This window comes from Mobula hypostoma, chromosome 6 (assembly GCF_963921235.1).
Source record: "Mobula hypostoma chromosome 6, sMobHyp1.1, whole genome shotgun sequence".
NCBI lineage: Eukaryota > Metazoa > Chordata > Chondrichthyes > Myliobatiformes > Myliobatidae > Mobula > Mobula hypostoma.
Window position 1 is genome coordinate 153005671 of NC_086102.1, and position 72089 is coordinate 153077759.

The window sequence follows — 72089 nt, forward strand, 5'->3', positions numbered from 1 at the left end:
TCAAGCAAAGGAGCCTCCCGCTGTTCATTAGAGTAAGTGCTTGCCAGGTGATCCTCAAGTTCTTGTTTAGAGATGTTAAGCTGCCCGCTCTTACTTTGTTCAAACAGTTTCTTTGTAAACTTGTGAGGGTTCTCAAAGAACGACTTTCTTGCCTTCTCTCTCTTCTTTCTCTTTTTTCGTTGTGACTCTGCACGACGGAGTGATGCTAACTTTATTCGAAAATGCTCTCGGAGATCAGCAAGCCCTGGCTTGTCACCCTCACTTGCTACCTTCCACCTCTGTTTCAACGATCTAAGCTCTCTCCTCAACCTACTAATCTCTTTCTGGCGCCTGCTTGGTTACTGTGTAGGTTTTGCTTTCTTCAACTCAACCAAACCAAACCTGTACTTTCCAATATTGTAAATCATATCACCCATCACTTCCAACTTTCCCTTTGATGTTCCCCTGAGAGTGTTCTCCAACATCATACTGATATCCTCATCAAATACACGCAAAGCCTTCTCATCTGCCATTCCTGGCCACTTGACCTTCCTCTTCTTCTCTACCTCCTCACCACCGCCATCGTGCGAAGGATCTACCTGGGTACTGTGGTCTGAAACCTGACCTGGGTTATCTCTCGTCTGACCTGGAGTATGATAACTCTCTCCAGAGCGAATCGCTGTGGCTTGTGCTAGAAATGTGAACAGATACCAACACTGTGAGAGTGACAGGTATCTGGGTTCCAGTGGACAACAGGAGGAAATACACAATATGACCAGGTACCTGGGACCTGAACAACACCCTAAGAGTGACAGGGAATCCTAGACCTTGCGAACAATAGGAGGGACACACGATGTCATGATCAAAGAGATTTCAGGATGTTGAGGTGAGCAGAGGAAAGAATGAAATGTAAAATAAATTAGAGTGACAAACAAGAGAAAGTCTGCAGGTGCTGGAAATCCAAGAAACACACACAAAATGCTGGAGCAACTCAGGAGGCAAGGCAGCATCTATGATAAAGATGTTTCTGTCCCAGATCCTTCATCAAGACTCAGAACTAAATTAGAGTGGGTGAGTTCAATCCTCGATCAAGTATGAAAAATGGAAGAGGAAGTTATGGAAGTATAGTGTTGAAACTCTGACTAAACACCAAGTTAAACCGGAGCCAATGAAAACAGAGTCATAGTAAGGTTAACCATTCACTGTTCACTCTTCCACATTAACATCGTATGGTGAAAACTGTTGATAAAAAAATACAAACATATACAGCGTCTGTTTCATTCTGGAGACCACGCGTGCTCCCTTCTTTTAGCGAGTGTCTGCAGCCGCCCCGAGTAGCGGGCGAAGGGGTCCCATCAAACTGCCGCCAGGCCCGAGCCCACCCCGCGTTTGAAATTGAAAAACCGACGCGCGCCACCCAAACCGCCGCTTCCTTAACAGAAACCGCTTTAATATTTTTACTTCAAATACATTCTTATGAACTTACGGCATTGCTTCTATAATGTTTCTTTGTGGGTAGAAACGGAGCTCTTCACGATCACGCCGCACGCATGACCCCCACCTTCGCACCTTCTCCGAACCGGAGGTTGCACATAAGACGCGGCGAAACCGGAGGTGACATCATCACATGCCGCGATATATAGACAATGAATTTACCTTTGTTAAACTGTAACTTAATTATCAACCTTTAACTTCAACTAAAAAAATAGTTAAAAACAAATCTTTTAAAATGTAGCCCCAACAAAGTCAAATAAATGCCTTAAGGGCAACACAGGAAGGATTAGGTTAAAAGAGGAAAAGGGTACAGTTAAGGCAGATTTTCAGTTTATAACTTTGACAGCTACAAGAACCAAGAAAAGAAATATTATCTATTTTAGGTGAGTCCTGAAGAAGGGTCTTGGCCCAAAACATCGACCATTTACTCTTTTCCATAGATGCTGCCTGGCCTACAGAGTTCCTCCAGCATTTTGTTTGTATTATTAAGATAATGGTTTTGCTGAGTTACAGTTTCCCAAACCTTAGATGGCATTTTCCTTAAATTTATAGAATTTGTAAAATGAATATTATTAAATTTTAATTACGAGCTCTGTGTTTTTGGATTGTTATACCAGCACCATGGTTACTAGCCTGCAGTGTTCTGGGCAACATATAGGAGCTGTATCCATTGTTAGATGGCACTTTGCATCAAATATAATTATAGTCAGAAGTTTACATACACTTTGATAGTATTTGGTAGCATTGTCTTTAAATTGTTTAACTTAGGTCAAACATTTTGGATAGCCTTCCACAAGCTTCTCACAGTAAGTTGCTGGAATTTTGTTCCATTCCTCCAGACAGAACTGGTGTAACTGAGTCAGGTTTGTAGGCCTGCTTGCTCACACACGCAGTTCTGCCCACAAATTTTCTATACCTTATAATGTTAACATTACTTCTGATGTGCTGAATAATGCAACTCCTGAATAACTCATGTTACGTACCCCGTAACTGGGTTGCCAAACCAGCAGAAATGGATCACTCAGTTGGAGTCTGGATTACTAGAACTAAGTAAGTTTTATTAAAGAAACAAGCAACACAGTAATCGAAAGGATAATAAATGCAACAGTTCAGCAATGATAAACACACATGTGCACAGAATTAAGATAACAGCATCAATCAAGCTCTATCGTTGTCTAGGGGTAAATGACCAAATTTCAAAGTGACTCAAAGTTCAGTCAGGTTTAGTAGTTCAGTTCGCAGTAATCGTTGCCCTGGCGATGGACAACGTGGGGGAAGAGAGAGAGAGAACAGGAACAACTGATCATTCAGACGCGGCTTCACTCACAGACCGGCGAGATGGCTCACAAGCAGCTTTTTGGGCGGGTCCTTGGTGATGTCACCTGAGGTCACCGACTGTGACCCCTCCTCCAGATGCGGTCGATCCTCTGCAGTGAACCCGGCACCCAGGCAAGGGCGGACACACACCGGGTTCCCGCTGATCGTACCTTTCCACCCTGGTCGTTGTCTGGCACTTCTCACCCACTCGTGAGAGGCGCACCGCTTCCAGGGTCTCGTTACCTCAGGTGGCGTGTGTGTGCTGCCTTAGCGAACCTGTCCCTTTTTATCCCCCTGCTGGGGCATCGCCTGTCCACCACTTCAAACAGTTCAGGGTTCAAAGGGGGGAGCCGCTCCAGACAGCTCTCTCTCCCCCGTCCCTTCATTACACATCTCCAGACGCTGCTCCATTGTTCCTTATCTCTCCTTCCCCTGAGGGCAGGTGGCAGACCACTTGCTGATGTCACTGATGCTAACCCAGGCCAGCAAACATCTTAATTTTATGTGTATTCTCGTCACACTCATTAACAGTAACCTGCATAATATAATTAACAAATACCTTTTATGTGCTAATTGGAAACTCTACACTTTGTGCATCTCCAGTAGAACTCAAAGTGTGTTTGTTCGAAGATCTAGCCATGGATTGTGCTAAATTGCATGTTACTTTGCAACAATTACACAGCACTAACATTACAAGAACAAACAGCCTGACTTGGACAACAATCCGTAGGTCATGTTGTCTGTCAGGAAATGCAGAGGAGGTTTGACCCAAACGCACAGCAGTGAATCCATTAACCGACAGACTGTGTACTCTGGACCATCTTCCACCATCCTTGGTAGCCCGAGCGGCAGACTCAGTTGGGTTGAGTGGTCCATGGACAATGGGCTTGAGGCAGGACACATGGAAGGAAGGTGTGATCCTGAAGGACGGCGGGAGCTTGAGATGGTCAGTGAGTAGATTGATGTGATGGGTAATCTTGAAGGGAACAATAAACTGGAGCGAGAGCTTGCAGGCATCATTGCACAGGGGCAGATCCTGGGTGAGCAGCCAGACACGGTCCCCAGACAGGAGCACACTGCAATTTTTTCCCGTTCTTCTTTACAAAACTGCTCAAGCTCTGTCAGATTGCATGGGGATCATCAGTGAGCAGCCCTTTTCAAGCCCAGCCACAAATTCTCAATTAGCTTGAGGTCTGGACTCTGACTTAGCCATTCCAGGACATTAACTTTGTTGTTTTTAATCCATTCCTGTGTAACTTTGGCTTTATGCTTGGGGTCATTGTCTTGCTGGAAAACAAATTGTGTGCAGTTTTGGTCCCCTAATCTGAGGAAAGACATCTTTGCCATAGAGGGAGTACAAAGAAGGTTCACCAGATTGATTCCTGGGATGGCAGGTCTTTCATATGAAGAAAGACTGGATGAACTGGGCTTGTACTCGTTGGAATTTAGAAGATTGAGGGGGGATCTGATTGAAACGTATAAGATCCTAAAGGGATTGGACAGGCTAGATGCGGGAAGATTGTTCCCGATGTTGGGGAGGTCTAGAACGAGGGGTCACAGTTTGAGGATAGAGGGGAAGCCTTTTAGGACCGAGGTTAGGAAAAACTTCTTCACACAGAGAGTGGTGAATCTGTGGAATTCTCTGCCACAGGAAGCAGTTGAGGCCAGTTCATTGGCTATATTTAAGAGGGAGTTAGATATGGCCCTTGTGGCTACGGGGATCAGGGGGTATGGAGGGAAGGCTGGGGCGGAGTTCTGAGTTGGATGATCAGCCATGATCATAATAAATGGCGGTGCAGGCTCGAAGGGCCGAATGGCCTACTCCTGCACCTATTTTCTATGTTTCTATGTTTCTATGTTTCTCCCAAGTCACAGTTCTCTTGCAGACTGCATCAGGTTTTTCTCCAGCGTTTCCCTGTGTTTTGCTGCATTCATTTTACCCTCTACCTTCACAAGCCTTCCAGGTCCTGCTGCAGTGAAGCATCCCCACAACACGATGCAGCCATCACCATGTGTCATTGTAGGGATTGTGTGTTTTTGACGATGTATGATGTGTGGTGGCCAAAAAGCTCTATTTTGGTTTCATTGTACCATAGAACCTTCTTCCAACTGACTTCAGTTTTCCTAATGCCTTCTAGCAAACTCTAGCTGAGATTTCATGTGAGCTTTTTTTCCAACAGTGGCTTTCTCTTTGCCATCTATGCACAGTGTCTCCCATCTCAGCCGCTGAAGCTTGTAACTCCTCCAGAGTTGTCATAGGTCTCTTGGTGGCCTCCCTCATTTATCCCCTTCTTGCACAATCACTCAGTTTTGAGGATGGCATGGCATGCTTTGGGCGGATTTACAGCTGTGCCATATTCTTTCCATTTCCTGATGATTGTCTTAGCTCTACTCCAAGGGATAGTCAGTGATTTGGACATTTTTCTTATATCCACCTCCTGACTTGTACTTTTCAATAACATTTTTGCAGAGTTGTTTGGAGTATTCTTTTATCTTTGTGATGTACAAACGCCGTTTTTCCAGGATACTGACTCACCAGCAGTTGGACCTTCCAGATACAGGTGTATTTTTACCACAATCAATTGAAGCACCTTGACTGCACACAGGTCTCCAAAAACAGATCTCCATATAACTAATTATGTGACTTTGGAAACCAATTGGCTGCACCAGTGGTGACTTGATGTGTCATGTTAAAGGGCGGGGTGCGGGTGAATACTTATGCAATCAATTATTTTATGTTTTATATTTGTAACTAATTTAGATCACTTTGTAGAGATCTGTTTTCAATTTGACATGAAAAAGTTTTTCCCTTGATCAGTGTCGAAAAAGCCAAGTTAAATCCACTGTGATTAAATGTTGTAAAACAATATAACATGAAACTTCCGGGGGGGGGGGGTGGTGTGAATACTTTTGATAGGCATTGTACATAATATTTCTCTGCATTGGTAAGGAAATGTGATGTGAAGGCTATGGGGCATTCATTTCCATCACCCATAACACATGACATGACAGCACCTACACCATAAGCGAGGTTCACAGGCAAGCTTCACTAGACAACGTGGATCAAAATGTGTGAGTACAGTGTGTGATGTCACCATTGCCCTCGTCTTTTGGAAAGCCACTTCATGCTACTTTGTCCATTGCCATTTCTTCCTGATCCGCAGTAATGTATTCAAGGTTTGGAGAACAGTAGCCAGGTTTTGAAGGGACCTGTTATCGTAATTGACAAATGCAAAAAAAGGACTCATCTAAAATAGATGATATTCATTTTCTTGATTCTTGTAGCTGTCAAAATTATACACTGAAAATCTGCCTTAACTGTCCCCTTTTCCTCCTTTAATCTAATCCTTCCATACCTTCCTCTTCCATTTTTCACACTTGATCAAAGATTGAACTCACCCACTCTAATTTAGGTCTCAGTCCTGATGAAGGGTCTCGGCCAGAATCATCTTGTTCCATAGATGCTGCCTAGCCTATTGAGTTGCTCCAGCATTTTGTGCGTGTTGCTTGGATTTCCAGCACCTCCAGATTTTCTCTTGTTGTTCACTCTAATTTGTTTTACATTTCATTCTTTCCTCTGTTCACCTCAACATCCTGAAATCTCGTTGATCATGACATTGTGTGTCCGTCTTGTTGTTCGCAAGGCCTAGGATTCCCTGTCACTCTCACTGCGCAGTTTATCAGGGTGTTGTTCAGGTCCCAGGTACCTGGTCATATTGTGTATTTCCTCCTGTTGTCTACTGGAACCCAGATACCCTGTGACTGACAGTGTTATCACTCCTGCTGTTCATCGAGTCTCTCTCACCTGTCGCTCTCACAGTGTTGGTATCTGTTCACATTTCTAGCAGCTCTGAGGACAAACGCTTTTGGAACTGCAGGGCATGGGAAAAGTCGAGCAGAAGCCCTGTCTCAGCCATTCATGTCCATCCATTAACAGATAAAAAACTGTAGTTAGCCCTTTTCTGTTTAAGTAACAGAGCATTAATTTTAAAAACCACTTATGGGTTATAGTTTCAGATGAGGAGGGTGTCATATGAACTGTGCAACATAAGAATGGTATCGCTTGACTCCTAACGGCAAATCCTTTGCTTGCATCTTCAGAAACGGCTCTATTTCCATCTTTAATATCTCTATTTTCCCTTTCAGGGTTCTTTTGAAGACCCTGACCTGGGGTTACACACTGACTACGGTTCTTTATGGGAATGGGACCTGCCCCTGGGGTTTCACAAATGGTAGTTATTCGGCATGCCAAGGGCTTGGCCTAAGAGCTTCGCTTGCCTTGGGAGGACTGAGATTTTGTGGCTCTGGAGTTGGGGGATCGGAGGTTGGTGTCCAGGCAGAAGATCGGTGTGTCATGGGAGATGGAAGATCTAAGGCTGTGTGCCCAGAGACCCGAGATCCTCGGCACAGAGCTCGGAAAAAGTGACGCAATGGACTTTTAGCATCGTAAACCAGCTAGTTGTCTGTTATGTCTCCCCTTTTGCTGTGAAACTGAGACATCTTTCTCCCTTATTAGGGAGAGAGAGAGAGAGAGAACCTGTGGCATGTCGAATACCGGGTGAACAAGTAGTCTTTGGGGTACTGAAACCTTTGCTGTTGCTTTGCTCACACGAGTGCTCGATGGTGGGTGCTGACGCTTTTCGTTTTGCCGGTGGGGGGAGGGGGGATCATTGCTTGCTGCCACGTACGTGTGGCGGGGGAGCTTTGGGGTTCTAACATTTAACTGTCATTCATTCTTTGGGGGCACTTCTCTGTTTTTGTGGATAGTTGTGAAGAAAAGGCATTTCACATTTCTCTGACATTAAATGTACCTTTGAAGCCTTTGATGTCATTCGTAAGAACTATTGGTATTCCGCTGTGATCTAGGCAGTCTGTATCTGCTCGCATAATCACTAGCAAAATATATTTCAGGGTCATTGTTTTGCTTTGCGTGAAGTTTTCTTTGCAATGATTTTTATTTTAATACCTCACAGTAATAATTTAAAGTGAGACAAGTGACATCTGGAAACTTGCATTATTTCAATTTCCCATCATTTCGGGCTCCCCACGCTCAGCCCAGGGCAGCAGCAGCAGCTGATTTCCAACGTAAAGAATGATTTCTTCCCCCAAAGCATGATGGGCCATTGGAATACTCCACCCACTGGGCTGCAGATGCTCAGCTGCTGAGCTCAATCAAGAAGGAGACAGATAAGATTTTCAGATATTAAAAGAATCAAGAGCATGTGCTGTAAAGTGGCACTGAGCCATGTTGGATCAAGCATTCGTGTCAATTCCCATTCCTATTTCTTATATTCCAAAGATCTTTCAGCACCTACAAGTACCTGGGGTTGCACCTGGATAACAGATTTGAGTGCAGTACCAACACAGAAGCTGTGGACAGGAAGGGCCAGAGTCACATCTACTTCCTGAGGAGATTGAGGTCCTTTGGAGTATGCAGGCCTCTCCTTCACGTGATCTGCTAGTCTGTTGTCACCAGTGCAGACTTCTATGCAGTGGTGTGCTGGAGCAATGGAATCAGCATGCGTGATGCCTACCGGCTCAACAAACTGATTAATAAGGGTGGCTCTGTTATAGCAGTCAAACTGGACACACTGGAGACTGTGCTAGAACAAGGGATCCTACGGAAAATCCTGGCAATTCTGGATAACGTTTCCCACCCTCTGCATGCCACCTTGGTTGAACAGAGGGGCACTTTCAGTAATAGACTAAGACAACTGCGTTGCTCCAAAGAGTGCTATACGAGGTCATTCTTAACCTTGGTCATTAGGCTCTATAATGAGTCAACCTATAGCCGGGGAAGTGATGATCCCTTTCTGTTAGACTGTTTGAGGCAACTTTTTAAAAATTCTTTCTTACTTCTCTTCTAATATTTGTATATTTGCACTTGTAATGCTACTGTGACATTGTAATTTCCTTTGGGATTAATAAAGTATCTACCTATCTATCTTACCACATTGCGTTCCCTCAATATGATGTAATCTCTATTGCACTGTTGATTGGGTGCCTGCTTTGGGGAATACATACAATTGTAAGCACAACATTCAACTTCTGGTTGCCTTTCTCTTTAGTTTTCTGGCCCACTCCCATTCGGGCCTAGACCATACTTGGCTAAAGCTTGTTACAGCTTCAGCGCTTTCTGGTTTTGACCTAGTACAGTTCACTGATTCTGGCAGGCCTGCTGTTCAAAGTACTCTCTCTTAACTGGACAGGGCAGGAGGGAAAGGGCATGTACTGGGTAGAATGGACTGCAGAAAGTAAGGGAAAGGGCAGAGGAATTTCTGACTGCGATGAGAGAGTAACAAGATTCTCACAATGTTACTTTCAATGTAGAAGACTTTCGGAACATATGGACATAATTCCCAGTAGGGGAGCAATGAGTGCTGCTATGTGGCTGAAGATTTCAGCTATCAGATGGGTTAAGTCTACTGAGGAATAATTTACACTGATTGGGCGGGGAGGGGGGCTTAGACTAATGATGTTTTGGGGATAGAGTATTATTGCCTTTATAATGATAACTATGTTTAAATGAGTTACAGCCTGCAGAGCGTGAACCTGACAATTTCTTCAGCATTTTGCTTAAAGTAATAAAGTTTGACAAAGTGTTGGGATCAGTGGAGAAAAGTAGAAGTAAAATCAATTTTAGTACTGCTTTCGATATGCATTCCCAGTTGGAGAGAAAGTAAAACACATGATTTAGAAGTATAATAAAAACTAGGGCTTAGTCAGCAATCAGATTCCATCTGTAGCAGTTCACTGCAAGGTCAAGGCAGTAGATTATGATTGGTGTGACTTGAGCAATCACCCTCCTATACACTTCGATTGATTTTGAACTTCATTTCAAGTTGTGCCTTCAGTATTTAACATGCACCCCATTTATTTTATGCATAATCTTCATCGTGGAAACAGGCAATAGATCATTTGGTATGTTGCAACTTGAATGGCATGGCAAGAAAGTCAAATTAAGGAACAAAAATTGTCAGAAGCCCATTTTGTGATAGATTGCTATCATACCAATAGTTTAAAAGAGCACAGAAGAAAGATGGTAAACTGTTTCAAATTGATATGCACTTAATAAATCATAACCAAAGCTTCTGACTCTGGGTTATAACATGCAGCTTTCTGAAATCCTACAAAGATATGATTCTTGCACAAAAACTTAGAAACACAATCTACTTATGAACTAATTGCAATGGCTGTAATCTCCAGATACTTTGCAATGCTCATATTTTCCAAATCTATTGGAGTTGTAAAACAAAACCCAAAACGAAATTTGTTAACTGCTAGTTTCAGCAAATACAACCTTCACAATCAGCAGGACAAAATCATATGATCATGAGTCCTGAAGAAGGATCTCAGCCTGTTTACTCATTTCCAGACATGCTGCCTGGCCTACTGAGTTCCTCCAGCATTTTGTGTGTTCCTTTGGATTTCCAGCATCTGCAGATTTTCTCCTGTTTTTCATATAATCATTTGTTTTGTTACCATCTATATTTAAATCACACCTAATTCCTCAAACCCAGATCTACTTCACTTCCTTGGGGGAAGAGGTTAGGGAGCGCTGACTAATGATGTGTTGAGTCCATTTCATCCACTTCATTTTTGCAGCTCATGGAGGTTTAAAAAGAGTTGAGTTGGTGGTAAGGAAGGCAAATGCAATGTTAGCATTCATTTCTAGAGAACAACAATATAAAAACAAGGTGCAATGCTGAGGCTTTACAAGGCATTGATCAGACCGCATTTGGAGTGTTGTGAGCTGTTCTGGGTCCCTTTTCAAAGGAGGAGTGTGCTGGCATTGGAGAGGATCCAGAGGCTGTTCACAAGAATGATCCTGGGAATAAAAAGGTTAACATATGAAAGGTGTTTGATGGCTGTGGGCCTGTATTTGTTGGCTTTTAGAAGAATGTGGAGTGATTCCATTGAATCCTATTGAATATTGAAATGCCTGGACCGACTAGATGTTGAGATGTTTCCAATATTGGGAATCGACAGCATAGCCTCAGAATACAAGGACGTCCCTTTTGAACGAAGATGAGGAGGAATTTCTTTTGCCAGAATTTGGTGAATCTGGAATTCATTACCACAGACGGTTGTAGAAGCCAAACCATTGTGTATATTTAAAGCAGAGGTCGGTAGATTTCTTGATTAGTTAAGTACAGAGTTACGGGCAGAAGGCAGGAGAATGGGGTTGACAGGGAAAATAAATCAGCCATGATGGACAAAGAAAATTTGATGGGCTGAATTACCTAATTTTGCTCCTATATGGTCTTATTATAAGGTCCCCAGTATCATACAATTGCCTCATGTAAGATCAACAGGGTTGGAATTAGCTGGCAAACAAACCTACCAACTTGATTGGTGTGATGAGAATGTATGTTAACACTGTGCCAATTACCAGCAAAAAAAAAGGTCTCCAATGTAAATCTTGGACTCAAAATCATTTTTTTTTTGTTATTTGCTAATTTACTGCAAACATTTCCAACTATGGAATGATCTCAACTGCCCAAACTTTTATCCACCCTGTGGGTCTGCCAAAATATTAAACTGCTTGCAATTTAGAAAGAAGTAACCCAAGCAGTACACATGGCGATAAAAAGCATCCAACAAAAATTCAGCATGAACAAAAGCAAACGTGAGGCAACGAGAAAAGCAAGCAGGACTGTAGCTGATTAGGTACTTCTGAAAGAATATCAGTGAAATAGAGGTTCTCACATCTTATGCAGTGAAAATAATTGGTAACATTAATTGATGGAGCATTTTTTAATAAAACTGCAGTAAAGGAATAGTTTAATTGGACATAAAAAACATGATATACAAACTGTATATTGGTTTCCTTCAGTTTTTCGGTGCTTTCTGTCTTATGGCTGATTTGGTGGGTGGGTGATCTGTTAATTTTTTGTGTGCAAGAAGGGGAGTTGGGGGTTTTGAAGCTACTGTCACTGTTCTTTTCTTCGAGTGGGGGGTGGTCAGGGATTGTTATTGTCGCTTTTTCCTGTGAGGGGGTCAGGAATTGTTATTGTCTCTGTTTTTTTCTGCAGGGAGGGAGTGGGGGATTTTGGGGTCTGCAAGTATTGTTTTGTTTTCTTTTTTTGTGCCGGGATGGGGCAAGATGATGTCTTTTTCTTTCAACTCTCATGGTCTTTCTGTATTTCATGGCTATCTGGAGAAGACAAATATCAGAGTTGTATTGTGCAAGCATACTTTGACAATAGAATACATGTTTGATCCTTTGGAAACAGAAGAGGGCAGACTATCTTTGTGGAATGGAAGATCGCAGAACTTAATGAAGATTCACACTACATCCCCATACTAATCCTCCCCTAATTTGTCAGATTTTTTTTTACACATTTCTTTAAAGGAATAAATGCCAAGAAATCAAACGCTGGAATCCATAAGATATTGGAGCAGAATTGGGCCAGTTGACTCATCGAACCTGCTCTGCCATTTCATCGTGGCTGATACAATTTTCCTCTCAGCCCCAATCACCTGCCTTCTCCCTGTATCCTTTCATGCCCTGACCAATCAAGAATTTATCAACCTCTACATTAAATATACATAAAGACTTGGCCTTCACAGCTGCCTGTGGCAAAGAATTCCACAGATTCACCATGCTCTGGCTAAAGAAAGTCCTCCTCATCTCCATTCTAAGAGTACCCTTCTATTCTGAAGCTGTCCTTTGGTCTTAGACTCTCCCACCATAGGAAACATCCACTCTATCAAGGCCTTTCACCATTCAATAGGTTTCAATGAGGTCGCCCCTCAGTCTTCTGAATCCTAGTGATTACAGACCTACAGCCCTTAGACACTCTTCATATGACAAGCATTCAATTCTGGAATCATTTTCCTGAACCTCCTTTGAACCCTCTTCAGTTTCAGCACATCCTTTCTAAGATACAGTGCCCAAACCTAGCTGCCATTAGCAAATTTATAGATGGCATTTCAGCTGTGCCTAGCCACACAGATGTGGGCATAGAGAAAGTAAAGTAGTGGGCTAAGCATTCATGTTTGAGGTGCACTAATGTTGACTGTCAGTGAGGACGAGATGTTATTTCCGATCTGCACTGCCTGTGATCTCCTGATGAGGAAGGCGAGGATCCAGATGCAGAGGGAAATACAGAGGCCCAGGTTTTACAGCTTGATTATTAGAATAGGAAAAAGACTTGCATGAGATTAAATCTAATTCTTATTGCATTTTATATTTTAAAATAAGAGGGTTGTCAGGAGCAATATGGAGTACTTAAATTAATAAGGGTTACATGAAATAGGAAAAAGCAAAATGTAGACTCCAATACCTTCTCACACCGGTATTTACAGTATAAACAGTGTAGATCCATTGAGGCCTTGCAGATAGCATCATAGGTTTGTTCAAAAAATTAGGCTAATATATTGCTAAGCTTTAACATTTCTGGAGGGCTAGAATGGCAATGTTGAATGGCAGAATAGGTGTGAAGGGCTGATAACTGTCCCTAGTTCCGATATTCTGAAGCTTTTCCAAGTATTGGATGGTTAAGCATTTACACAATTTCACAACTTGATTGAATGATATTCTCATTCCTTTGCTGATTTAATGATGAATTGTTGAGTAAGTTATACTCTTTCTTGGGCAGCAACAGGCAGCCCCAGCCAGACTCTTGGTACTGTCATGCTTGAGCTCCAGTTTTGAGGTGACAGATGATGCATTGTGGAACTGAAGGTGGGATGAGAGGCTGGCAGGCAGGTTTGCTAGTTGGCATGTTACTTCCATCTTTTACGCTGGACTTCTGAGCTCTTTCAATGCATGGTTTCTAATAAAACAGCACCAACTCCACTTTGAGCAATCATGGGCTAGCGATTCCCAGGAGTCAATGAAGATATCTTACTACTTATTTCTATACAGGTTATCCATTTGTAAAAGGAGCAATTTCCCTGTTACTTATGCTGACTCTTCCACCCTCTGAATGGGTCCATTCAAGAAACACATATAGTATATTTATTGTAAAAACAAAACTTTAGAATCTGAATATATGTTGTAAAATATTTAGTACAAAATTACATTTCTTTAGGTCACCAGCAGAAATTGATCTCTCCAGTCTATACAGTAAATAGCCAGCCATAATTAGTCCTCTCAAGTTTTTTTAGTTCTTTTTCCTCAGATTTAGTCAATTTGGGTAAAAGTTCTTCAGATGAATATACTTTTTGCACCTCTTGCTTATCTTCAAACAGATCTGTCTCCATATCCGATTCATCTTCCTCTTTTTCACTCTCTATTTCCACCTCCTCTTGTTCTTCTTTTGAGCTGATTTTAAAGATCATAAAGATAGAGGGATAAGCATTAGGTTTTCTTCCTTCAATTAAATAACTGTTACTTCAGCTGGAGGCAAATGCACCAAAAAAAAAACACACACACGTTAAACAGAGCTGCAATTGCAATATAAGACTGAACATCTCACACTTTTTAAGAAAAAAATAATGATAACTAAGTGGTCATTTTATCTATGAACTTAGGTGTATTTCTGAAATCTCAGTTCACAACTAGTAATATCAAATCCAGTTTGGACAAACTCAATTATTTTTTTCTCTAACTTTAAGAAGCTGAAGTTTTAAATATATATTACTCTGAACACAGAAATCTTGCACTCTGCCTGCTTTTGTGGAATACTTTGAAGTGGTAATTCAGCCTTGCTTTCTTTATCCCATTTATTATTTTGTATCCTCTCCAGTGAGCCCTTCTTAACTATTCTTTGCCTAAATAGAAAATCTTAAGATTATTAGGGGGAATGCCATACTAGATCTAGTATTAGGTAACGAACCGGGTCAGATCACAGATCTCTCAGTGGGTGAGCATCTGGGGGACAGTGACCACCGCTCTCTGGCCTTCAGCATTATCATGGAAAAGGAAAAAGAATCAGAGAGGACAGGAGAATTTTTAATTGGGGAAGGGCAAATCATGAGGCTATAAGGCTAGAACTTAATTGGGATGATGTTTTTGCAGGGAAATGTACTATGGACATGTGGTCGATGTTTAGAGATCTCTTGCAGGATGTTGGGGATAAATTTGTCCCGGTGAGGAAGATAAAGAATGGTAGGGTGAAAGAACCATGGGTGACAAGTGAGGTGGAAAATCTAGTCAGGTGGAAGAAGGCAGCATACATGAGGTTTAGGAAGCAAGGATCAGATGGGTCTATTGAGGAATATAGGGTAGCAAGAAAGGAGCTTAAGAAGGGGCTGAGAAAAGCAAGAAAGGGGCATGAGAAGGCCTTGGCGAGTAGAGTAAAGGAAAGCGCCGAGGCATTCTTCAATTATGTGAAGAACAAAAGGATGACAGGAGTGAAGGTAGGACCAATTAGAGACAAAGGTGGGAAGATGTGCCTGGAGGCTGTGGAAGTGAGGGAGGTCCTCAATGAATACTTCTCTTCGGTATTCACCAATGAGAGGGAACTTGATGACGGTGAGGACAATATGAGTGAGGTTGATGTTCTGGAGCATGTTGATATTAAGGCAAAGGAGGTGTTGGAGTTATTAAAATACATTAGGACGGATAAGTCTCTGGGGCCTGACGGAATAGTCCCCAGGCTGCTCCATGAGGCGAGGGAAGAGATTGCAGAGCCTCTGGCTAGTATCTTTATGTCCTCATTGTCTACGGGAATGGTACTGGAGGATTGGAGGGAGGCGAATGTTGTCCCCTTGTTCAAAAAAGGTAGTAGGGATAGTCCGGGTAATTATAGACCAGTGAGCCTTACGTCTTTGGTGGGAAAGGTGTTGGAAAAGATTCTTAGAGATAGGATCTATGCGTATTTAGAGAATCATGGTCTGATCAGGGACAGTCAGCATGGCTTTGTGAAGGGCAGATTGTGTCTAACAAGCCTGATAGAGTTCTTTGAGCAGGTGACCAGGCATATAGATGAGGGTAGTGCAGTGGATGTGATCTATATGGATTTTAGTAAGGCATTTGACAAGGTTCCACACGTAGGCTTATTCAGAAAGTCAGAAGGCATGGGATCCAGGGAAGTTTGGCCAGCTGGATTCAGAATTGGCTTGCCTGCAGAAGGCAGAGGGTCATGGTGGAGGGAGTACATTCGGATTGGAGGGTTATGACTAGTGGTGTCCCACAAGGATCGGTTCTGGGACCTCTACTTTTCGTGATTTTTATTAACGACCTGGATGTGGGGGTAGAAGGGTGGGTTGGCAAGTCTGCAGATGACACAAAGGTTGGTGGTGTTGTAGATAGTGCAGAGGATTGTCGAAGATTGAAGAGAGACATTGATAGGTTGCAGAAGTGGGCTGAGAAGTGGCAGATGGAGTTCAACCCGGAGAAGTGTGAGGTGGTACACCTTGGAAGGACAAACTCCAAGGTAGAGTACAAAGTAAATGGCAGGATACTTGGTAGTGTGGAGGAGCAGAGGGATCTGGGGGTACATGTCCACAGATCACTGAAAGTTGTCTCACAGGTAGATAGGGTAGTTAAGAAAGCTTATGGGGTGTTAGCTTTCATGAGTCGAGGGACAGGGTTTAAGAGTTGCGAGGTAATGATGCAGCTCTATAAAACTCTAGTTAGGCCACACTTGGAGTACTGTGTCCAGTTCTGGTTGTCTCACCATAGGAAGGATGTGGAAGCATTGGAAAGGGTACAGAGGAGATTTACCAGGATGCTGCCTGGTTTAGAGAGCATGGATTATGATCAGAGATTAAGGGAGCTAGGGGTTTACTCTTTGGACATGATAGAGGTATACAAGATATTAAGAGGAATAGATAGAGTGGATAGCCAGCGCCTCTTCCCCAGGGCACCACTGCTCAATACAAGATGACATGGCTTTAAGGTAAGGGGTGGGAAGTTCAAGGGGGATATTAGAGGAAGGTTTTTTACTCAGAGAGTGGTTGGTGCGTGGAATACACTGCCTGAGTCAGTGGTGGAGGCAGACACACTAGTGAAATTTGAGAGACTACTAGACAGGTATATGGAGGAATTTAAGGTGGGGGGTTATATGGGAGGCAGGGTTTGAGGGTGAGCACAACAATGTGGGCCAAAGGGCCTGTACTGTGCTGTACTATTCTATGTTCTATTATTCTCATTTAGGTTACAGAACAGAAATTAACTTGGCACAAATTCAATTAACAGAAAACAAGCCTGGACCAGAAACGGAGCAAATCAATTACTTACTCATCAAATGTATATCCCTCTTCTTGCTCTGCAAAAATCTTCCCTTTGCCTACTACCCACCTAAAATTACTTTCTATAACTTTTCCTAACTTGTTCTACGTGTGAAATTCCCTGGGTGCTTTTCCATATGAAAAGATGGTAAATGACATCTAGTTGTTGATTCCCTATTTTCATCTTCGAGAATAACAAAAACAGTATTTAATGGCTACATTCTAATTCTTAATGTGATTAACAAGTAGTAATTATTGCTCACTTTTTGACCTATAGAACATTTTCATATTTTTAAAACTTGATTTAATATTGCCAAAGGCACATCCTTTTGAAACTCTTCCTATCTCATTACCCTCCTGCTTCTTAATGTTACCAGCGACTCTAAAAGGTTTATAGCTAGATTCAGACTTCACGCTTGTGTAATTAACGTAAATCTATTACAGTGAGTAAGCAAGAACAATTTTTAATCTGTAAATAAAATTGAAAGAATTCTTGAAATTTTACCTGCTCATTATTCTTAAAATGAAAGCTTCAGGCTTTTCATTCTGCTTTTACTTGGAACTGCAGAGCAGCCAAACTAAACAAAACACTTTCTAGCCCTCTTTCATTTTTTTTGCCTCTTATCATTTATGTCCTTCTTGTTCTGCTTACATGACTTTGTTTCCTCTTCCTGTACCTTGTAAGTCTTTAATTAAGATAACTTCTGGCTGACAAGTGCAGGACTGCTCCGTTTGGGTCACTAGCATTGCCTGGGGAATTGCATCAATCCAATACACAGCATGGCATATAAACATTAACTTATCATATCTAAAATATGCTGAGTGAAAATTGTAAAATGCACCCTGTTCATTTACAGTACTGTAAAGTTATGTATTGCACTGTACTGCTGCCACAAACAAACTTTATGATACATGTGAGTGATGATATACCAGATTCTGCTATGGGTTCTCTATTGTGGACTGAGAATGGGAGGGGGGCAGGGAAAAGGGGAAGGAAGAAGGGAGGGAGCAGGAAGCACCAGAAAGTGATTCTGTAATGATCAATAAACCAGTTATTTGGAATCAAATGACCTGGTATCTCAGACGTGGGTGTTTCTGCACCCCTCACATTTCTTCTCTGCCACCTGTCCCAAACCCCTCCCATGGCGCTCCACCTTGCCAGTCTCAACATACTTTGCTCCTGCCAGATTGATAAACTCGCTCTCCACTCTACATTGCCAAATACAGTACTGGGCAAAAGTCTTAGGTGCCCTAGCTATTTATATGTGCTTAAGACTTTTACACAGTACTGTACAGAGCAAAAATTGAAAGAATAGACCAAGGAGACCTTTAATGCACCTGAGTTTAGGGTCAACGACAGGAGCTCTGGAGCCTGATCCATTGAACAGAGACTGATCTCTTGTGCACAAATACACATACATTTGCATGAACGCCTGCCCTTATGTGAACGGAAAGTTGTCTATTCAGGCCAGAAACTCCCACTACAGCTGTCATTCAGAACTGATCAGTGGAGTCACCATTTCGTTTAGCCCAATAATTTAGAGGGACAATCTAGAGTCTGTGCATCAAGACACAGTAATTGTCCCACTCAGCGTTCAGCCTGAAGCCCAGAGTCCAGGCCCTGGTGTCAGCCCACCAGCCTGAGCTCTGGGCAGTTTCCCATTAGCACTAACAACAATTGTAAATAACCTTTTTAAAAAAAAAAGGACCATTACTTCTTGTGTTTATTTCCTTATGACATTGGAGGATGCCATTCAGTCCATCAAGTCTTTATCAGATGTCCCAGCAATCCCACTCTCCTGCTTACTTCCCTGTAACCTACTCTTTCTCACATACTTATCAATTCTTTCTGATTCTTCTACCATGCACTGACACTTGAGATAATTGATAATAGCCAAATAACATGCCAACTAACACCTTTGAGACGTGGAAGGAACCTGGACCACCTGCATGATTACAGAGAGGACAAGGGACCTCAACAGAGGCCACAGTGAATGCCAGAATCAATCACCAGTTTCATGGAGCAGTGAGACAGCAGCACTACCTGCTGCAACACAACAATCACAATGGGTTGCGAGGTTCTTTGAATTGTTGCCCTGGAAGTACATTTGAGAGATGGGACTTGGAGTGAGAGGCACGAATGTTTAAAAGAGGTAGGTCTTGGCTCAAGCTGGTGAGTTTCACATAAGAGGACCTCAAAGGAGGCATATTTAGAAATTGTTAGTTAATAATTGATTGGCAAATTAATTAATTGACAGCAGTCAATAAAAAGAAGGTTTTGTCAAGCAGAGTGGTGAAGAGCTGGTGCAAAAGGCAGAAGTCAGGTTCTTGGATCACTGGAATCTCTTCTGGAGTAGAGGCGATCTACGTTCCGGAAGGGAAATTTGATTTTGCCACCGAGAGGTAGGACTTGAAAGAGTTAAGTCGATGAGAATTCAGGAATCTGTGTAGCAACCAAAGCATGTAAGCCTAGCAATCAGGACAACCATGTTTACAGTAAAAGGGTAGACAGGACCACTGCTTTAAAATGCACCAGTTTCAATGCATGTACAGTTGCAAGAAAAATTCTGAACCCTTTGCATTTACCTGGTTCTCTGCATTAATTACTCATAAGTGGTCCAACCTTCATGTAAGTCCCAATAATAGACAAACAATCTGCCTAAACTAATAACACATAAAACAACTGTACTTCTTGTCAAAATTGAGTACACCATTTGAAAAATCACAGTCTAGGTTCAAAAAACTATGTGAACCTCTGGGGTAATGCCTTCTACAAAAGCTATTGGAATCAGGTGTTCCAGGTGTGGGCTGTAGTGGTGCCCTGCTCTATAAAAAAGACAGAACCTGCTCTTCTCAAGAAAGATCCATTTATGTGCACCGTGTCTCAATCAGAACAACTTTAAGGACCTTAGAAGAATTGTAGAGATGCACAAAGCTGGAAAAGGCTACGAAAGTATTTCTGAAAACCTCAGTGTTCACCAGTCCACAGTGAGATGAATTGTCTCCAAATGGAGGAAATTCAGTACTGTTGCTATTCTCCCTAGGAGTGGGCATCCTGCAAAGATCACACCAAGAGCACAACATGTAATACTGAAGGAGGTGGAAAAAGAACCCAAGGGTAACAGCAAAAGACCTGCAGAAATCTCTAGAACTTGCTAAAGTCTCTGTTCATGTGTCCATTATAAGGAAAACACTGAACAAGAATGATGTTCATGGAGGAACACCATGGAGGAAACCACTGCTCTCAAGTCTGCAAAAGAGCACCTGGATGTTCCACAACGCTTCTGGAACAATGTCCTGTGGACAAATAAGACTAAAGTTGAACTTGTTGTCAGAAATGCACACTGCTGGATGGAGGAAAAAGGGCACTGTACACCAACACCAAAACCTCATCCCAGTGTGAAGTGTGGTGGAAAGAACAACATGGTTTGGGGATGCTTTGCTGCCTCAGGGCTGGAGCAGCTTGCAATTGTTGAGGGGACAACGAATTCAAAATTGTATCAAGACATTTTACAGGAAAATGTCAGGGTAGCGATCTGTCACCTGAAGCTTAATGGAAGTTGGATGATGCAACAAAACAATGATCTGAAAGACAAGAGTAAATCAACAACAGAATGGTTTAAAAAGAAGAAAATTTCTCTTTAGGAATGGCCAAGTCAAAGTCCAGACCTTAATCCAATTGAGATGCTATAGCATGATCTGAAGAGGCTGTTTACATAAGGTATCCCAGAAATATTGGTAAACTGAAACAGTTTTGTATGGAGGAATGGTCTAAAATTTGTCCTTGCTGTCACGCAAATCTGATCAGCAGCTACAGGAAATATTTGGTGGAGGTTATTGTTGCTAAAGGAGGTTCTACCAGTTATTAAATACAAGGGTTCACATACTTCTTCGAGCCTGGACTGTGAATGATTAAACAATGTGTTCAATAAACACATGAGATGTGCAAGTGTTTGTGTGTTATCAGTTTAGGCAGATTGTGTTTGTCTACTATTGTGACTTCGATGAAGATCAGACCACATTTTATGAGCTATTAATACAGAAATCCAGGTAGCTGCAAAAGGTTCACAAACTTTTTCTGTAGCTTAACATGCAAGTAGACAAACTGAGAGCAGGGTTATATCTAAGGACTTAAATTCTGTGGCCATCACCAAAATGTGGTTAAAAAAAGGCAGAAAAAAAGGAAAAAAGAGGAACAGGTAGGAGTGTGTTTGGGGGGGGGTGTTTATTTAATAAGGATGGACATTTTAGATATTCAAACGAGGGTAGGACCTATACAATGAAGGGCAGAGCACTGCCAAGTGTCGGGCACCGACAGTTACAATCTTTTTCCCACAGTTTGTAAGTCCAACACTGCGGCACAGATACAAGATAAAAGAGGAGATTTAAGAGACATGAGAGGTAAATTCTATACTCGGGGGTAGTTAGTACCTGGAATGAATTGACAGAAGAAGTGATTGAGGTGGGTACAATTGCAATATTTAAGCTGCATTTGGATTGGTATATGGAGGAGAACAGCTTGGAGAGTTATGGGGTGAAGGTAGGCAACCACGACTAGCACAGAGGAAGCTGTGCTTGTCTTGGATTTGTTGAGCTGAAGGGTTTGTTCTATGATTAGACACAGATTGCGAGACTTGAGGAATTCCCAGAGAAAGATGATATTGAGGACAATTTTTTGAGAGAGCAGTAAGGAAATATATCCAGCTTCATAACTCAGAGAAATGATTTGCCTTCTGAGGTTAAAGTATGAATAGGATATAAGAGCATACAAATTATAGTATGAATAGACTCAACTTTCAAGCCCACTAAAGCATTTAAACAAGATTAAAACTGATTCAATTGTAACTTTAACTTATTCCCATGGTAAAGATATTTGGCATATTACAACTTATGACCAAATGAAAGACTACGTTCCTGAATCTTTGGAGTTACTAATCTCAGATTTAGACGAGCAAACATAACCAAAGTACTAATTCACAATCTTACCTTTTGTCCTCCTTAGGAATCAGTAACGAATTCATAAACATCGAACAAAGAAATGATGCATTTGGCAGAACATGAGCTGGTGTATGAAGCATCTGAAGGAAACAAGAGTTTTGAATAAAGATTTTTGCCAAAAATTTAAATTTAAAATTCCATATTTGTAAATACTTATCATTCATTTAATTACCTCATTAATTGCAGTAGATCCTTCAGGCAGTGCGGTTTGTTCTGCTTCTAACCCAGATTTTATTTGATGTTGCTGCTGTTTTCCAAGCAACACATGGAAAGGAGTCATCAGAGCATTTTCTTCTGTCACCAACTGGAAACAAATTGAATTCTGATGTTATGTTGATGACGTGCAACTTTCCAGAATCATACTCTTACCAGAATCAAAAGTAAATTTAATAATACTCGAACAACATTTCTACCATTCTATACACAATGAAACCAATAACAAGAATAACTTAGTACATGAAGTTGGCAAACAAGGTTAAAGGACTGTATTTGGGGTTATATATCAATGCAGACTGAGAGATAGTTAATATGGTAAACAAGCCATAATACAACTTTTTACATGGATATAATCTAACTTGATCACATAAAATGAAAGCTAGCTGGTTAAGTAGTGATGAGAATGCAGAGACTTCATGATGATGCAGACAAGCTAAGTGAATGGCAACAATGTGACAGATGATGATGCTCGTAGACCTGGTTTTTGTGCGCATACATCACTGAAAGCTTACTTACAGGTTCATTCAATAATGAACTAAATTGACATGTTAGTCTTTATTGAAGAGGATTGGAATATAGGTAATATATAAATATGTCGAACTACAACAATACAAAGTCTTTGAGACCAGAACTATACAGTATATCGACACTTCATCTTAAAAAAAGTTATACTTGTTTTAGAGGAAGTGCAATTAAGATTCACCATCCTATTTCTTGGGACAATGGGTTTTCAACTTGAGGAGATACTGATTCTCTAAAGTTTAGGATAACATTAGGTGCTCTCAGAAACATATAGATCTCAGAGCTGATGAAAAGTTGGTTCCCCTGAATGCAAAGACTAGAGCTAGGGTGAAAATAAGGGGTAAGCTATTGTGAACCAAGATGAAAAGAAATCTTACCACAGAGCATTGAACCTTTGGAATATTATACCAAGTGAAAGGCCCAATTACAAGAACGTTTAGGTTAAGTGCATGGCAAATGCCGGTGGCAAGTCATTACATAGAAATTGGGATGGCATGATAGCAAAACTGTTAGGGTAACATTATGACAGTGCCGGTGAGCCAGGTTTAATTCTGCACTGTCTGTAAGAAGTTTGTACGTTCTCCCTATGTCATGTGGGTTTCCTCGCACATACCAAAGACATCAGTTAGTAGGTTAATGGGCCACATGTGGTGCAGGCTCACTGGGCTGGCAGGGCCTGCTACTGTGCTGTATCTCTAAATACATTTGTAAAATAAAAAAATTCTGGCCACCCTGTAAAAGTAAATGTTTCTTAGGGACTGGCCATATTACACGCACCTGCTTGCTGGATAGTGTTAGTCGTTCTTCTTCTGATTTTGTACTGAATGTCATTAGGTCCTGCAAGAGGGAAAAAAAATGTTCCCCAATGTATCAATCAATTCATAAGTTAGAAGTGCTTTGTTCCTTAATTGGCTTTCAGCTCCACAACTTAAAATTGCTTTACCTGGGAATCTGTGAGGAAGTAAAGCTGTGATCTGGCTAACCACTGCTGGTTCTCTGAACTACAGTCCTCAGCCAGTTCTCTGGGAACAAAGACAGCCGACTTGACTGGAACATCACACACATTCTTCTGCATGTACAAGGGTCGTGGCTCATTGGGCTTAAAAACAAACACTATAAAAATAATCAACATTCAGGGATTGACCTTGGAGAGACTAAACAAAAGTCTTAAAATTATGGCAAATGACAAATAATACATAGTCTATTATTTTTTTTTCTATTAAAACTATTAGTTAGCAAACAAAAAGGAAAAAAGAATTAAATGTGGTTGACATTCATCGAGGCAGAATATTGAGTTATTGAATGAGAGAATAATGTGATAATTCAGGTTTCCTTGCCTGGGACACACAACAGAGCCCAGCATGGGAAGGCAATGTTTCATACCAATTATGATGAGGAATTTGATTAACTCATTGATCTCAATAGTGGTGAAATAATAAACTTGAGCGTTTTTAGGGAAAAAACAATTAATTTGAAAGATTAGTCAAAAACTTCTGAAAACGAAAAATGTTCCAACATTATGAACAGCTTTGACAAATGTTGATACCAGGAATACCAGATAATTTACTTAGGGCAATTTCACAGGTGTGGGGCAGTGGGGCATTTTACACTCCACATCCTGCAATGATGCCATTATTGCTACCCCACAGGCTGCTTCTTTCTTCAACTTAGCCGGGGAACTGTGTAAAGGTAAATCGTAACTTTCTTCATAGGCCAGAGGCACCAAGAGACGTTTATCACTGAGTGCAAAACCTTTACCAACATATCAAGTTACAGGCAGCCCGAATGATGCATCCTAATTTTATCTCTTATGCAACTTCACTTCAGGACACAATATCCATACCGGTAATCCAACCTCACTGCCGAGTGTCTGACTTCTTCAGTTTCTGTCAAGACACTAGATAGGTGTCATGGCAAGGGAGCGGACAAAATGGGTTATTCCATTCCCTAGTGCAGTCTTTCAGAAACAATCCACGTATCATGTGGCATTGCACTTTTGGGTAGTATGGAAACCAAAGAAGAAAGGCCAGTGTTTTTTTTTTAATCTAACTTGAGAAATGGATATCAGTAAACAAACAAAAAATAAACTGTAGTACATGAATTTATCTCCATGTTTTCTTCAGAGACTCCTAGAAATAATGCTGATAGAATGTTTTTCAATAGTCACTGAAATAAACAAGACGACTATTCAAAGCCACAGCAAGAGTTAATACAAACTATAAATAAAGAATAGGATATACAGTGCCTTAAAAAAGAATCCCGCCACCACAACTATTTTCCCATTTTATGGTCTCATTTTCTAAATTTAAGATATATTGAGATAGGAGTTTTTGAGCTAATCTACAAAACATTGTGCATCATGTCAAATCAAAAGAAAACTTTCAAAACCTGTCAACAATTTACTAAAAATTAAAAACCAAAATTGTGAAGTTGAAAAAGTATTCATCCTCTGTAATTCCTACACTATTTTTTCTCAGTATTAATATACTGCCTTACCAACTCATCCAATTTGTTCAAGTAGAAAATTGGAGGATCATCTGTTTTCAATGAATTCATAATACCCCCTCTCTCTGCAAGATCCAACAGTGTAGTAGATTTTCAATAGACCAACCAAAATAAAGACAGAAGGGCATTTCAGGCAAGTCAGGAAAATGATAAAAAGACCATCTCAAAGGCACTGAACATATCTTTTAGATCAGTGCAGTCCATTGTGAAAAAGTGGAAAAATATGAAGTCACAACTACACTGCCTGTCGGATTAGTCACTGGAGAAGAATGGGACTTGTAAGAGAGGCTACAACAGTCACTCTGAGTGCGCTGCAGAAGCCTGTAACTGGAGATGAAGACCAGAAGATAGAGGAGCAGAAGTAGGCCATCTTGATGAATGCCCATCAAGTCTGCGCTGCCATTCAATCATGGGCTGATCCACTTCATCCAGTTATCCCCACTCCCCTGCTTTCACCCCATACCCTTTGATGACCTGGCTAATCAAGAACCTATCTATTTCTGCCTTAAATACACCCAATGACTTGGCCTCCACAGTCGCTCGTGGCAACAAATTCCACAGATTTACCACCATCTAATTTCTCCGCATCTCAATTCTAAAAGGACATCCTTCAATCCTGAAGTCGTGCCTTCTTGTCCCAGAATCCCCTACCATGGGAAATAACTTTGCCATATCTAATCTGTTCAGGCCTTTTAATATTTGGAACATTTCTATGAGATCCCCCCTCATTCTCCTGAACTCCAGGGAATCCAGCCCGAGCTGCCAGACGTTCCTCATACAGTAACCCTCTCATTCCTGGAATCATTCTGGTAAATCTTCTCTGAACCCTCTCCAATGTCAGTATATCCTTTCTAAAATAAGAAGCCCAAAACTGCACACAATACTCCAAGAGTGGTTCATGAGTGCCTTATAGAGCCTCAACATCATATCCCGGCTCTTATATTCTATACCTCTAGAAATGAATGCCAACATTGCATTTGCCTTCTTCACAATCGACTCAACCTTCAGGTTAACCTTTAGAGAATCTTTCACAAGGACTCCCAAGTCTCTTTGCATCTCTGCATTTTGAATTCTCTCCCCATCTAAACAATAGTCTGCCCATTGATTCTTTCCACCGAAGTGCACGACCATACACTTTCCAACATTATATTTCATTTGCCACTTCTTTGCCCATTCTCCTAAACTACCCAAGTCTCAATGCAGGCTCTCTTGTTTCCTCATCACTACCCATTCCCCCACCTATCTTTGTATCATCGGCAATTTTAGCCACAAATCTCTTAATACCGTAGTCCAAATCATTGACATACATTGACTTCACTTCTCAGCCACGGTAGTGTCCTTCTTCCCTTTGAAAATTTCTTCTTATTTGGAATACATCTGTCTTGCACCTCCCTCATTTTTCACAGAAACTCCAGCCATTGTTGCTCTGCTATCTTTCCTGCAAATGTCCGTTTCCAGTCAACTTCGGCCAGCTCCCCTCTCATGCCATTGTAATTTCCCTGATTCCACTGAAATACCAACACATAGATTTTACTTTTTCCCTCTCAGATTTCAAAGTGAACTCGATCATATTGTGATCACTGTTCCTTAATGGTTCCTTAACCTTAAGCTCTCTTATCACCTCCGGATCATTGCACAACACCCAATAAAGCACAGCCGATCCCCGAGTGGGCTCATCAACAAGCTGTTCTAAAAAGCCATCCCTTAGACATTCTACAAATTCTCTCTCTTGAGGTCCAGTACAGGCCTAGTTCTCCCAATTCACTTTCATGTTAAAATCCCCAACAATTATCATCACATTGCCTTTCTATCTCCTGCTGTAATTTGTAATCCGCATCCCGCCTGCTGTTTGGAGGCCTGTAAACAACTGCCATTAGGGTCCTTTTACCCATGCCATTTCTTAGCTCAACCCATAGAGACTCTACACCTTCTAATCTCATGTCATCTCTTTCCAATGATTTAATATTATTTCTTATACACAGAGTCACACCACCCCCTCTGCTAACTAACCTATCTTTCTGATAAGTTGTGGCCATACAACTTCTAAGGCCTTGCATAAAAAGGGTATTTATGGAAGAGGGGCAAGGAAGATACCCTGGCTAAAAAAATAAACACACCCGTGCCCATCAAGACTTTGCAAAGCGTCACTTAGAAGATACTGTAAAGATGTGGAAGAAAGTCTTGTGGTTGGGTGAGACTAAACTGGAACTTTTTGTCCTCAACATAAAGCAGTAAAGTGCTTTATATAATACTGTACATCAGTCAGATAACACCATCCCTACTGTACAGTATGGTGGAGGTAGCATTATGCTAGGGGGATGCTTTTCAGCTGCAGGGACTGGAAATCTGGTCAGGATTGATGGGAAGATGAATGCTGCTAAATAAGAGAGATCCTAGATAAAAACCTGCTAGCCTCTGCCAGAAAACTTACACTGGGGAGGAAGTTTGTCTCTCAGCAGGACAATGACCCCAAAGCACACTGCCAGAGCAACAATGGATGGCTTCAAATGAAGAAAATTGATGTCCTTTAACGTCCCAGAGTGCTGACCTTAACCTGATCGAACATCCCCGGTGAGACTTCAAGTTTACTGTGCACTGCTGCTCCCCAACTAATCTGACAGAGTTTGAGCAATTTTACAAGGAGGAATGGTTAAATCTTGTTCTATCATGTTGTGTAAAGCTAATAGAGACTTATCCAAAAAGACTACCGGCTGTAGTAGCTGCGATAGGTGGTTCAACAAAGTACTGAGCAAAGAGGCACGAATACTTTTGAATTGATTACATCACAATTTTTGAACTTTTAGTTTTTTCATGCCTTACAACTTTCCCTCTTTTTGGGCCCTAGTGTGAAAAGAGAAGCATGTGATTCACAAATAAAAAAATTACAGTTAAATTGGTCAAAATCCCTGGTTGTAATACTCACTCAAGTGAACAAAAGGTTGGGGCTGAATACTTTTATAAGGCACTGTAAAAACTGAAATAAATTCTTTGTAAATGCGATCAACTGAAATCTGGAAACGTAAAACTTAAGCCTTTTCAAGTACCAAATTAAATGTTTTAGTTTGTACCAATTTCAATAATTTGCTATTGCCAATAACCACTATACTTACAGTCTATGTTCCTACGAAGGTCTGAAAACACAGCAACATTCTCAGAGAGAGGATCAACTTGCAAAGACATTACATTCAGCTGTGTGCTCCATTCCACTGTAAAGCAAAGTATGATGGTAAAATACTTTGCAACATGCTTTTTAGTTGTACACTATCTGTTGGTGCTAGAAATTTCATACTCACAAGTGCAGCACAAAAGATTCCAGCAACAGAGAAACCCATTATCAGTTGAAGCAAGCAGGTACTTTGAACAACTAAGTCTTCCAAAGGCAAGATGCCTGAAAGATTAAAATGAAATACCAAATTATACAAACTAATAATGATCGATTGTGCTATATTAAATATAATTAAGGGCATGTTTATTATCAAATTTATACTTGTACAGGTGGTGTCTAATGCAAATGCTTATGAACGTAGTACTTAACCATAGATTACTCAAGCCATCCAGGATACAAGCACACAAACCTAATTCAACCACAATGAGATAACATATAAACATTCATGAATCCACTATACAACTGCTTGCTCTCAAGAATTAGTTGATTCTTAATATGGCCAATATACTGTACACTTCAGTGCTAATCCTACATAGTTTTTATTCTTTATGGCTTCCTGAACTGAAGTTTCTCTTCACTTTGTGTTTATCACGTAGGAACAATGGCAGGGATTTTGCCACTAGGTAAATATAGTTTCTAAATTAACATTAACAAATAACAACACACTTGCAACATTTACCGTATATTCGCTGGTGGCTGACAGAAAGTATATTTCAGGTCCCAAGTATTTGCATCCCACAGAGTAATGATTTGTTCAAAACTGACAGCAAGTAGGGAACCGTCTTCAGAGAAACAACTATTTGTAGCCTGCAGTTTATGATACGTTCCTACAAAGTCACATGTCCAGCATTCGCTCTTTTCTGGAAAGTAATGTTCAGAGGATACAATAACATCAAAGCCTGGAAACAAAGCTCTGATCAGTTAGCTTAATACTGGGTACAAACTTTGAAGTTTACCTTCTCATAACCAGCATTGCAATTTGATATTACTCATGGTAATCATTCAGGAAATAAAACTACAAAACACAGATAATCCTCCTTTGCAAACAGTGTGCAGTCAGCTAAAGAGTAGGTGAGTTAGGTAAATCATGTAGTCAGCAAATCTGGTGTATTTTATTTATCCAAGTTCCCCAACAACTGTTAAATCCTACTGGACACTGGTTCGGTGTGAAGTTATCCAACACCACCTTCTACTGTTCAACCAGCTGCATTTATAGAGCATTCCTGATGTTCTCCAAATTTGTTAAAATAGACAAAGATTGCAAAATATTTCTTAGTTCAGTGGAGCTATGCAAAACATTATCCTTACATATCACTATAAATTAGACAAACTTGTAGATTGTCATTAAAATGATGCACCTTCCTTGGAAATCTACTACTTATTATGACATACAATACTTCTTGCCTATGTTACTGTACCTGCTAGACATTTACCCTTGAAGACAGAAACCTCGGAATATACAAAAGTAAGTTATCTTAACATGTGGCTCCATTCTATGTCTTTGGGTTTAAACAAATCATCGATAGCCCAGGAACAAATGCTCCATTTCTTTTAAATCAACATGCCATGCACTCAGTTAAAACACCTGGATTTCCCATATCATGGCAACCAAACTTCACAGTACTGTTCAAATGGAAAACACCCTTTTCAAGGCGCCTGAGTCAGCTGTTTTAATATTAAGAGAGCAGCACAAGAGAGAAAATAGCAACTAATAATATCAACATAGCCCCATCTCTCATATTCAGGATGAATTTTCAGTATAATACATTGCTCAGCTGTTATTTTTCCCAAGTATATAGTGCTGTCTAAGTGGCCTGAATACAAACGGTAGGTACTTACGATAGATATCGGAATCATCTCCTAGAATCCAGACTTTAAACCGACCGTCCAAGCTAGATGTTACCAAAGTAGGTGGACTTCTAGAATCATCCACATTTTGAAAGCATACATTTGAGATATGGTTTTCATGTGGTGTGCAGATTGTGGTATTGAGGACAAAACTGTAGACAGGAAAAAATATTGAATACAAGTTACACAACAAATCAGGTTTGATACATCTCAATTTATTTTAAGATTTGCCGCATCAGGTTAATAGTCTGTTTTCCTGGACAGGACACAAATGTAAATTTCAGTAAGAGGTTACATAACTCCTGGAACTTCACAGGAATCAATGAAACAGTACTTGAATTTATAAGAATCGGGAAAATTTTCTTTATAGAATGACATTATGAGAGCTCCAACTTCAGATTTCAATTTTCAATGAATTATTTATTGATGGGTGTTTATAAAGGATAAATCCGTGCAGAGACCTGGGTGGAAATGGACTGTATAACACCCCTTCCCCTTAAAGGAAGAAGCAATGTTTAAAATGAACATGGAATCTTAGTGGGAGATTTCCAGAATTTTATTCATGTTGAAGGGGTTGGTGCACACTTACGGCATCATGCACAATGACAAGAAGATCAAATTAGTGTAAAACACAAATGGGAAGATACCAATTCCATTTTTTCAACTACACGTTCAGGCAGACCTCATACAATTAGAATATGAATTTAAATGGAATGAAGGACCCAATATCACAATTATTCAAAGGGATCATGATAAATATTGACTGTGTGCATATTTAAAAGCCTGTTTGGGGATTTCCTATTATTGGCTCTTTTGCATATTCAACTCCTCTATACTCAGGCATAAATACAATCGTTAAAGCACTGCTAATATTTCTCACAGCCAGAATTTACAGCCTTGACAAGCTGTCTTCATACTTTATTTGTAACTACCTATCAGATCCTCTGCTGGTACTTTGAGTTAATGAGTAGCACACTTAGAAATGACACAAATTCAATGTGTTGCTAATCATATACAGTGATCTTTCACTGATGTTCCAGAGTTAGTCAAACTATTATCTGCAGCATTTCTTTCTGATAAACTATATGTAATGAATAGGATCAAATTCTAATGGTTGACAAATGCCATCAATGAACAGCAACAATCATCTGTCAGAAATATCTGTTTCATGGCCTCCGTCGTGCCCAATCAAAGAAAGCTTATTTATGTGACTTGAGCAAAAGAATTATTATCTGTACTTAGGTGCTCTGGTATTGTCAGAAAATCAATAAAGTACTTGCATGCTTAAAACAGCCATTATTAAAATAGAGATCAATCCTTTTAAATTCAAGATCTATAAATCATTCAAAAATTGGCCAGTTGCTGCTTTTGTACCAAACACTGGGAAGCATCACCTCTGCTTCTTCTCGTTATAGGTCCAAAGCTTCATCTGTTGCTCAATTTCAGTTTCATCATCCACTCTTTCTTCCACAGTGACTAACCATGTACCATGAAGATCAAACGCTGCCTTGACAACCTTTGTCTGGTTTAGCCCTAACTGGTGGATATACTCCTCTTGCACAATATCCAGCTGTGAAACAAAGCAAAATAAAATTACCTCCACCGTACTTATTTGCAACATTTTCATATTTAGTAAACATCTGCTTGTAAAGAAAATCCAGCAATTTACTAACGCATCTAACTTTGCCATAGAAGGAAAACAATGGAATTAATGCATTGATAACACGCAACCTGGGATCAACCCACTTGTATCATTTGCTTCTGAAATCTAACTTTACAATGATGTGTTGTGAAATTGTTCAATCTAGTAGAATGCTTTGGATGCTGCAGGACAGATGCCCTTAATATTTGGGGACACAAGATACTTTATTAAACACAATACTCACAATTTTCCTGATAAAGTATGCGCCTGCAAATTGCTGAGTTAGAAATATCTAAAGCAGTGCTGAATTATAAACCAAAAACATGAAACCTCATGAATCATCACAACCTCAAATATAGATTTGTGTATTGAGGTACTAAGAGATTCAGCTATTTTAAAAAAAAGGCTGTTTGTGCGTTGCTATTATTTTGCATGGATTCTGATTGGTGACCTCAATAGCACAATATTTATAGCATCAGATTACTAACTGTTTAGAAATTACTGCCCACAAAGCAGCAACTGGTATTTTCATTTATAACATGGGTACCCCTTGTATTGTCCTGAGGACATTTTGTTTGTCGTGCTACTGGTAATTTCTGACACCACCAATAAAGGATACAAATGAATCTCCAAAAGCTTGAGAGCTTTGGTTTTCATTTGCATATGAACCTCAAATTAATACATTCCTCTGATTTGCTGAAGGAAGGAGAATGAGGGGAGAAAACATTTCACAGAGCAAGCTGCTGAAAATATTAAAATCACTGAGGTTCCAGAGAAAAGAGACTCTCAGAAGATAAAGTCTAGAGAGAACAGTAGAAATCATAAGAGATAATCGGAATGCATTGGAAAAACAGAAGTAGGAATAAGATGAAAGACGAAGAAGGTGAGTTGGGAAAAAAAGTGACCCAGATAGGATGGAAACTGGGGCCCGGGCCAGTGGACGGGAAAGGCAGGAAGGTAAGACAGATACAAAGCCATCAGATTTTTTGAACACTGAGATAGCAGATTATTAGACCTTTACTGCACGTTTTGTGAGGTACTGAAAAAAGCAATCCAGATCATAAACTGCCAGAAATTATAGGCTGATTTACAAATGGTTCACATCATAAGCAATAAACATGCCTCTAATTCTCAGGTTTAAACTTTTTGATAGTTGCTTAAACTAAGAAATACACAAAGAAAAAAATCATATAAGTTCTATTTGAATAATATGAGTTTGTTAGCTCTAGAACAATTACACATGGGTCTCCATTTAAAACCACAGGGATCCAAGACCACAAACATGTACAATGACACAACTGAACCAACAGTATTTATGGCAAAAATGCAATTTATAACACACTAAAAGAGGAAAGAATGGAACTATTGAAAATTGCTTACAATGATGAACTTGGCAGCCCACGGCATTGAAGTGAAATTAAAATGATCGATCATTAAAATGTTAATGGAGGAGAAAACCGGAGGTCCATGAGCCAGACCTCATCAGAGAAACAGAGGTGGGGAGGGTCAGCAACTTTAAGTTCCTTGGTATCTTGGGCCTAGCATGACAGTGCCATTATTAAGACAGCACAGCAATGTCTCTCCTTCCTTACAAGTTTGACAAGATTCGGCATGACATCTGAAACTTTGACAAACTTCTATAGATGTGTGGTGGAGATTATTTTCACTAGTTGCATAATGGCCTGGTATGGAAACACCAATGCTCCTGAACAGAAAATCCTCTTAAAAAGTAGTGGATACCACCATCAAGGGTAAAGCCTTCCCCATCACTGAGCAGATCTACATGAATGTTGCGCAGGAAAGCAGCATCCATCACTGAGAATGAATCTCAGGGTTGTATAGACTGCCTATAAAAAGTATTCACCTCCCTTTGAAGTTTTCATGTTTTATCGTGTTGCAACATTGAATCACAGTGGATTTAATTTAGCTTTTTTTGACATTGATCTTTTGTGTCAAAGTGAAAATAGATCTCTACAAAGTGATTAATTACAAAATATAAAACATGAAATAATTGATTGCCTAAGTACTCAATCCTAGGCCTTGCGTACAACAGGAGGGACACACAATGCCATGATCAGAGATTTCAGGATGTTGAGGTGAACAGAGGAAAGAATGAAATGTAAAATAGAGTGAACAAGAGAAAATCTGGAGGTGCTGGAAATCCAAGCAACACACACAAAGTGTTGGAGCAACTCAGTAGGCCAGGTAGCACTTATGGAAAAGATGTTTCAGGCCGAGACCCTTCATCAGGACACAGAACTAAATTAGAGAACTAAATCTTTGATCAAGTGTGAAAAATGGAAGAGGAAGGTATGGAACGATTAGATTAAAGGAGGAAAAGGGGACAGTTAGGAACATAGAAAATAGGTGCAGGAGTAGGCCATTCGGCCCTTCGAGCCTGCACCGCCATTCAGTATGATCATGGCTGATCATCCAACTCAGAACCCTGAGCCAGTCTTCCCTCCATACCCCCTGATTCCTTTAGCCACAAGGGCCATATATAACTCCCTCTTAAATATAGCCAATGAACTGGCCTCAACTCTTTCCTGTGGCAGAGAATTCCACAGATTCACCACTCTCTGTGTGAAGAAGTTTTTCCTAATCTCGGTCCTGAAAGGCTTCCCCTTTATCCTCAAACTGTGACCCTTCGCTCTGGATTTCCCCAACATCGGGAACAATCTTCCTGCATCTAGCCTGTCCAATCCCTTTAGGATTTTATACGTTTCAATAAGATCCCCCCTCAATCTTCTAAATTCCAACGAGTATAAGCCTAGTCGATCCAGTCTTTCATCATATGAAAGTCCTGCCATCCCAGGAATCAATCTGGTGAACCTTCTTTGTACTCCCTCTATGGCAAGGATGTCTTTCCTCAGATTAGGGGACCAAAACTGCACACAATACTCCAGGTGTGGTCTCACCAAGGCCTTGTACAACTGCAGTAGTACCTCCCTGCTCCTGTACTCGAATCCTCTTGCTATGAATGCCAGCATACCATTCGCCTTTTTCACCGCCTGCTGTACCTGCATGCCCACTTTCAATGACTGGTGTATAATGACACCCAGGTCTCGTTGCATCTCCCCTTTTCCTAATCGGCCACCATTCAGATAATAATCTGTTTTCCTGTTTTTGCCACCAAAGTGGATAACCTCACATTTATCCACATCAAACTGCCATGAATCTGCCCACTCACCTAACCTATCCAAGTCACCCTGCATCCTCTTAGCATCCTCCTCACAGCTAACACTGCCGCCCAGCTTCGTGTCATCCGCAAACTTGGGAGATGCTGCATTTAATTCCCTCATCTAAGTCATTAATATATATTAATATATTAACTGACACAGTTAAGGCAGATTTTCAGTTTATAATTTTGACAGCTACAAGAACCAAGAAAATGGAATATCATCTATTTTAGAGTCCTTTTTAGCATTTGTCAATTATGACAAAAGTTACTTCAAAACCTGGCTACTGTGCTCCACCGCTTGAACTCATTACTGCAGATCAGGGAGAAATGGCAGTGGACAAAGTAGTGTGAGGTGGTTTTCCAAAATACAAAGGCAATGGTGACATCAGGCACTATACTCACACATTATGATCCACGTTGTCTAGTGAAGCTTGCCTGTGAACCTCGCTTATGGTGTGGTGCAGTCATGTCACGGTGGTGTTATGGGTGATGGAAATGAATGCCTCATAGCCTTCGCATCACATTCCCTTACTCTTGCAGAGAAGTATTATGTACAATGCCTATCAAAAGTATTCACACCAGCCACCAGCCCCCGCCCCCCGCCCCCGGAAGTTTCATGTTATATTGTTTTACAACATTGAATCACAGTAGATTTAACTTGGCTTTTTTGACACTGATCAACAGAAAAACTCTTTCGTGTCAAATTGAAAACAGATCTCTACAAAGTGATCTAAATTAATTACAAATATAAAACATAAAATAATTGATTGCATAAGGATTCACCCCCTTCAAGTCAGTATTTGATAGACACATCTTTGGCAGCAATTACAGCTGTCTGCGTCTCGATCAGCTTTGCACATCTAGACACTGCAATTTTCCCCCCATTCTCCTTTACAAAACTGCTCAAACTCTATCAGATTGCATGGAGATCATGAGTGAAAAGCCCTTTTCAAGTCCAGCCACAAATTCTCAGTTGGACTGATGTCTGGACTCTGACTTGGCCACTCCAGGACATTAACTTTGTTGTCTTAAGCCATTCCTGTGTAACTTTGGCTTTATGCTTGGGCTCATTTTCTTGCTGGAAAACAAATCTTCTCCCAAGTTGCAGTTCTCTTGCAGACTGCATCAGGTTTTCCTCCACTTTCACAAGCCTCCCAGGGCCTGCTGCACTGAAGCATCCCCAGAGCATGATGCAGCCACCACCATGCTTCATGGTAGGAATGGTGTGTTTTTGATGTGTGGTGTTTGGCGTACACCAAACATAGTGTTTTGTCTGATGGCCTAAAAGCTCAATTTTGCTTTCATCAGTCTATAGAACCTTCCTGCTGAATTCAGAGTCTCCCACATGCCTTCTGGCAAACTCCAGCCGAGATTTCATGTGAGGTTTTTTCAACAGTGGCTTTCTCTTTGCCACTCTCTCATAAAGCTGTGACTGGTGAAGTACCCAGGCAACAGTTGCATGCGCAGTCTCTCCCTTCTCAGCCACTGAAGCTTGTAACTCCTCCAGAGTTGTCATAGGTCACTTGGTGTTATCCTTGACAAGTCCCCTTTTTGCACAGGTTGCTCAGTTTTTGAGGATGGCCTGACCTAGGCAGATTTACAGCCGTGCCATATTCTTTCCATTTCTTTAACTGTACTCCAAGGGATATTCAGTGATTTGGAAATTGTCTTTTATCCATCTCCTGACTTGTGCTTTTCAATAACCTTTTTGTGAAGTTGCTTGAAGTGATCTTTTGTCTTTATGGTGTAGTTTTTGCCAGGATACTGGCTCACCAGCAGTTGGACCATCCAGATACAGGTGTATTTTTACGATATATAATCAATTGAAACACCTTGACTACACACAGGTCTTCAAAAACAGATCTCCGTTTAACTAATTATGTGACTTCTAAAACCAACTGGCTGAATCAGTGATGATTTGGTGTGCCATATTAAAAGGGGAGGGTGAATTCTTATAGGGGCTGTATGGTGTCATGTATGTACTTCTCCTGCCCTTCACCTATCCCACTCACCTGACTTCACTAGTTACCTTTCAGCTAGCCTCTTTTCCCTCCCCCCACCTTTTAATTCAGGCACCTTTCCCTCTCTGTGCTGAAGAAGGGTCTTGGCTCAAAATATCGACTGTTTACTCTTTTCCATAGATGCTACCTGACTTGCTGAGTTCCTCTAGCGTTTTGTGTGTGTTGCTTTGATAATAAATTTACTTTGAACTTTGGTGGTACACAAAGCCACAGAATTCAACTTAAAACTTGCTTTCTTTATTTTTGATTTGGACCTTTGCAGCAACTATTTTCAGAATGCAATCTAAATATGAAATTATCTGTTCAAGATATTTTTGGTGAATATGTAGCCTATAGTTACAATAAGACACATCCTGATTACTTAACGTTATCATAGCATTTGAAAGAGAAGCTATAAAACAATTCACCAATTTTTAACAATTCACCAATTTCTGACAATTCTATTATTGTATAAATCCAGTGTTGCAAAAATCTTAACAGCTTGTATTGCATATTCTAGATGCAAGAATTTCATTAGAAATTACTTGAGACAGCAATACCTGGCTGAAGATTATTCATACCACCAAGCTATTCCACGAATTGAATCTAATCAAGGGTTATTTAAGGCAAATATAATAAGATCAGTCTTAAATTAGTGTAAATTCCATAACCCTGCAACTGCTGCAAAATCAAGCATTGTTCAAAACCTTAAAGACTAACAAAAATATGTATCAACTTCAACATTTAGCTTAACAGCAGCTGAACTAAATCTTGGTCACCTCCAGAGTATATGCAGACATGGCAAATACACCATACAGTTTATGTTTCAGAATACACATTAATGTTCAAACCCCAAAATATAACAACTCTATTATTTGACTTAGAAGGAAATATATTCTTTAAACATCCTAAGATATGTCACACAAAATTATTTTGAAATATAACAAATGGAAATGCACATGCTCTTTCTTTTAAAAAGAAAGCAAACAGCAATTTAGGGAACTTAATTATGGAAATCTTTTACAATAAATTTACACGCACAGGACTGGTACAGTTACTGCAAGCAATTTCATGTAAAATGTAGCAGCTTGATTTTAAAAAGATAGCAAAATTCTTTGAAACAATTGCATAGACTTACATTGTATAATTGCTTGTCAGTCTGAAGTGAGTAAAACTGCAAATGCCCCGGTTTTCCATTTAGAACCAAAGCTTTGCTCCTTGGATCAATCATCAAACCAGTCAAAACTTCCTGACCTAGGGGGGGAAGATAGACAAAAATCAGCAAGAGCATACTAATGAGATTACAGTGAAATCAAATTATCCAAATAAATGTCAACATACCTTTAACCAAACCCTGAATTATAGCAGAGAGCCGCAGATTGCTTCTTATAATAACTATTCCTGAAAGAAAAATCGTGTTGCATTAAAATATAGTTACAAAGCATGCAGAAAATGGGCACAGTTGTGTTAGAAATTATACAGGAAGGCTAGAAATCATATAAAGAAACAAGGGCTCTAATTAAACCTGAAGCACTGTTATATAAATGCACATAGAGAAGTTAACAAGTCACAAGGGAATGCAAACTGAGAACAGACCCAGAACACAAATGGAGATTGGTGTGGGGGTCGAGGTGGTCGTTCGGGGAAATTGAATCCTTAAAATTCTTTGGGATGAGGTATGCTGGAAGGGAGCTGAAGACCCATACTCAATGATTCAGGAAGAGCCTCTTGCCCTCTGCCATCAGTCTTCTGCACAGTTCAGGGAACCCAAGAACACTACCTTGTTATTCCTTTTAGATTTGCCTATTTATTTGGTAATTTACAGAAAATCTTCATGTCTCTGTATTCTACAGCTGCCGTAAAGCAAACTTCACATCATGTAAGTCAGCAATAATAAACATGATTGTGATTCTGAGGAGGACAAGAAGGGATCTACAGTAAAAACACTACCCTTTCAGCAAGTTGTGACAGCTTTGGACTAGGATAGCAATTTGTCCTTGGTTGCTATGCTAACGTTCGTAGAATCCCTTCCCCAAATGCAGTCACCTATTACTCACAACTGTTTCCTTTTGCAGCTCTGAATATCTGCAGTATCACTTTAAATTTTGAAGAAAAATAGAGCAATCATTGATCACAGTCATATGTGCTATTTGAAAATTGTGCTTCACTAAACGGCATCACAGGAAAAAAGCTAACTGACCGACGACAGTGCTAAATAAACAATTATTGGGCTTGGGAGTACAACAACATTGATTTGTCATTACTGCGGTGAAAATTTTACTTTGAGTAGGAAAAACAGCGTCAGAATGCAAGCTCATGACACTTTGCTTAGAGAAGTTAGAAAGCAGTTGTTCACCAATTAGTGAGCATATATAATTGATTACATGTATTCCTTATACATATACGAATGACGTATGAGTAAGCAGTATGATGAGAGTAAAACAGAAGGTACATAGCCTTGTGTCAGTTCCAGGACATTAACTGTTTCTCACCCCACCAATGGTGCCTACCCTGTTGAGTGCTTTCAGAAATTAGTTATTTCAGAACTTTGTCTGAAAAGTACCTGCCCAAAAGGAAAGTTAGTGGTAAAAACAGAAAATAGCATGTTAAAAAATGGGCTTGTTTTACAACCTTGTACAAGATAGTAATAATTAAATGGAGTATTATGCTTTTCCCAGAGAGTGGTGAATCTGTGGAATTCTCTGCCCAATGAAGCAGTGGAGGCTATCTCAGTAAATATATTTAAGACACGGTTGGATAAACTTCTGCATAGTAGAGGAATTAAGGGTTATAGGGAAAAGGCAGGTAGGTGGAGATGAGTACATGGCCAGATCAGCAGTGATCTTATCGAACAACGGAGCAGGCTCGACAAGCCAGATGACCTCCTCCTGCTCCTATTCCTTATGTTCTTATGTCCAGTTTACAATTAAAATATATTTCAATATCTCAGAGTAAAGAAAAATCAGTTATATATTAAAGGCACGAAAATAAGATTTAGCAGTAAAATATAAACAGAGTAACAGATAAATCTTAACCCAAATGAAGAAACACAAAATTTCATAAATCAAATGACTATTCTATAATCTAGTAAACTGCAGAATTTTAAAAGCTTGTTGATCAATGCTAGAAATAATGGAAAAAGGTTAATATAAACTTCAATTTTACTTTATCACAAATAGTCCTAAGAAATGATCCGTTCTTACTATTATCACCATGGGATGTGGAATGGAAGGCACCATCGGGAGAGGTTGCAATATGCTCAATGGCGTCACCAAGACGAGGTAGGAAGTCTTTTTTCGATTCTGAACCAAACCACCACCGAACTAATACAGCCTCTATTCCACCACTCAGCAAAATGGTACCTACAAAACATAAATGCAACAAGAAAAAAAATTGTTCCGAGAACAACTTTTTCAAGCCTTTTACAAGCAACCATCATGTAAAGATTACATGGCTACAAAACATCCCAGCAAACTGAAAACTAGGAAAAGAAAAGTTCCAGGTCACATCTCACATTGCCTTCCCCTTCTATTCTGCCTCTCAAAACCACACAATTTAGAATAAGTAGATTGGCTCAGAAGAATGTCAATGTGCCACAATAGACTTTCCCAAGGTCAATGGAAACACCAACTTCATCTTTTGGTTTGCAGGTCAGCTCATTTCTGACTTCTGTACCTGTTTGCTAAAATAAAGAGCTTGGAGATCATCTATAGGTCAGGTGACAAAGCATCTCACCTCCTGCCCTGCCACCGGGTTCACTGCTGGTGTACAAACCTGAGGGACTAGGTGCAGAGTGATGCAATTCTACAGTTTTTCACTAGCCTTAAGTAATTTGTGTGGTATGACTCCACTCAGTTGAATGAAATCAATGACTGATTCCAATTGCAGCCCAGGGGATAGGTTCATTTTTGTTTTGTGTTTTTAATTTATAACAGTTTCCAGTATTAAGTACCTTGTTTTCCAAACATTTTAAAAAAGCTCTTATTGCTTAAATCTATTTGAATTAGTTTTAAGTATATCTGATTACAAGCAGTGAGTTATTAAACTGCCAGTTGTTCCAGGCCAGGATCTCTCGATCTGCTTTGCTGTTTAGCTGTGGCACCCAGGCCTCCAGATCGAATAATCCTGCATGGCTTCCAAGATGAGCGCACCTGCTGGAAAAAATATGAGGTAACACGCATGCAACTGTGGAGTAGGGTGGCAATTACTTGGTGAAGTCATTCCTAAAAAAGGAAATCAGTAACAATACCCAACAGCAGCTCAGCTGTCACTCATGATTTGGAATGTGAACATAGAAAATGTTTCTTCTTGCTGTGGTGCGCCACAGTACCGCAGAGGTCAGTGCGATGCTATTACAGCTTAGGGAGTTCAGAGTTCAATTCACTGACTGGAAGGAGTTTATACGATGTTTCCTCCAGATGCTCTCGTTTCCACTCATAGTCCAAAGACACACTGGTAGGTAGGTTAACTGGTCACTGTGATCAGGCTAGTGTTAAATAGGTGGGTTGCCAGGTGCATGGCTCGTGAGGCTGCAAGGGCCCATTCTGCGCCGTATCTCTTAAATAAACATCTTAGCAATGGAACAGGCCCTTCAACACACAATGTTGTGCAGAACTAATGAAACTAGTAATCAAATGGCCAACTAAACAAATCCCTTCTGCCTACATTTCTTGTATATTCCCTGGCCTATCTAAGAGCTTCCTGAACACATCCATATACTTAATTCCATTACCACCATAGGCTGCACATTCAAGGCACCCTACACTAGGTGTAAAAAAAAACCTGTCCCACATACCTCCTTCAAACTTACCCCCCCCCCGCCACCTTAAATGCATGTAGTAGTAGACATTTCAACCCTAGGATAAAGATACTGTCTGACTACCCTCTCTATGCCTCTCATAATCTTACAAACTTTGATGAGCTCTCCTCTCAACCCCTCCTCATTGCACATGCTCTTTGATCCTGAGAAACCTCTTCTGCAGCCTCTATGTCCTTCCTGTAAAGGAGCAAACAGAAATGAATGCAGCCTAACTAGTTTTATAAAACGGGAACAAAACTCGCTGACTCTTGAACTCAATTCCTTGTCAAATGAATGGAAAGCACTCCATAAGCCTTTTTTAACCACCTCATCAACTTGTGTAGCCACTTTAAGGGAGTTATGGACTTGGATTCCAAGATAACTCTGCACAACAAAACTATTAAGGGTTTTGCCAATAATAATGTACCTTTACATTTGATCTCCCAAGGTGCAATACTTCATTTTGGCCAGGATAAACTACACCTGCCATTTCTCTGCCCATATTTAATGGTTCAATTTAAAATCAGAGAATGTATACAGTATACAACCTGAAATTCTTACTCTTCAGATCCATCCACGAAACAGAAGAAAAACCCTAACGAATGACAGAAACGTTAGAACCCCAAAGAATAATTGCAACTGATCTACTGCACATCCTGCCATACCCTTTGCTGGTCTTCAACACCACCAATTTTTGTATGATCTGCAAACTTACTAACCCACCATGCACATTTTCATGCAAAACACAAAATACTCTGCAGATGCCGGGGTCAAGGCAACACTCATAACATGCTGGAGGAACTCAGCAGGTCGGGCAGCATTCATGAAAACAATCAGTCAACGTTTTGGGCCGGAACCCTTCGTCAGGACTGAAGAGGGAAGGGGCAGAGGCCCTATAAAGAAGGTGGGGGGAGGGTGGGAAGGAGAAGGCTGGTAGGTGCCAGGTGAAAAACCAGAAGGAGGAAAGATAAAGGAGTAGGGGAGGGGATAGGCAGGAAAGGTGAAGAAGGAATAGGTGCCTATCCCCTCCCCCACCCCTTTATCTTTCCTCCTTCTGGTTTTTCACCTGGCACCTACCAGCCTTCTCCTTCCCACCCTCCCCCCACCTTCTTTATAGGGCCTCTGCCCCCTCCCTCTTCAGTCCTGATGAAGGGTTCCGGCCCGAAACGTTGACTGATCGTTTACACGGATGCTGCCTGACCTGCTGAGTTCCTCCAGCGTGTTGTGAGTGTTACATTTTCATCCAAGTCTCTTATATACATCACAAACATCAGAGGTCTCAGTGCGGATGTGCATGGAACATCAGAAAGAACATGCCCCCATTAACTACTAACCTCGGTTTGCTGTGCGCAAGCTAATTCTGAATGCAAATGACCATTCACTGCAGATTCCATGTACTTTAAACTTCTGGATTAGTCTCCCATGAGGGGCCTTGTCAAACACCTTACCAGAATCCAGGTAGACTACATCCACAGCTCTACCTTCATTTCCTCAAAAAACTCAATCATGTTAGTCAGACGTGATTTACCCTGCATACAGCCATGCTGACTGTTTCTAATTAGGCCATGGTTTTTCAAATACTCATAAATACTATCCCCAAGAATCCTCTCTGGTTGCTTCCCTACCACCGAAATATGATTCTTCGGTTAATAATTTTCAGTATCAACATTATTTGCCTTCCTGAATAATGGAACAACATTTGCTACTTGTCAGCCCTCAGGGACCTTGCCTGTGGTTAGAGAGGACAAAATGATACTGGTCAAGGCCTGGTGATATCATCTTTATTCCTGAAAAAAGCACAGAAAACTTGGCTAATTTTCTGCTGCATTTCTGAGGGAAAAGATGACACAGTGGTGCAGCCTATACAACTTAGACAGAGTTTGTTCAAACAGATATTCGGAAATAGCTCGATATTAAGGAAATCATGAGATATGGGGATAGTGAAAAAACAATGGTAGATGACCACCTATGATCCTATTGAAAGACAACAGTTTCAAAGCAGAAGGCCTGGTCGTGTTTCCTTTTTTTGTTTACACGTACTTTGTATTTGTTCTAAAACAGTGGTCCCCAACCACTAGGCCGCAGACTGGGACCGGGCTGCAAAGTATGTGCTACCGGGCCACGAGGAAACGATACGAGTCAGCTGCACCTTTCCTCATTCCCTGTCACGCACTGTTGAACTTGAACATAGGGTTGCCAACTGTCCCATATTTGCCGGGACATCCCGTATATTGGGCTAAATTGGTTTGTCCCATACGGGACTGCCCTTATCCCATATTTCCCCTGCTAAGGTAGAGCGTTCCTATGAAACCTCTCGTGCCAAAATAGCGTAAAGCGAAGAAGCAATTACCATTAATTTATATGGGAAAAATTTTTGAGCGTTCCCAGACCCAGAAAATAACCTACCAAATAACACATAAAACCTAAAATAACACTAACATACAGTAAAAGCAGGAATGATATGATAAATACACAGCCTATATAAAGTAGAAATAATGTATGTACAGTGTAGCCGGGAAGATCAAGCCAAAACCGATTTGTAAAAAAAAAAAATCGGCACGTACGTGCATGCGCACACAGGTGCCCGCGCAAGGCTTCGTGGTCATGGTAGTCTTTCTCAGGGTAAACACAAGTGTCCCATCAACACACACAAAAAATGCTGGTGAACGCAGCAGGCCAGGCAGCATTTATAGGAAGAGGTACAGTTGACATTTCGGGCCGGGACCCTTTGTCAGGATTTGACTGCTACTTTTGTCCCTTATTTGGGAGTCAGAAAGTTGGCAACCCTCACTGTAAAAGACATGTTGAGGTGAGTTTAACCCTACTTGAATACCCCCCACCCCCATCCCCAGTCCGCAAGAATATTGTCAATATTAAACCTGTCCACGGTACAAAAAAGGTTGGGGGCCCCCGTTCTAAAATAAACTTCCTAAACTTGCTTTAAATAGTAATAAGGTGCATTAAAACCTGTTAATTCGCTCCCTGAAATTTAGGCTAGAAATCAAATTGCTTGTTTCCTACCTTCTGTTGAGAAGATCAAGTCATTGACGGCCTCATGATGCCAATGCAGTGAAGAGTATGTATACTCCTTTTTGTCATTAAATTTCCACCTGTGAATTATAAATCAAGTCAAGCAATTTGCAGAAGTTAAAGAAAAGAAATTCCGTTTTTCTCTAATTTAATTTAAAATAATAAAAAATGTTGAAGCTGGAATAGCTGTTTGTAGTGTGTACCTCAAAGTTACATGATTACTTACATGATAGGTATTTAATTAATGTTTCATAATATAACATGTCCAGCCATTTTTTGATTCATGGCACTAGCACTGTGGCTCATTTGCTAATATGCTATGCTGTTCTGAAGACTATAGTGTCCTAATTTTATTTATTTTTATATATTAATTATACAGCACCACAGGTTAAATTTATAGTCTGAATCGAATTATGCTTTCTTAATTAAGGTTTTGGATAAATATGTAAAATACTTTCTTTCTGTTCACTTCATTTTTATGTTCAAAAGTATATGAAGAGCTTTTACTTCTAGCTTTGTGTAGTGATATGTATCATTTTGTTATTTGCATTTTTAGTCTCCTAGAACTAGTTATTAATTGAAAATGATGGACCAACAGTCTATTAAATTGACTACATATCATGTGTAAAATATTGCCTGAGAAAGTATTATACACTATAATTTTCTCACATACGATGCCTTTTGCAACCATGTGCTCTATATTGCCGCATTTACAACGGAGGAGACTGTGGTTTTGTGTGTTTTATCAGGTTTATAGGCTGTAAGACTAAATGGCAGAGCCAGAAGAGTTAATAATAAATTCCAATGGCCATTTTATAGCCAGAACAATTTCTTTAAGCTTTTGTAAAATTAAAGAATTCAATCACATTCACTACAACTTCATTTACAATATTCAATTTAAATCCAATTAACCCGCGTAGATCGTTTAGTTTAAAAACTGTAGTATTTTGGGCTTTTATGTAACTTCTTAAGCTTTTGACTAGTTAATGCTATTTACCAATAAAATTAAAGCTAAAACCAAGAACCCAAAGGTCATAAGTAATAAGTTTTATTATATTGCTTGCATTTTTGTGCATTTGGAGATAGAGCAATACATAACAAAATCGGAAATAGTTATTCCAACTATGCAAGAAGAAATGACTTAACAAATAGTAGAAAAAAACAAATCTAATTGCATGCCAGCAGCCAAACATAGATGAATTTAATCTAAGTATAAAAATACCATACCAGAGACGGATTTTGCCATCTTGGTGACCTGTTGCTATACAGTCTTCCTTTGGATGACAGGCTACACAGGTGAAGGCATTAGTACTTCTTTTGCAATATTTAGCACTCAAAGGAAACCTCAAACCAAAGCAGAATTATTATTGTTTCAATTGTAAACCAGGTTTTCCAGACTTGTTTTGCATTATAAAAGTAATATACTTGAACATCTATGTATAAATCAAAATTACCTTAAGTGCTTTTTCTTCTTGAAGAAAAACACTTGGAGCTCAAGTTTTTTAACTGAAGCAACATATGCACCCTGATGGAAAAATGAAGATAAAATGTTTTGAATAAAGGAACCTTGGCTCTGGGCCTCACTGATCAAACAACCGCTTACTGCTCATCCCCAACTGGCTTCGAGAAGGCAGTGGCAAGCTGCCTTCTTGAATCTCTGAAGTATTTCTGATGAAGGTATCCCCACTGTCATTGGATAGGGAGTTCAGGAAATTCAGGATTTAGACCATTTGATTTTGACAAAACAGCAAAGCATTTCCAGGTCAAGATACAGCTTGGGAACAGATAGTGGTGTTCCCAGGTTATGACACTGGGAGATGCAAGTCTCAGTAGCGTAGGCGAGAGCTACATTGTTGTTTTCTAGATGGTACCTGCTGCAGTCATTGCTCTTCAGTGGTGAGGGAATTTAATATTTAAGATGTCTAATCAAAAGGATTGCTTTATTCTGGAGAAAGTGATTTTTTTGGATTGTCGCTGTAACATCAACACAAGAGAAATGAAGAGCATTCATCACACTCCTGATTTGTGCTACATAGACAAGTCAGTTAACATAGGTTACCAAGCATCTAATCTGCTCTTTTGGCAATAATATTTAAGCAGTTGCTTGCCCCAGATGAGTTTTTGCTTAGTAATTACCCACAGGATATCTACCGAAATTAGACTCTCCCTTCTTGGAAAATATTGCCTTAGATCTTTGTGGCATAAGTGATATCTGCCACTTTATAGACCTTTTGACAATATGAACTAGATTATTCTGCTGCAGGTATGGACTGCATCATTTGCTAAGGAACTGTGAAAAAGGAACAATGTGTATCAGTAAACATCTACATTCAGACCAGCTGAAATAAAATCCAACTGAATTTCAGCTCTTAGTAAACAGTCCAAACCCCAAAAAAATGTCTTGTAGTTCACCCACAGTAAACTATAAATAGAAAAAAAATTACTTTTGCTGTCAACTTGTTTACAAGATTCTCCAGTGGAAAAAAAGCAGCAACCCGAGTTATAATTTTCCACCTCCCACAAATAAAAATCAGATTACAATGAAATGTAAATATTACCATATCCAGATTACCATCATGATCGATGCAAAGTACAAACTGCTTTCAATATTGGTAACATTGATATACTATTTTGACAATTAATTTAAATTACATAAGCAATCACATTTTCAAGCTGGAAAATCAAAGAGTTATACCTCTCTTCCAAAAGCAGTTAATTTTGGTGACTCACATACATCCTCCAAAATGACAGAAAATTCTTTTGCATCAACTTCTTGGGAAGTTGACTTAGGCAGGTTGATGGACACCAGCTGAAACACTACACAATACAGATTACAAATCAATCATTAAGTATAGCACATAAGGTATCAATGATCAGATGCATTTCAGAGGGATTTGAACATTTATATTAACAGTTTTTAAATCTTTAAAAAAATACTTGAAAACACCTAAAATTAACAGTAATTCCAAAATACCTTCATTCCCATGTTCAATTAAGGACTGAGAAGCTAAATGCAAGTATAACTAGCTCAGCTCAGAGTTCTTGCACTCTGACCTCAGACTCACTGAGACATCCCAATTTAAGATCATTCCTTAACATTAGCAAAATAAACTCAGATTATGCTGTTCACTGACCTTTAACACTTGGAATAATAGCAAAGATTGTGTTTGGACCAACAGCAGGTGCGTATAACGCAAGTAGTTTTACATTCACTGAAAATGTCTGGATGGGAGAAAAAAAAGTAAGTATGCATGTCAATAAATAAAATTGATTCTTCATTCTATGATTCATAACATTGCACCACTTACTCTTATTAAGATTCCATCAGTGAAGTCCCAAAGTTTGATGGTGCCATCCAATGATGCAGAGTATAGCTGTCAACAAATAAATAATTAGCTACAAACTTAAGACAATCTTTACAAAATACTTATGCCTACTTAAACTTTTGATACAAATATGACAGTCATTATTTAAGATCTCATCAATATCTGGAAAAAGGGCCTACAAGATCATCTTTCAGGAGGGAATTCTAATTAGTGTATGAATGTTGAAGGCATTATCCTTTCTACTAGAAAGAAGAAAGACAATAACACCAAGATTCATCTTGACTGCAGATATAAAGTCACGTTTTGAAACACAGAAACATAAAAAACCTACAGCACAATACAGGCCCTTCGGCCCACAAAGCTGTGCCGAACATGTCTTTACCTGAGAAATTACCTAGGGTTACCCATAGCCCTCTATTTTTCTGAGCTCCACATACCTGTCCAGGAGTCTCTGAAAAGACCCTATCGTATTCGCCTCCACCACTGTCACTGCAGCCCATTCCACGCAATCACCACTCTGTGCGTAAAAAACTTACCCCTGATATCGCCTCTGTACCTACTACCATGCACCTTAAAACTGTGCCCTCTCGTGCTAGCCATTTCAGCCCTGGGATCAATGCCTCTCATCATCTTATACACCTGTATCAGGTCACCTCTCATCCTCTGTCGCTCCAAGGAAAAAAGGCCATGTTCACTCAAACTATTCTCATGCCGAATCCAGGCAACATCCTTGTAAATCTCCTCTGCACCTTTTCTATGGTTTCCACAGCCTTCCTATAGTGACACGACCAGAACTGAGCACAGTACTCCAAGTGGGGTCTGACCAGGGTCCTATATAGCTGCAACATTACCTCTTGGCTCTTAAACTCAATCCTACGATTAATTAAGGCCAATGCACTGTATGCTTTCTTAACCACAGAGTCAACCTGCGCAGCAGCTTGAGTGTCCTATGGACTCGGACCCCAAGGTCCCTCTGATCCTCCACACTTCCAAGAGCCTTACCATTAATATGATATTCTGCCATCATATTTGACCTACCAAAATGAACCACCTCACACTTACCTGGGTTGAACTCCATCTGCCACTTCTCAGCCCAGTTTTGCATCCTATCAATGTCTCGCTGTAACCTCTGACAGCCCTCCACACTATCCACAACACCTCCAACCTTTGTATCATCAGCAAATTTACTAACCCATCCCCCCACTTCTTCATCCAGGTCATTTATAAAAATCACGAAGAGTAGGGGTCCTAGAACAGATCCCTGAGGCACACCACTGGTGACCAACCTCCATGCAGAATATGACCCGTCTACAACTACTCTTTGCTTTCTGCGGGCAAGCCAGTTCTGGACCCATGAAGCAATTTCTCCTTGGATCCCATGCCTCCTTACTTTCTCAATAAGCCTTGCATGGGATACCTTGTCAAATGCCTTGCTGAAATCCATATACACTACATCTACTGCTCTACCATCATCAATGTGTTTAGTCAGATCCTCAAAAAATTCAATCAGGCTCGTAAGGCATGACCTGCCTTTCACAAAGCCATGCTGACTATTCCTAATCATATTTTTGCCCCTCCAAATGTTCATAAATTCTGCCACTCAGGATCTTCTCCATCAACTTAACAACCACTGAAGTAAGACTCACTGGTCTATAATTTCCTGGGCTATCTCTACTCCCTTTCTTGAATAATGGGACAACATCCACAACCCTCCAATCCTCCGGAATCTCTCCCGTCCCATTGATGATGCAAAACTCATCGTCAGAGGCTCAGCAACCTCCTGGGGTACATCTTGTCCGGTCCCGGCGACTTATCCAACTTGATGCTTTCCAAAAGCTCTTGTACATCCTCTTTCTTTCTACCAATATGAAACAAAATATCCAAACTCTGCACCAAAGGACACAGCTGTCAGAGAAACTATCCAGTTCTACCAACCAGTCCTTTCACCAAAGGCTTGCAGTCTTGTCTAATTCCTCTTGAATGGCACAAGGGAACATGTCTCCATTATATCTCCAGTTACTACATCCTGTGTAAAATAGTTCTCTTAACTTTTTTCTTAATTCTCTTTGCTTTGTTTTTACATTCATGTCTTTTAATCCTTAATCTTCCCATCCATATTGCGACTCTAGTCCTTCAATTCAGGAATAATTCCCATAAGCTTTTCCCTGATCTTCTCTAACATTTCTGTTCATTTCCTTCCTAACAATATTCAAGTTGTGGTTTCACTAGTGTTTTATAAAGAGCTAGCTTAACTTCTCTGCTTTTATATTATGCCTGTATTGATAAAGCCCAGAATTGTGTATGCTTCATGAACTGTTTTCTCAGTCTGCCCACAACTTTCAACCATGTGTCCATGCATATGCTGCTATGCCTTATGAGGCTACGATCTTTCTAGAAATGTATGTTCTCTCCAATGTCTTTCAACATTCTTCCAAACAAAATGCATCACCTCTGCACTATACTTCATCTGCTTACTCCAGCTAGTGTTTTAAGTCCTCCTGTCATTATCTTCTTTGAAAACACTAAATTCATCTATCAAATTTTGGTTCCAATTTACAGTACTTGGGTCAGTCCTTCTTTCAAACTTATTGAAATTGGCCTTTCTCCAACTAATCTTTTGGACTTTGGATTTTCCTTTTCTCTAGCTCAGCTAACTCTTATATCTCCTGAATGCTCCCCTACCAAAACTTAATTACAATGTCTCCTCTCGGAGTAATATGTGAGTTGTTGCCAGCATGAAGTACGAGCAGGGTCTTACACCCTTAAGTTTACTTTGTCTTTAAGATCATGTCTGATCTTGTGCTCTTGTCATTTCCATGTCCCTTGGCTCTTTTAGCTCCTTGAATATACACAGTCATTCAGTGATGTTAATCTCTGGCATTTTCTTATAACCAAGTACTTGTATTTCACTTTCTGAAGAAAATCACTCAGTTTGGTTGTAAATGGTCAATCCTTTAACCTCAGACAATGCCCCATAGTCACAGAACTGCAGTCAGATGAAATAGTCTCTCAGTATGTAACATCTCAGAACCTTGTTTGTCTCACTGAGATCACTTCTCATTCTTCTAAAACTTTTGTAAATATAGGTCATCCTGAAATCTCTTCTGACGAAGGACATGCTGCACTGCCTGAGACACATACAAGAGAATACCTGCAGACACTGGAAATCCAAGCAACACACGCAAAATGCTCGAGGGACTCAGCAGTTCAAGCAGCTGCTATAGAAAAGAGTAAATAGTCAAAGTTTCAGGTTGAGACGCTCAGAGTGAGAAAGTGGAGGGAGGGGAGGAAGAACTACAAGGTGGTAGGTGATAGGTGAAACAGGGAGAGGGGAGGGGAGAAGTAAAGAGCTGGGAAGTCGATCGGTGAAAGATTCTGAGAGACACATATTTTGTTCATAGATAAAAGACCATAACTGCATCCAGTAGGTCAAGTGTGACCGTGCCAATCTGTGTATAAATGAAAGCAGACTTGCATCATTCTGCACCACCTCCTTGCAAACCTGATGCATACCCCGCGCGTTCTTAACTGCTAGCTGTAAGTGCACGTTTACTTGTTCTGTCATGAATCTGTATACAAAGATCCTTATGGCCATCAGCATTTACTTATCTCTTTCCATTTAAAATTTTCTATGTTTCTTCCTACAAAATTATATTGCAACACTTTTAAGACTGCAGTTTAAGAAAAACATCTTTGAGGTAGGTGTCTAAAATTAATCTATCAGTTATTTCATCATAGAAATAATGTTCTGACAAATCAAACAAACTGGTGAAAATTTACTTCAAGAAAAACTTATTTTGATTACATTCTGATTAATTGGGTGGAACTGAAATATAATTTTCCATTTATCCATTTTCTTCATATTAATAGATAGATACTTTATTGATCCCAAAGGAAATTACAGTGTCACAGTACCATTACAGATATAAATGCTGGAAGAGAAGTAGAAAGAATAAAAAATAAGTTACCATGAAACTGTCTAACGGTGGCGGGGCGGGGGGGGGGGGGTCATTGCTTCCCCGGCTTCAGGTTGACCCTACTTATAGATTCCAATGGCCAAGGGTAAGAGTGACCTCACATAGAGCTGTCTGGAGCAACGCAGTTGTCTTAGTCTATTACTAAAAGTGCTCCTCTGTTCAGCCAAGGTGGCATTTTGGCAGTGAGGAACATTGTCCAGAATTGCCAGGATTTTCCAAAGGACAATTGACACCACAGCGACTGCATCATGGCATTGACAAATGCTGCCAAAGGATTTGTGAATAGCTTTTCATTTGTTCAAAGGAAGAAAATAAATTTAGTGCTCATTGAACTCTGGCCAAAGCTGGGCACCAGGTTAGGTACTGTTTGAGTGAGCTCATCATTGGCTGTAGCATTTCCTGTGTTGCATTTGTGATTAGTTCTCTTGTAATGACCGGTTAGAATTTCCTTACCTGCAAATGGTTTTGTGGATTAAGCTGTATGCCTGTAACCAGATTCTTATGACCTTGCAATTCATGTATACATTCCTCTGTGGTAGTGCTATATACTTTCACAAGGTCTCCTGATGCACAAAACAAATACCTGCAAAATATTATATAACATTTGTTTGAAAAATAGGAAAAGGAATTAACTGAAAAATGCGAGTTCTATTTATTTGCGTTTTAATAAAGATGGACAGAAAATTGTGTATCACGTTACCCAGTGGTTACAATGCTAAACTTAAAAGGCAAAGGTACTTACTATACACCAATACAAAGTGTCTGCTGTGTCTAATACAAAAATGTTTACAGATGCAGAAGATGTTATACAGAAAAGAATTATACTTATACGCAGTACTGAATTGGAAATCAGCACACACTGCTCCAAAGAGGGAGCAACACTGAAACTTTACACAGTTTTGAAAATGTTTTCAAAATGTGCACAATACAGTAAGGGAGAAAATGTCTTTGAGGAGAAACTGCATACCAGACCCAACATCAAAACACAGTGTTTTGCAAAGAAGAAAGCAATGTAATGAAAGAACTAAAGAATGCTTAAGAGGCTGAATAGCTGGAATAGGGTGAGGAGAGAGCTTGGGAGTACTTAATGATGAGTAGGAAGGTAATAAGTTCAATGGTTAAGGAAATGAATCAATAAGCACACAAATGAGGTATTATACAGCACAGAGTTCAGATCTGAAGCTAAGTGACAGCAATGGAAAATCACGTAATGGATCATGGGAGGATAAATAGATCAGGTCTTAAATATTAAAAATAGTGGACACCCTGCTTGATGTTAATGGGATGGGGTTTGTGGGGTTTGCCCAAAGCAGGCAAGTCAGAATAGAGACAAGGGGACTGCAGATGCTGGAATCTGGAAGCAACAATTTGTTGAAAAACTCCATTGGTTGGGCATTATCTGTGTCTGTGTATGTTTGTTTATTTGCTTATTTGTGGGATTGATGAAGTTTCAGGTTCTTGGGTTAAAACCTGTAATCTGATACAGGAATTCAGAATTAATCATCCAGGAAGGGAAACTTGTAGGTTCCAAATTCACCTGAAGTTTAAACAAAACAGATCACTATCTTTAATAAAGGGCCACTATTAAATCACCAGTACAGTTTATACCACAGCCAAAACAGCTCACTTTTGAGATCATTGGTATGTCTTCTTTGAAGAACAAGATAATTTTAATGCCAAAAATAGTTTGCTCTAGGAAGGAGCTCAGCAATAGTAGTGCTCTGTATTATACTTCAATTATCATTCTACATTAGTTAACTGAAATAAGTCAGAAAAATTCATTAATAAATAAAAATATCAAACATCTTGTAATCTTTCTAGCAAATTACATCTCTACTGACTATAATTCTATTAGTTTTAAGGCAGCGATAGAAAACGATAAGACAGGTTCACAAATATTAAACTGGAGCAGGGATAATTTTGGGGGAATTAGCAGGATCTGGCTGAGGTCGACAAGATGAGCCTGGTTGAAGGGCAAAGACAGAATAGCAAGTGGGAGGCTTTTAAGAGTGTGATCTGAAGAGTCCACGAACAGTACAGTTACAGTGAAGGCCAAACCTTGGTTGACAACAGATTGAGATAAAAGGAAGCAAACTTTGGATTTAGCAAACTGGGATCAAGTGAATCCCTGATGGTTAAAAAAGGATTAAGAATACTCTTAAAAGGAATATAGGACAAAGAGAGGATATGAGATGCATCTGGCAAGCAAGGCAAAGGAAGACCCTGAGAGGTTCTACAATGGAGCTCAGGAGGCTGTAACTATGACTGAGGAGTGCAGTGCAGGTTCACCCTATTCAGTCCTACAATGACAAGCTTGTTGTACAGGCTTGATGTATAACAAGCTTGATGCTAAAATCAAGATGGCACTAACTGAATACCATCTTCATTTTACTAAAAGGTGATTATATTAAAGTGTATGAATTCAGCTTGACAGTAAAGGCTGACTTATATTTGTGCACACTAGCTTGCGCCGTAGTCTACGCAAGTGGGCTACGCCACTGTGAGCATTTATACTTGTGCGTTGGTGTGTCTGCGTCTCTCTGCAATTCACTGCCAAAATGCTAGTTGGCAGTGGGGTTTCTATGTCACAGCGTTAAGTTTCTTTGTGTTGCAACTCAACATGAAGAAACTCAAACTTCAAACGATGGCGACTGAAACTGAAGGAGGGTGAATTTTCTGTGCTTGTCCGGCCACTGAGAGACGTGGACGAGGAAATGCATCTCAAATATTTTCGGATGTCGGCAGGTAGATTTGACGATTGGGTTCATTGTCTCCAACCATTTATTTCGCATCAGCGTACGCAAAGTACACTCAGAGACTGGCAATCACCATTCCAGTTTTAGCTTCAAGTGGAAGTCAACAGGCTGTAGCAGCTAACTACAAACTGGTGTCAAGCACAGGGTCCTCCATCATTTCGGAGGTCTGTAAAGTGTTATGGAAAGCATTGCAGCCAGTTTCTTCCCTGCCCTTCAGTTGCCCAATGGGAAGCTATTGCAGCTTAGGAGGAAATGCGATGCTACCAAGCGGACCAATCACAGTTGTTCAGTCTGCGCCGCCGCGATGTGTAGTTACATTTTGGGAGAGGTGCATGTTAGGCTACAGCGTAGGGTTGGTGTAGAGTACAGCTTAGGGTATGAAGTTATGCCATACCTGTGGGGTACATTTGTATAAGTCAGCCTGAAATGCACAGGGATGCTTCCCCAGGTAGTGGTTTCAAAGCCCAGTGGTCACAGTCTCAAATTAAAGGGCACTTCTGTACAATTCTAGTTGCTGCATCACAGGAAGGATATAGAGGCTTTGGAAAGGGTGCACAAGAGATTCACCAGGATGATAGATTGTCTAGATTAGAGACCATCAGACAGACTTAGATTGTTTTTTCTTAAGTTTCCTAGGCTTAAGGGGTGACCTAATGGAAGTATATAAAATTATAAGAGGCATAGACAAGGTAAATAGGCAGGGTCTTCATCTTAGGATAGACATATCAAATACATGTCATAAGTAAAGGAATACACAAAACCACCTGAAGAAACATAGGACGTGTAACTTGTAAGAAAACCAGAGAAGTACAAACACTGGGAGGTTATTTTGCCCTTGGTACAGTCTCAATCACACACGAAAATCATCAAGATCAACCTGAGAGCCACTTCCCTGCAGTAGCTCCAAATCCCACAATTTCCTTAACATCCAAAAATCTGGTGATTTTTGTTTTGAATCAACACAGTGAGGACCTACAGCCCTAGGAACTCCATGGATTCACCACTTGGAGCAAAGAGATTGCTCCTCATCTCAGCCCTTATTCTGAAACTGCATCCAGATTCCAGACTCCTCAACCAGAAGCTCCCAGCGTCAAGCCTGCCCAAACTCTTGAGAATTTTGCAGTTTCAATGAGATCTCTCATTCTTCTGAACACTAAAGAATACAGGCCATATGTCTCCAACCTTAACTTGCAAGACAAATAACATTAGTTATTGGGTTGAAAACTAAATGTGACGTTAAGTTGATATTTCTCAGGTTTGCATGCTCCGTCCAGTGGGGTGACACAGAGATTAATATTGTACATCAGCCTTTCATCATATGTATAAAAGATTTAGCAGGTGGCGGGGAGGGGGGCCTATTTAGAAAGGGACAGAGGAGGAAGACAGAGAAGGGGAGAATGGCGGTGGGAGGGAGGGAGACACGAAATGTCACATTCCCACATTTAGAGATGATGCTAAACAAGTCTAGTGAATTTCTGCCACATTCCCCCAATGGGAATTAAATGCCTCTTTTTTTTCAGACAAGGAAACCAAAACCAGACCTAATTCTCCAGTTGAAGTCCCACTGTGGCCCTGTATATTTGCACCAAGACATATTTACTCAAGTACATATAAGAAAGAGCAAATGATGGAACCTGCAGCATCAGAACACATAGGCTTTTGACTTGAAACATTGACAACTCCGACCCCAGATGTTATTTAACCCACTCTGTCCTTCAGTAGACAGTTTGTTGCTATCTTTACTCATGTACCATATTCTTTCACAATAAATGTCTGTCTGAATACTATGTGCCTTCCTAATCACTTGCTGCACCTGTGTTGGCCTTCAATGATTTGAAGCAATGTTATCCAGGTCTCTCTGAAATACAACCCTACACCATCTTGCATCATTTATGTTTTGTGAACCAAAGTGGGCAACTCAACATGATATTGTACGTGTGTCCTTACCCATTCCATTTGTACAAACTCGTTCGATGTCTATTTACATCTTCCATCCTACTTACAACTAATTAGTTTTGTACCATCCATTAATGTGGAAATATGACATTCTCTCCCTTGGCCAAATCATTAATTCAGATGGTGAAAAACATCTGTGATATCCCACTAGCAGATTGTATTTATTCCCATAAGGTTAGTATGCCAGTTTGAAAAAAAACAATTGGGACACTTTGCTCTCTACCAAATAACCAATACTCAGTGCATGTCAGTAATAATGTACAGTAGTCTCATTATCTGTTCTGATCGAAAATCTTGCTCTAATGAATAGGTTCGGTAATGTGTCCCAAACTGGCCAGTACTTTTCCACTACACAAGCCACTCTGCGCAACACTTCTGGATGTGGAAGACACGCAGCCATCAGTCCGCCCTCCCCCATTCTCCCGCGTGGCTGGCGCAAGCCACTCGCCGGGGCAGATCCTGCGCCCACCTCCCGCTCCCCGATCGCGTCTTGAGTCCGCGACACCAGCGCACTAGACGCTCACTTGCTGTCGATCGAAAAGACAGGCTTGCGGTAGTTGATCTTGTTGCCTCCGTAAGAAACCAGGCGCACCGGCGGCGCGACAACGGTCTCCACCATCTTGCCCGACCTCCGACCTCTGACATCACCGGCGCATCAGAACCACCTGGTCTGGGCAAATGAAATGATTGGAGAGAACCGTGAATGAGGTACAGAGGAGGGGCGTGGCAGGCGGTGAATGACAGTGGAAGGGCGGGACAAACGGTGAGTGACACTGGATGGGTGGGACATCCATAAATTGTTGAAAGGCATGGACGGAGGGGATGTGGTAAAGTTGTTTCCCATGATGGGGGAGTCTAGTACGAGAGGGCATGACTTAAGGATTGAAGGGCGCCCATTCAGAACAGAAATGCGAAGAAATTTTTTTGGTCAGAGGGTGGTGAATCTATGGAATTTGTTGCCACGGGCAGCAGTGGAGGCCAAGTCATTGGGTGTATTTAAGGCAGAGATTGATAGGTATCTGAGTAGCCAGGACATCAAAGGTTATGGTGAGAAGGCGGGGGAGTGGGACTAAATGGGAGAATGGATCAGCTCATGATAAAATGGCGGAGCAGACTCAATGGGCCGAATGGCCGACTTCTGCTCCTTTGTCTTATGGACAGATGAGTGAGTGACTGGATGGGCGGGACGGATGGGTGAGTGACACTGGATGGATGGGACAGACGGGTGAGTGACACTGGATGGGTGGGACAGATGGGTGAGTGTTAGTGGATGGGTGGGACAGATGGGTAAGTGACACTGGATGGGTGGGACAGATTGGGAGAGTGACACTGGTTGGGCGGGACAGATGGGTGAGTGACACTGGATGGGTGGGACAGATGGGGAGAGTGACACTGGATGGGTGGGACAGATGGGTGAGTGTCAGTGGATGGGTGGGCCAGATGGATGAGTGACACTGGATGGGTGGGCCAGATGGGTGAGTGACACTGGATGGGTGGGACAGATGAGGAGAGTGACACTGGATGGACGGGTGAGTGACACTAGATGGGTGGGACAGACGGGTGAGTGATACTGGATGGGTGGGACAGACGGGTGAGTGACACTGGATGGGTGGGACAGACGGGTGAGTGACACTGGATAGGTGGGACAGACGGGTGAGTGACACTGGATAGGTGGGACAAACGGGTGAGTGACACTGGATGGGCGGTCCAGATGGGGTTAGGGTCAGTGGATGGTGGAGATGATGGCTGAACTGGCAATCGAATTGATTTATTGTTGTCACATGTACTGAGATATAGTGAAAAGCTGCCCTAGTATACTACTCACAGGGATCAATTCGTTCTTCATCATCATAATGTGCCGTGTCATATGACGATCATGGCCTTCCATCTGTCTTTAATAAGCTCTTCAAAAAAGTTCCAATAAGCTCTTCAAAACTTTTACCTGTCCATCCCCTGACATAACTCATGAATGTCATCCATCATTTTTTTTCCATCACTGCAAGATGTTTGAGCTTCTTTATCCTCTTTACATGTCCCAGAAATTCCAGCTGCCGTTAGCTGTGTCATGTGTGACGCCAAGCAGAGCTACCGGACGGATGATGCTAATGAGAGAGATGATGGAAGACAATGGAGAAACATTCAAAATGCTAATAAGAGAGAAGAGAGAGATTAACGAGAAAGAAACACAATTCAGATATTGACAGACAGTTTGCTTTGAACCTGCTCTGTTTGAAGTTTGATGGACAGGTGATACCCCAGCAGGGGGATAAAAAGAGCAGGTTCACTAAGGCACGACACGCCATGAGACCCTGGAAAGAGCAGTGGGAGTTTGGAGGACCGGTTCGCGAGAATTGGTCAGAGGCTCACAGGGTGTAAAGGTACGATCGGTGGAAACCTGGGGTGTGTGTCCGCCCTTGCCTGGGTGCCGGGTTCACAGCGGAAGAACGATCGTATCCGAACGGAGGGGTCACAGTCAGTGACCACGGCGTGATCAGAAGACATCAAAAGGTCTGCCCGAAACCAACTGCATCTCTCAATCTCTCTCTCTCTCTCTCTCCAACGGTACAACAACAGCAATTACTTCGAACTGCACTAAACTGAACTGAACTCTGCTTCACTTAAGACCGATCATTTTACCCCCAGACTGTGATAGAGCTTGGTTGATTCCTATTGCCCTCTTTCTGTGTATATGTGTGTATTATCATTGCTAATCTGTTACATTTATATCCTTGCGAATAGTGTACTGTATTACTTATTTCTTTAATAAAACTTTATTTAGTTCCTAGTATTAACAGACTCCAACGAGCTTTCCATTTCTGCTAATCTGGCAACCCAGTTACGGGGTACGTAACATAAGTGGGGATCTCATCCGGGATTTTGAATGCTAAAATTGGGACTGGGTAAATTGATTGGGTTAAAATTCTCGAAAGAAAAAAAAGAGGGCAACAGCAGAAATGGAGACTGAGGAATTTATAAAGGCGCCAACCTTAGAGGCATTAGAGGATGCCAGGAAATCAGAATTGGCGACTGTTGCCAAATGGTTGAATCTTTTTAAGGGGAAGCCGACAATGAGGAGAGCGGAGATGCACAGAGCTATCATTGGGCATTATGTATCTAAAGGTGTGTTTCCCCAAGGGGAGCTGGAGGTGGTATCTATGAGCAAACCTGGTGGAGAAGCAGTGCAGCTGCAGATGGAAAAATTAAGACTCGTGCACAAGATCCGAGTAAAGCAATTAGAATGAGAAGAGAAGCAGTTAGAACGGGAAGAGAGAGTAAGGCAGTCAGAATGGGAAGAGAGAAAAAGGCAGCTAGAACGGTAAGAGAGAGAGAAGCAGAAGGAAAGGGAGTTTGAGCTGGAGAAGTTAAGGATGACGCTAGAGAGGGGCCAAATGCTGAACCAAGGTGGAGGGTTCAGGGCGACCCAAGAGGTTAGCTTGGTTCCCCCATTTGAGGAGGCTGATGTTGATCGGTACTTTCTACATTTTGAAAAAGTTGCTGCAAGTCAGGACTGGCCGAGGGATAAGTGGGCTGTTTTGCTTCAGAGCGTACTTAAGGGGAAGGCTCAACAAGCTTACTCAGTGTTGTCAGCAGAGGATGCCCAGAGGTATGATGTGGTGAAAGAGGCTATATTCAGGATTTATGAGTTGGTCCCGGAGGCATACCGGCAAAGGTTCCGGAATGTGAGGAAGCAGTGGGGCCGCACGTATTTAGAGTTTGCCCGTGAGATGCAAATGTATTGTGAGCATTGGTGCGCCTCGAAAGGGGTCACTGGGGATTATGACAGACTGCTACAGCTAATACTGATTGAGCAATTTAAAGGTTGTGTCCCTGAAGGTATGAGGCCCTATCTAGATGAGAAAGAGGCAGAAACCTTAGCCGCAACTGCTATGTTAGCGGATGAATACGCATTAACGCACAAAGCGAAGTTTACCCCGAGTAACAGCTACCAGAAGGGTAGTCAAGAGGGCGGAGAAAGTCCGCCGGAAAAGCCAGAAAGTAAGCCGGGGACTAGTGAGAAGGATAAGGAAGACGGGAAGCAGTTTGGTGGGAAGTCTCCTGGGGTCATATGCTATAATTGTGGGAAAGCCGGTCACATTGCCCCAAAGAAGGAGAGAGGGAAAGGAAAAACAACGACACCGACTGGCTGTATTGAGCTGGCAAACAAACCGCTAGGGGAGAAGAGGTCTGATAGAGTTCAGGAAGGGCGCGAGAAGTTTATTTTGGCCGGATTGGTGTTGGTGAAGGAGGCGTCAACCCCAGTTCCAGTACGGATCTGGAGAGACACTGATTGATCAGTCACTGATCTTAAGGAGGGTGTTAGACTTTAGTGCAGAGACCGAGACTGGGGAGGTCAGTGTGATAAAAGGCATTGGGAAAGGGACTGAAGCAGTACCTTTGCACCAGATACACCTAAAAAGTGACTTGGTCTCCGGACCGGTCACGATAGGGGTGAGGCCCGAATTACCGATGGAAGACATGGAGGTCTTACTCGGTAACGACCTTGCAGGTGGAGATGTGTACCCAGCAGTAAAGCTGACGAGCAAGCCTGCCAGGACTGAGGACCCGCCCATGGACTCACAGGTTTATCCCGTTTGCGCAGTAACTCGGCGCATGTCCAGAAAGGCTGCTGAAGCAAATGTAGATTTAGCTGAGCAACACACATCAAAGTTGCTGGTGAACGCAGCAGGCCAGGCAGCATCTCTAGGAAGAGGTACAGTCGATGTTTCAGGCCGAGACCCTTCGTCAGGACTAACTGAAGGAAGAGTGAGTAAGAGATTTGAAAGTGGGACGGGGAGGGGGAGATCCAAAATGATAGGAGAAGACAGGAGGGGGAGGGATGGAGCCAAGAGCTGGACAGGTGATTGGCAAAGGGGATACGAGAGGATCATGGGACAGGAGGTCCGGGGAGAAAGACGGGGGGGGGGGAACCCAGAGGATGGGCAAGGGGTATAGTCAGAGGGACAGAGGGAGAAAAAGGAGGGTGAGAGAAAGAATGTGTGTATAAAAATAAATAACAGATGGGGTATGAGGGGGAGGTGAGGCATTAGCGGAAGTTAGAGAAGTCGATGTTCATGTCGTCAGGTTGGAGGCTACCCAGACGGAATATAAGGTGTTGTTCCTCCAACCTGAGTGTGGCTTCATCTTTACAGTAGAGGAGGCCGTGGATAGACATGTCAGAATGGGAATGGGATGTGGAATTAAAATGTGTGGCCACTGGGAGATCCTGCTTTCTCTGGCGGACAGAGTGTAGGTGTTCAGTAAAGCGGACTCCCAGTCTGCGTCGGGTCTCGCCAATATGTAGAAGGCCACATCGGGAGCACCGGACGCAGTATATCACCCCAGCCGACTCACAGGTGAAGTGTCGCCTCACCTGGAAGGACTGTTTGGGGCCCTGAATGGTGGTAAGGGAGGAAGTGTAAGGGCATGTGTAGCACTTGTTCCGCTTACAAGGGTAAGTGCCAGGAGGGAGATCAGTTGTGAGGGATTGGGGGGGACGAATGGACAAGGGAGTCGCGTAGGGAGCGATCCCTGCGGAAAGCAGAGGGGGGGGAGGGAAAGATGTGCTTAGTGTTGTTTGTAGATTTAGCTGAGACGTTTTTACCAGCCATGTACCAGGAGGGGTTAGAAAGTGAGAAGGAGCATAGTGGAGTGGAAGGAAGTGAGGGAGCTGAGGTAGATTTATCATTAGCGAGGAAGGAACTTATACAGGCACAGGAACGAGACGAGGAGCTGATGGTTTTGACGGAGACAGCTCTCTCCAAAGCAGAAATAAAAAGGGAACCAGTGGGCTATTATGTGAAGGAGGGAGTACTGATGAGGAAGTGGAGACCAAGTGCCGTGCCCGCAGGTGAGGAGTGGGGGGTGGTACACCGGGTGGTAGTGCTGAAAATTTATAAGGATGAAATTTTTAACCTGGCCCACAAGATACCCCTCGGTGGACATTTTGGGGTGAGGAAAACAGTCGATAGAATTATGAAAGAGTTTTACTGGCCGAACATGAGGAAGGATATTATTGAATATTGTAGATGGTGTCATTCCTGTCAGGTGGTAGGAAAGCCGAACCAGGTCCTGCCTAAAGTGCCCCTTCAACCGATACCCACTTTCGAGGACCCTTTCTCCCGAATAATTGTGGATTTTGTTGGTCCCCTGCCCAGAACTGCGAGTGGGTGAGAGTATGTGATGACTATGACGTGCGCCACCACCAGGTTTCCAGAGGTGGTGCCCCTGGCAAGCGTCAAGGCTCCCTCAGTGGTAAAGGCGCTTGTGAAATTTTTCACTACGGTGGGGCTGCCAAGGGAAATCCAGTCAGATCAAGGGAGTGTCTTCACATCTCACACATTCCGACGGATGTTGGATGAGATGGGAGCAAAGCAGATTTTGGCCTCCGCGTATCACCTGGAGTCCCAAGGGGCGTTGGAAAGATTCCACGCAACATTAAAGACCATGATTAAAATCTATTGTCAAGAGAATGCTAGGGACTGGGATGATGTCTTGCCTCTTCTGTTATTTGCCGTAAGGGACACAGTTCAGGAGTCATTGGGGTTCAGCCCATTCGAGCTTGTCTTCGGTCATTGGCCCAGAGGACCTCTGACCTTACTGAGAGAGCAATGGTCCAGTCTGGCAGTACAAGTCAATGTAATTGACTATGTTTTAAAATTTCGTGAAAGGCTTAGAAGGATCTGTGACCTTGCCAAGGAAAATCTACAACACTCTCAAACTAAAATGAAACAGTGGGTATGATAGACGTGCCCACGAACAAGTGTTTCAAGTGGGCGATAGGGTCTTAGTTCTGTTTCCAGTGGTAACCAACCCCCTCCAGGCGAGATCCACGGTCGTACAAAGTGATCAGAAAGATAGACTCTTTGAATTATGTTATTGAAACGCCGGACAGACGTAAGCCGACACAGTTAGTACATATTAATATGTTAAAAGCTTACCATGATCAGAAAGCAGATCTAGTCGATGTTATCACAAAACTAAATGAGGCTGGGGTGCCAAATGATAAGGATTAAACCCATCTTGAAAAGATAAATATGGTGCCGACCAGATTGGAGAACTCTATTGTTTTGGCCAACTTTGCTGATAAGGTCTCTCACTTAACCCCTGAACAGAGCAAGCCACTGATAAAGCTAATTAACCTGCATGCAGATGTATGTCCGGATGTCCCAAGGTGATGCAAGGGGATGGTACATGATGTTGTTGTCACATCAGATCAGCCTGTTAAGCCACACCCCTATAGGATGAACTTGGAGAAGGGCAAGCTAGTGTAGAAAGAAATTGAACACATGCTAGCCACAGGTATTATTAGGCCATCCAAATTGGAATGGGCTTCTCCCTGTGTGGTTGTTCTGAAACACGATGGGACAGATTACAGAAAGGTGAACGCCGTCACAAAAACTGATGCTTACCCCATCCCAAGGGTAGACGATTGCATCGACAAAGTGGGGAGGGCTAAGTACATCACAAAGATCGACTTGCTGAAAGGGTACTGGTGTGTTCCTTTAACCGACTGGGCTAGAGAAATCTCAGCATTTATCACTCCATCCAGGTTATACGAGTATAATGTTTTACCGTTTGGTATGAAAAATGCCCCAGGGACCTTCCAAAGGATGATTAATTCAGTGATAAAAAGGTTAAAGAACGCAGAAGCGTATATTGACGATTTAGTGGTCTGGAGTGACACATGGGAGGAGCACATTGTGGCAGTAGAGGAACTGTTTAAACAGCTCTCTGTAGCCAACCCGACAGTGAACCTCGCGAAAAGTGAGTTCGGCCACGCAAAGGTCACTTATCTGGGGTATGTGGTAGGACAGGGGTAGCTAGCACCGATGCAGGCTAAGGTGCAGACTATCTCTGAAGTTCCCATCCCAACGGACAAGAGAGCCCTGAGAAGGTTCTTGGGGATGGTGGGATACTATCGGAAGTTTTGCAAAACCTTTCCGGATATTACCCTCCCTCTTACTAAGCTCTTGCCGAAGAATGTGAAATTTGTGTGGAACGACCTTTGTCAACAAGCCTCTGAGAGTCTGAAGGCCATTCTGTGTCACCACCCTATATTGAATGCACCTGACTTTTCAAAACCCTTCTCCGTAGCAACAGATGCTAGCGATGAAGCGGCCGGGGCAGTGCTGTTGCAGACAGACAGAGGAAATTGACCACCCAGTGGCTTATTTTTCTAAAAAGTTTAACGTCCATCAGAGAAATTATTCCACTGTGGAGAAGGAATTACTGGCAATCATACTGGCATTACAATATTTTGAATTTTATATTTGTCCAGCACGGAAACCACTGATAATTTACACTGATCACAATCCATTAGTGTTTTTGGCCACAGTGAAGGATAAAAACAAATGCTTATTAAGTTGGAGCCTGGTATTACAGGAATTTGATATTAAGATAAAACTTATAAAAGGAACTGACAATGTGATTGCTGATTGTCTGTCAAGGTGTTAAAACTTAAAAGTTCTCTGTATTAGCCGAATAGCTGATGACTACCTGTATATTAGTGTGCATCTTATAATGTGCATTCATGCCCATAATTTTTACCCCGGTAAAAATTCTTTTAGGGGTGGGGGTGTCATGTGTGATGCCAAGCAGAGCTACCGGACGGATGATGCTAATGAGAGAGATAACAGAAGATAATGGAGAAACATTCAAAATGCTGATAAGAGAGAAGAGAGAGATTAACAAGAAAGAAACACAGTTTAGATATTGACAGACCGTTTGCTTTGAACCTGAACTGTTTTAAGTTTGATGGACAGGTGATACCCCAGCAGGGGGATAAAAAGAGCAGGTTCGCTAAGGCACGACATGCCACGAGACCCTGGAAAGAGCTGTGTGCCCCCACAAATTGGTGGGAGTTTGGAGGACCGGTTTGCGGGAATTGGTCAGAGGCTCACAGGGTGTATAGGTATGATCGGTGGGAACCTGGGGTGTGTGTCTGCCCTCGCCTGGGTACTGGGTTCACCGCAGAAGAACGATCGTATCCGGAACGGTGACCACAGCGGGATCAGAAGACATCAAAAGGTCTGCCCAAAACCAACTGCATCCATCTCTCTCTCTCTCTCTCTCTCTCTCTCTCTCTCTCTTCCCCCCCCCCCCGCCACAATGGTACAACAGCAGCAATTACTTTGAACTGCACTAAACTGAACTGAACTCTGCTTCACTTAAGACTGATCATTTTACCCCTAGACTGCGATAGAGCTTGGTTGATTCCTATTACCCTATTTCTGTGTATATGTGTGTACTATCATTACTAACCTGTCACATTTATATCCTTGCGATTAGTGTACTGTATTATTTATTTCTTTAATAAAACTTTATTTAGTTCCTAGTAATCACAGACTCCAACGAGCGTTCCATTTCTGCTGGTTTGACAACCCAGTTACGGGTTACGTAACAGCTGATAGATGATATCAGTTCTCCTCTTATTCCGGTGCTTCGCAATACTTCCTCATTTGTAAATCGGTCCTTCCACGATACTTTCGTCATTCTTCTCATAAACTACATTTCTGCAACTTCGAATCTGCCCTCATTTTGCTTTGATATTGTCTAACATTCGCTTTCATACGTTAGTGTGGAAAGAACGTAGCTTCGCAACACTCTTGAGTTTCATATTCATAGAAATTATATCCTGCTTAAACGCTTGAACATGTATTTAGCAATCCTAATCTTTCTTCTAATTTCAACATCAGCCCTATTGTCAGGTGTTATGTGATCCCTATGTAAGTGACTTCCATATTTCTTTAATTGTTTCACTACCCACTTTCAGTTTGCATTTCTGTATTCCTTTCCTCTGTGACAACGACCCATTCGCTCTCCTTGCAGTTGATGCTCAATCGTCTCTTTGCACTTTCTTCGACGACTAGAACAAACATAGAAATCTACAGCACATTACAGGCCTTTCAGCCCACAATGTTGTGCCGACCATGTAACCTACTCTAGAAATATCTGGTATTTCTTGGAGCTTCTCTTTAGAAGTAGCTATCAGCACTGCATCATCTGCATTTGGTAGATATTCAAATTATATCTACCAATTACATGCCTGGAATACTGCTAATTTTTCTTAGAATCATCTCTCTATCAAGGTTGAATAAGCCAGGTGAAAGAACACAACCCTCACAAAATGCTGGAGGAACTCAGTAGGCCGGGCAGCATCTTGAAGAAAGAGAAAACAGTCGGTGTTTTGGACTGAGAACCTTCAGCAGGACTGGAAAAAAAGTCGAGAAATTAAATCAAGAAACTGGGGGGAGGGGAGGAAGAAGTACAGGGTAGTAGGTGATAGGTGAAACCGGGAGAGAGAGAGGGGTGAAATAAAGAGCGGGGAAGCTGAAAGGTGGAAGGGATGGAGAAGGGGGAATCTGACAGAAGAGGGCAGAAATCCATGGAAGAAAGGGGAGGGGAGAGGAACACCAGAGAGAGGTGACAGGCAGGTAAGGTGAGAGAGGGAAATGGAATGGGGAATGCTGAAGGGTGGGGGTAATTACCAGAGGTTCATGTCATCAGGTTGGAGGCTACCCAAATGGAATATAAGCTGTTGCTCGTCCGACCTGAGTGTGGCCTTATCACAGCAATGGCAGAGACAGACCATGTTGGAGTAGGAATCGGAAGTAGAATTGAAGTTGGTGGCCACCAGGAGATCCTGAGTTCCTCCAGCATTTTGTGCATGTTGCTTGGATTTCCAGCATCTTCAGATTTTCTCATCTTTGTCTCTCCCATCTGTCTCTCCACTTAATCTGGACAAAATCTCTTGTCTTCATTTAAGTTCATTCCTGCTCTTTGTTTCTAATACCAATTTCTGATGATTGTGATATCTTTCCTAGCAACGTCCAAGCGTTGAAGGATTTTTATAAGCTCTTCATGTCTCAGTTTATTGAAAGCTTTGGTATAATCAAGGAAACATAGGTATACGTCTTTCTGGACCTCTATGGCATGCTCACAAATCATTCTAAGGATGAAGATTGCATTTCACGTTCCACCATCTTCAATGAAGCCACACTGCTTATGCGCGATCTCTGGTTTCATGCTTCTTCTTGCTTTCATCCCAGAATGGTGTTTGCCAACCAGTTATAATGTCATGGTCCAGTCCATAAAGTCTGCATTCCGGTTCACGGACCAGTCCATCGATCCTTATTCCAGGTTTTCTGGCTTTCCCTTCTTCTGTTGGGTGTCTAAATTGAAGCACATGATTCTCATTTTGGGCTGGCTACATAAATAGCTCCTGGGTTCAGCTTCAGTTGCTGGACTGTTCCCTCTCCTTCCCCTTCTTTCTGAAGCCTTGCCTGCCACCTTTGTCTGTGTCCTTGCCTGTAACGCTGTCAGGTTCAACCACCAGGGCAAGATTGGGGCCTTGCTGTGACTGGATAAGGAACTGTCTTTTGTTGTTTGGATCTGTCTCTTTGTGTCCATGCCTTTGCTAGGTAGGTCCAGCTGTTTGCTGCTACCTTGTGTTGGGAACTGTCTCTCCGTGCCCTTGCCTCTGTTGGGTGGGTCTGGCTGTTTGCTGCTACCTTGAGTAGAGATCTGTCTCTCAGTGTTCTGTGCATGAGCCCTGGCCCTATGTCCTGATCCCTAGGAGAGGTCCTGACTCTGTGTAGAGGCCTAGCCCCATATCCTGTTCCCAAGGAGGGGTCCTGGCTCTGTGTTCCATGTTCCTGTTCTCTCACGACCAAGGCTCTGCGTTCCTGTTCTCTCACGACCAAGGCTCTGCATTCCTGTTCTCGTCCTGTCCATGTGCCTCGCCCAGCCCAGGAGTACCTTGCCCAGCCTGGTGCTGGGGTTCCCTTGTCCTGTCCAGGAGTTTCATGTCCAATCCTGTTGCCACTCCTCACCCTGTAGCCATGTCTTGTCCTTGCCTAGATCTGGGGTCCGAGCCCAAGTCAAGACCTAGGTTCCGGGTCCCTATCCAGCCTCTGGCTCGGAGACCTTGTCCAGGTTCCGCTTTCCTAGTCTAGTCCTAGCCCAGGCCCTGTATCTAGCCTCCTCCAGCGTCGTTTCTTCCCCACTTACCTTGCTTGCTTGACACATCGAGTCCTGTTCTTAGTACTTCAGTGTCTGTGTCTTGCATTTGGGTCCGCTACCAGCACCCCCCCCCCCCTTATAATATATAGGGAATGATTAAGCATAAAATGCCCATTTCTAAGTCGTGTCACAATAATCCCTTCCCTTCTTGATTTGCTCCCTTCTCCTATAAACCCAACAGTTTTATGTATTCTGGAAAGCTGTCTCCCCTTGTGCCCGTTATCTCAGAAGTCTTGCCATAATGTCCTAACTCTGTCAACCCCTTCGGCTCTGGTTTGCCAAGTACTCAGTTTTCCTCCTGCATTAGGGTTATGGATGGGTTGTTAGGTTGGTTACATAGGTTTAATTGCACGGTACAGGGTTGTTAGGCTGGAAGGACCTGTTACTTCATTGTATCACTGGATAAATAAAGAGAGAAGAGAAAGAAAGCAGACGGTCCAGGGAGGGGTGCCTGGTTTCTGTGATGTGCTGAGCTGTACTTTCCTGCATTTATGGGCAGAGCTGAACTTCGAAGCATCCAAATAGGATGCTTTCTGAGGTGCATCAATAAGGATTGACAGATTTCATGCCAAATTTCTTTAGCTTCCTGAGGAAGTAGAGACATTGGTGAGCATTCTTTGCTGTGCTGTCTGACCTGGATGGGGTATTGGTGCTATTCACTTCCTAGGAATTGAAGCTCTCACCTTGGCACTGTTGATGTAGACATGACCATGTGCATTGCCTCCATCCCTTCCTGATGGCAATGACCAGCTCTTGAGCTGGTGAGGATGAGTAAGGGATGTGAGACAGGTGAGATGCTGAGTAACAGAGCGGTGAATGGATCAGAGGGGGAATAATGGGGATGAGTGAAGAACAGGGAGATGAATGACTGTTTGAGGGGTAAATGCCTGAGGAGCAAGACACAAGAGTGAGTAATGGAGATGGGTGGGTTAGAGTGACAGGAGAGGTGGAGTAAAGGAGGCAGGACAAAATAGTGTGAGTGGCAGAGGAACAGACAAGATTGACAGTGACAGAATAGGGACAAGGTAGAAAAATATGAAAAGGTAGGGGCAGGACAGAGGAGCAGAGACATAGGAAGGGCAGGAGTGATGGGTAGGGTGAGGAGTGGGTGATAGACGAGGTGTGGACAGTGTGAGTGACATAGAGGCTCAGGTCGGAGAGTGCTTGTGGCAGAGAGAAGGTCTAGGGAGTAAATGCATTTTTGTTGTGGGACAGCTACACAGAAAATATAATTACAACTAAATACTTAAGATTTCTGATGGTCCTCATGATATGTAGGGCATTCATGAGTTCCATGTGTTTTTGAGGGGGATGGTGAGTCCTGTATGAGATCTAAAGTAGGCAGGTGCTAATTGAAATAACAGGTGGGTGGGTGGGTTTGAGCTGCTCTACATTCCTTCAGTTTACAGATGGTGTTCACACGTTTTATTGGCAGGACTCTGTGCCTCCACAAAATAATCTTCTGTTTGCGTGGTCTTGGTCCAGGGAGAAGAAGAAGAAAGGCCTTAACTCCGAGTGGAGTCATCAGGACGCCATCATGACGACGTTTTTTTAGCAGGCTTTCTTATTTTTATGAGACTGAGTTGCTAGCTTGACGCTCAACCCAGCACAGATGGAAAGCGTGCAAGGGAGCCGGCTGGATTCGAACTCCGGAGCCTTTGCTCCGAAGTCTGGAGCTGATGCCACTGCGGCTTTGGTCTTGGTCCAGGGACTCCCATGAATTAGTTGATGTTGCACCTTCTCCAGTAGGCTTTGAGAAAGTGCTTTTGGACTTTTCTCTGGGCTCCTGTAGATTAGCTAGGACGCCAGAATTCTGAACGGAGGACTTTTTAGTTGGGAATTTGTTGCCTGACTGTGGACAAAGTGGCCGGTTCAGTGGGATTGACTGAATATGATATGTGTGTTAGTGCTGAAGTAGTTGGCCTGAGAAAGAATACTGACAATTATTTACCTGTTCACTCAGAGGGTCCTTTAAAGGTAGGATTGCAGTGCTTGTTCTAATTTGCCCATGTTTCTAAGGCATTCAGGAGGGTGGGGATCACTGCTGTTTGGAAGACCCAGTGCTTGGTGTTAAGATAGAGATCTTAATCTTCGAACACGCTTTTGCTCAAAGGGTAAAGGATATGCTGGGACACTAGAGACGGTGATGGAGTTCAATATCAACAAGTTCCTTCACTGAAAGGTGACTTTTGAGATATGGAGCATAATTCATGTTTTCCAAGATTTTGCCAATGATCTTGGTCGACCAGGCTGCTGCTGTTTGAAGAGAAGGGGGTGCTGAAGGATCTTTGTCTTCAGGATGTTTAGTGTGAACCCCATATGCTTCGACTGAGGTATCTACAATTGTCTGGCCTGTGAACTCCAGGTGACTTTACACCTAAGGGTCATCTGTGTACTGTAATTTGATCACTGATTTTGGCATGGTCTTAGCTTGAAGAGAAGAAAGCAGAAGTTGAACAGTCCCCTGATTACCCTGTAGATTAATTGTATGCAATTGGGGAGCTTGTTGAAGATGACATGAGGCAAGCGGCAAAGAAGATTGAGAAAATAGTTGATGTAATAGTGTGCTCTTGCTGGATCCTTGCCTTCATTGAAGATTGATCTATATTGGCCAGGATCAGAGTATAAGGCACTAGTGAGGCCTCACTTGAAGTATTGTGAGTAGTTTTGGGCGCCGTTATCGAAGAAAGGATGTGCTAACATTGGTGAGGGTTTAAAGAAGGTTTATGTAATGATTCTGGGATTGAAAGGCTTATCATATGAGGAGCTTTTGATGGCTCTGGGCCTCTACTCACTGGAATTCAAAAGAATGAGAGGAGATATCATTGAAATCTATGGAACGTTGAAAGGCCTTGATAGGGTGGATGTGGAAAGGGCGTTTCCAATGATGGGGGAGTCTAGACCAGAGGATACAGCCTTATAATAGAGGGATATCCATCTAGAACAGGGATGAGAAGGCATTTCTTTAGCCAGAGAGTGGTGAATCTGTGGAATTTGTTGCTGCAAGTGGTTGTGGAGGTCGTTATTGATATAGTTAAGTCAGAAGTTGATAGGTTTTGATTACTCAAGGCATGGAGGGATGTGGGGAGAAGACGGGAGATTAAGGCTGGGAGGGAAATGGATCAGCCTTGATGAAATGGCGAAGCAGACTCGATGGGCCAAATGGCTTAATTCTGTTCCTATATTTTAAGGTCTTATGGTCTGCATGTTGAAATGGAGCAGGTGAAAAGTGT

The 72089-nt window shown here is 41.7% G+C and overlaps 1 protein-coding gene across 1 annotated transcript; it reads right to left on the bottom strand.

Annotated features, from left to right (window-relative positions):
- Positions 1 to 13789: 13789 nt before the first annotated feature.
- Positions 13790 to 57495, bottom strand: wdr75 (WD repeat domain 75). The gene is made up of 21 exons (XM_063052001.1): positions 57360 to 57495; positions 52577 to 52706; positions 48129 to 48194; positions 47955 to 48042; positions 47516 to 47637; positions 46275 to 46345; positions 46048 to 46164; positions 44812 to 44900; positions 40196 to 40354; positions 38334 to 38393; positions 38131 to 38246; positions 31564 to 31739; positions 30161 to 30321; positions 29001 to 29181; positions 28449 to 28543; positions 28266 to 28361; positions 23594 to 23763; positions 23428 to 23487; positions 22085 to 22216; positions 21901 to 21992; positions 13790 to 14062 (listed from the first exon to the last, which is right to left on the bottom strand). Exons 1-21 carry the CDS (start codon positions 57452 to 57454, stop codon positions 13858 to 13860), a joined length of 2481 nt encoding a protein of 826 aa, XP_062908071.1. The 5' UTR covers positions 57455 to 57495; the 3' UTR covers positions 13790 to 13857.
- Between the last annotated feature and the right edge of the window lie 14594 nt (positions 57496 to 72089).

Excerpts from the sequence above, each read along its gene's own strand:
- wdr75 (XM_063052001.1), bottom strand. The coding sequence starts at position 57,454 with ATGGTGGAGACCGTTGTCGCGCCGCCGGTGCGCCTGGTTTCTTACGGA. Across the intron at positions 46,346-47,515 it reads TAACTGCTTTTGGAAGAGAG|GGTGCATATGTTGCTTCAGT; the intron begins GTATAACTCTTT and ends TTTTTCCATCAG. Across the intron at positions 29,182-30,160 it reads AGATGATTCCGATATCTATC|AAAAGAGCGAATGCTGGACA; the intron begins GTAAGTACCTAC and ends ATTACTTTCCAG.